We start from the raw sequence: 72,089 nt of genomic DNA on the forward strand, positions 1-72,089 counted from the left end.
CTTGCTCAGCTAAGGAAACTCTGTCTGTAGAGTTGGTGAAATACTGCTACGGTGATAGAGGAATAGCTGATTCATCCTTGGTGTGTCTAAGGAGGTGTTCGGAAGAGGAAGTTCATCCTTCGTGAAGCATTCGAAGGAGGTGGTCATCCTTTGTGAAGATTCAAAGGAGGTGTAAGTTGGTTCATCCTTCGTGAAGCATTCGAAGGAGGTGGTCATCCTTTGTGAAGACTCAAAGGAGGTGGTTGTCTCATCTCTTGTGGCATCAAGAGAGGTGTTTTCTAAACTCTTACAAATTGTATCTGTGTGATTGTAGTTTGTAATTGTTTTGTGATTAGTGAAATGTTTATCTTGTTTTGAGATAAGCGACTGGACGTAGGATTGGTAAGATCCGAACCAGGATAAAATCATCTGTGCAAATTTCTCTCAACCTTACTCTATTTTATTGTTATTATTAATTGCTAAGTAAGTTTAATTGAGTAGAAATTTTTAAGGCACACGTTTTTAGTAAGAACCAATTCACCCCTCCTCTTGGTTTGTTATTCCACGCTAACCATTCCGCTGCAGCCGCACTGACAATTGGTATCAGAGATTGCTTTGATAGTCATTCAAATGGCGGCATCGTATCAAACATTTGCAGAGGGTGCCTCTATCAATAGACCACCATTATTCACAGGTGAAAATTACGCATTTTGGAAGGTCAGAATGCAAATATTTATGGAATCTATTGATATAGATATTTGGGATGCTGTTGCATTTGGTCCTTTTGTTCCAACTAACAATATGCAGGAACCAAAGCCCCGTGACCAATGGACTGCTCAAGATAAGAAAAAATTTGGTAATGATGTAAAAGCTCGTAATATTATTTCATCTGCTTTAACTGTTGATGAGTTTTACAGGATTTCTGTTTGTAAAACTGCACAAGAAATGTGGGAAGTACTAAGAGTAACCCATGAAGGTACAGATGATGTTAAGAGAGCTAGAAAGAATACCTTAATCCAGGAATACGAGATGTTCAGGATGAAGCAAGGGGAAACAATAGTAGATGTTCAGAAACGCTTCACCAACATCGTAAACCATCTTATTGGACTAGGTAAATCTTTCGATATTGATGAGCTTAATATAAAAATTTTGAAATCTTTAGACAGGTCTTGGCAACCAAAAGTGACTGCAATTTCTGAGTCACAAAACCTCAACACAATGACTATGGTGGCATTATTTGGAAAGTTGAGAGAGCATGAACTTGACCTCGGAAGACTTAATGAAGAAGAAGCAAAAGCCAAAAACAACAAGAAAAGTTTGGCGTTAAAGTCGGAGGTTGAAAGAAGCAAAGGTAAATCGGAAGATGAAGACTCAGACGAAGAAGAAAATTTGAGACTCATGGTAAAAAGGCTCAACAGGTTCATGAAGTCTAAAGGTAAAGGAAAATTTAGATACGAAAAGAAAGATAATCCAGTATCTTCCTCAAATTACCGATGCTACGGTTGCGGAGAAAAGGGACATTTAAAAGCAGACTGCCCAAATCAAAAGAAGGGTGAAGAAAAGAAAGAAAAGAAATTCTTCAAGAAAAAGAGAGCATACATCGCATGGGACGATGACAACGAATCAATTTCTGACACGAGCAATTCTGATGAAGAAGCAAACATTTGTTTAGTGGTGAACGACGACGCTGGAAGCCAAGTAAGTACATCTAGCGATTCTGATAATTATAGTCAAATTAGTGAAGATGAATTGCATGAAATTTATGCTGCTTTAATAGTAGAATCTGAAAAATTAGATAAAGCCCATCAGAAATTGAAAAAGGATTTCAAAAATTTAAAGTTAAATTTTGAAAATATTTCTGAAGAAAATAAAAATTTGAAATCAAACTTCGAAAATATTCTTGAAGAAAATAAGAATTTAAAATTAAATTTTGAAAATATTTTTGAAGAAAATAAAGATTTGAAAAATAAAGTTTTATTTTTTGAAAAGGGTAAATTTACTAGTAGTGATAAATGTGCATCTTGTGTTAATCATAAGAAACTACTAGATGAAACAACCTTAGGAGAATGTAGTAAAAATAATGAAAATAAGGTTGTTAAAAATAAGTATGTTCCTAGAATTAAAAATAAACACAATCATAGAACCCGTAGAACTTGGGTAGAAAAAGGAACAACTTATAGGAACACAAATGTTGTATCATGCTTTTATTGTATGAAAAAGGGTCATACATCTAACAAATGTAAAATTAAGCATTATGGTGTTCCAAGTGGTAGATATATTTGGGTTGTAAAATGATTTCAAATTTTCAAACTAACCCAAAGGACCCATACAAAATAGTTGGGTACCTATTGTTTAAAATTTAGAATTTCTTTAAAACAATATTTAAGAAATTTTTTTTTAAAAAAAATTGTTTTTGTTCTAAATATTTGAAAAGAAGAATTAAGAAATTTTTATTCCAAGGTAGATGGAACTATTTTTTTAATATACAAAGCATATATAGTTTTTAAACGGAAAACATTTGAAAAAGAAGAATGTGTGCATGTTGTCTTTGATGAAATTGTAGACCTTGAGGCAAAACCTCTTGAGTCTTTTGAATTACATGTAGGCAATGATGAAGATTTGTAGAAGACAACAAATGAAGTGAAGAATGATGACAATCCTCAAGATGAAGATCTAAACAAAATGTGGAAACAACCTAGAGGATTATCATTACGAAATTGGAGGCCTATCTAAAGGGGTACTTTATGCTTCTATGCTTTTTGTAGTGTGTGTGCTATATATTTAACTTCTTTGTGTGCTTGCCTCTTTAAATTCAATAAAATGTATATTGTTTTTCCTTAATACTTCTATGCATATATCCTTTTATTAAGGGGGAGTATAATTTCTAATATCTTTAGGGGGAGCAATTATACATCACTTTTTAATAATGATCAAAAAGGGGGAGAAATATTTAAAGCCTTAAACTTATTTCTAAGTTCACTAACAATTGTTTCTTCCTTAAGTTATGTTTTAAATACAGATTATTACCAAAAGCTTTAAATCAAGAAGTTTTTGATCATCATCAAAAAGGGGGAGATTGTTAGCAAAATGATGAAGATGAAGTTTTGATGATGTCCAAATCAAGTCAAGACCAATCAAGAATCAAAATGAATTGAAGACTTGTAGTGTGATGAAAAGCTTTTGTAATACTCTTAGAAATATGTATAGGACTTAGATTAGAAAAAGAAAAGTGTTTTGTAAAATTACTGTAGCGCATTACTGTAGCAAAGTACTATAGCAAAATTGTGCAGTGCTAATCGATTAGCAGAGGCTGCTAATCGATTATTCCAGAGAAAAATGGAAAAATACAGCAGTGCAGTGCTAATCGATTAGCAAGGGGTGTTAATCGATTAGCGCTAATCGATTAGCAGAGGGTGTTAATCGATTAGCAAGGTGACCGTTTGAAAAACTAGCCGTTTTTAGAGCCGTTGGACTATCCGTTGGTGCGTTAATCGATTAGCAACTTAAGATAATCGATTAACACAGTAAGAAAGGCTGAAAACGAAAAATGGAAGAGCCTTTGGATGAGTCTATAAATAGACTCTCATTTCCTCTCAAGAAATTGAATCAACCAACTAGAGAAACTCTTCCCTTGTGCTCAAATACTCAGAAACTCTTGAGAATTGTGTCCTCTTGCTCAGCTAAGGAAACTCTGTCTGTAGAGTTGGTGAAATACTGCTACGGTGATAGAGGAATAGCTGATTCATCATTGGTGTGTCTAAGGAGGTGTTCGGAAGAGGAAGTTCATCCTTCGTGAAGCATTCGAAGGAGGTGGTCATCCTTTGTGAAGATTCAAAGGAGGTGTAAGTTGGTTCATCCTTCGTGAAGCATTCGAAGGAGGTGGTCATCCTTTGTGAAGACTCAAAGGAGGTGGTTGTCTCATCTCTTGTGGCATCAAGAGAGGTGTTTTATAAACTCTTACAAATTGTATTTGTGTGATTGTAGTTTGTAATTGTTTTGTGATTAGTGAAATGTTTATCTTGTTTTGAGATAAGCGACTGGACGTAGGATTGGTAAGATCCGAACCAGGATAAAATCATCTGTGCAAATTTCTCTCAACCTTACTCTATTTTATTGTTATTATTAATTGCTAAGTAAGTTTAATTGAGTAGAAATTTTTAAGGCACACGTTTTTAGTAAGAACCAATTCACCCCCCCTCTTGGTTTGTTATTCCACGCTAACCATTCCGCTGCAGCCGCACTGACATAATACTCCAAAAAGGTTAAAGACTAGCTTCTCTTACCTTGACAAAGCTGATCAACAACTCAAAAAACCAAATGCATCTTAACTTGCAGGTACCCTTTCTACACATAAATACAACATCAAAATGATCTGACATGTCAATGAAGACATTGATCAATAAAGATTTAATAAACACAAAAATACAAGGACACATGCGAGCAGGAAAACCATGCATGTAACCATATAAAATAAAGAAGATGGTGAAAAGGGGTTGAAAACTAACTTATCCTAAAAAAGTAATAGATCTTGACAAACTCGCCACAAGGAGAAATCATACTATCTTTGATCTTTAAAAATATGAATAAATTTTAAGAAATCTTAGACAAAAGGGAGAGAGATATCGTAGAAGAGCTTCTAAAGAAATAAAGTATTTTAAGTAATGAGACTCTTTTATGAGTTTTCTATTTATATAAAAGTATTTCATCATTAAAATATAATAGAGAAATTTTAAAATAGTAACTCTTAAAATACACTTTTCTAAGATTTTACAATGTTTATCAACAAAAAAGACAGAAAGATTTGAAATAATGACACATTTAACACAAGTGGTGTTAATCAAAGAGAGAATTAAGTGCACATATCATTAATTAATCTATATATATATATATATAAATGTGTGTGTGCTTTTTTATATATAGAAAAGAATAAAACTATATGTTTTTTATTACAGGGGATTGAATAACGTTTTACAGTTATTTCATATCTGTTCAATTAATTAGAAGTATGTATTTTACAATAGATAAGTGAAATCAACTTTCTAACTCTTTTTAACAACTAAAAGGCCAAATTTCTAAATATAGGCTTTGTTTAGTGTATAAGTTTTAGTTAAACAACAGTAACAATCCCTTTTGATAAAATCATGTTTTCAAATTTTCTCTAATTCAAAGTAAAAAGGAGACCATACATTCCACGTGATTTTCTAAGCAAACAGCAAAAAATAAACAACCAACCAATAATCGGTCTCCTTCATGCAGGAAGCATTTCTTCTCAGAGAATCTAATCAAACACAAAATATTAGGATAAGAAAAAACAATCTTATCGTATAATCATCCTTTAAAGCTTGAGATTAAATTTATTTAAAATCGATCATGTATGATAAGTGACTAAAGTGTTAATGCACATGTTAACATATATCGATCCTTAGATTTCACATGCCCTAGCAAACTTCATTGTCTTTTACAATAATTTTCTTAAAAGGTATTCCTAATATGATTTCTTTTAATTGAGTTTAAAAGTCCTTTACTTGAAACTAATCCAATCATCAACATTAGTTCTTCCTCTCATGTATGTATTATTCGATGAGAATATTTCTTTTCTTGTGTGTGAAAGTGAAAATGTACAAGACAAAGCTACAAGAGCTTTGCCACAAGAGAAAATGGGGTTTGCCAAGGTACTCTGCCCTGAAAGATGGTCCAGATCATATACCAAGCTTTAAGGCTTCTGTTCATGTCAACGGTGTCATCTTTACTTCTTCCAGTGCCTCTAGTTCCCTTAAAGAAGCTAAAAACAAAGCTGCCATGGTTGCTTTCCTCAGCTTCTGTTCTGGTACCCCATCTCTTTTCCTTTCTTGCTTTTGTTGGTTTCCTTGGAAAGTTGGTTTCTTTACTGTTTTTTCTTGATGAAGATGAAGGTCTTGAAGTAGGGAATAACTGTTATGTGAAGGGAGTTGTATGCTTTATTCCTTAGATTGCTCTGTGTTTGTGTTCATATACAATCATAGCTTATTATTATAATAATTTTCAGGAGTTATTTGAGATTTTGGGTTGGAAACTATCACTTTATTATGTGAAATGGTTTGAGAAACTATAAAACTGTTTGATCAGAAGTAGACTATAAGTTGCACTTGAGTTGAAGTTAGCACTGGCAATGATTTTTTTTTTCTAACCTTAATTGATTTCATAATAAACAAATAGAATTTAAGTATGAAATTTGGCATCCTATCTTATATTCTATAACTATTTAAATGAATGCTGTCAAAAAAACTTCTGTTTAGTTCTCATTCTTAATATCATGCCTTGTAATAAAAAAATGATGCAGAAAATAATACGATGGTAGAAACTAGTAATGTTACGTCAAGTTCATATTATAGGGTAGAATTTGTTGACCTAATTTTATACAATTGTGCACCAATTAATTTTGTTCTTTACTATGACCGTTTAGGATCTTCAACACAAACTTCTGAACCGGATACAAAAGAGCAAATTAGAGCAGTGAAACCTCAGGGCAGTTCAATTCCAGCACAATCTTCAGTCGTTATAGATGGTGAATGATGACTTTTCTCCTTACTTTTTGAGCTTAGTTTGCAAGCTCTTCTGTATATGGATTCTAACGATTTAATAAAGAAAAACAATACTTTACTTTTACTTTCCTTCTAGTTCAATTTTAATGAACAATATATTAACATCAGCCCCTCAAAACGTGGTTGGATTCACTTTTATGCAATCATTCTAGCTTTGTGAATTAGGAAAGCTATAAGGTGTAAAACACAGTAGATTAATTTTAGAAATTGTATCCTACACCTTTCCCTGTTGTACTTCATAACTTAAATCTCATATTTCCATGTCAAACACTGTGAGTAGAGTTGTTACTAGATCTTCTTCATTTAACATAGGTCAAATGAATCCGCATTCTTGTCTGTGTATATCTACTGCAAATAACTTATGTCAATCCTAATGTCTGGTATTTCAAAGGTTATTTTTATCTTTATTTCAGTGTTATTGTTATCTTTATCTCAATGAGCAAACACTTTCACTGACTTTCACAGTCATAGTTACAACATTAGTTTCTACATATATTCAAAGAAACTACTGATGAACTTATTCTAACGGTAAACTCAAGTTCATTGTGTTCCGGTGGAATCTTTAGAAGTTGTTTGTTGACTTCCTTTCATTTTATTCACTACTTATTAGCATATCTGTGAGTGATAGTTATACTATGATTGTTACCATCTTCTGTTTCCATTTCTTCTTCTAACAACATCACTCAACTCAATTCTCTAGATATGGACTGTATTCACAAAATTCAGTTGCAGAACAATGCTCGAATGAACAATCTTGATTCACCTGTGTTTGCATGTAAAACTGAGGAGCTGCCTCCTGCCAATGACTTTAAGGCCACATTGTTAGTTGATGGGCATTCTATTGAAAGTCCTTCAGTTGCCAACACTATAAAAGAGACAGAGCGAGCTTCTGATTTAATGTCATTATCACCTGACATCTTTGAGAAGGCAACTATCCTTATAATTTCTTACATTGTTACTAACTAAGAAGAATGTTGGAGAAAAAATTTCTGATGACCTATATAGTTCAATTACCAAAAGTGAACTCTGTTTAAGTATTTTTTGTGAAGATACAGTTTTAAAACTTACTATGACCAAGAAATACTTTATACTGATGTTAAACCGCCATCTTAATTCCTGTTATTTTATACTGATGTTTTTCTGGTAAAATATAGAATGTCTTGGTAAGTTTCTTTTTTCTTATCTTTTGTAGAATGTCTTTATATATATATATATATATATATATATATATATATATATATATATATATATATATATATATATATATATATATATATATATATATATATATATATATATATATAAATCAGTTTAAGAATAGTTGCTGGATCTCTATATTATATGTAATATTTGAATGTTTACTTATCATTCGGTGTGAAGAATAGTTTATCTGTGGAAGACATTTAGATTTTAAATAGATGATAGCATGATTTATTAACAACAGTAGATCAACTTCATTCAAAGGTCAAATGTTTTGGTGTGTTCACCTGTATGTTTGTGTGTTCTGTCTTCATTAAAAATTGATACCATTGAATATGGAGTTGTATCCTCTTATTCAGGGTGACTCTGATTCATTCAAGACTTCAATAATGAAATTAACTGAGAAAGAAGGCTTTCACAAACCAACATATAAGACTATGCAGGCTGGATGTCCCTACATGCCAACTTTCTTCTCTACCTTGGAAGTAGAGGGTGTGGAATTTCATGGAAAGGGATGTAGATCCAAGAGAGAGGCGGAAGAGGATGCTGCAAAGATTGCTTACATTGCCTTAAAAAAGTGTAAGTTCATTGTCCCTCTTCATTGGTGCACATCCCCAATTTTGCTTCCATGCATAAGAAACACTGAGGAAAATTTGATATATCACCAAAACCTTAACCTCTGCTTTTGTGTATTTTGAATGAGTTAACTTAAATCATGACTTCTACTTAAAGCATGGCATCTACTTAAACCATGACATCTCAAATGTTGGATGATGGTTATAGATCAATTATACTATATTGTGAATTCCTAATATAAATTTTGCAACAATTAAACGACCTTGTAGAGACTCTCCCACTCATTATTGTTTCTAATTTTTTACTACCAGTAATGTGTACCTGAACGATGTCTAAATATAAGCTGGTTTAATTAAAACAAGAGGAATCCTTCTTAAGTGGCTTAGGATGAGAAAATAATTAAATAAAGGAAACATTTTTCTCCTTTGTCTATAGGTTATGTGAGATATAACAGAATATGCATTGGAATAATTATGCTTTGATAATATGTATGCTATGCACAGGTGGGCTCATTATGTATGCTGTGTTATGCTATGCACAGGTGGACTCAGTATGTATGCTGTTTTTTTACCTTCTCCAATAGAGCATAAAGCAGTACAATCAATTCTTAGCTTGGATATTGTCAAATGCATTCAGAATCTCAAACTTGAAGGTATGTTTTCTTTCATCTTTTGTAACATAAAGTAAGCTATGTGCATGGAAATCTGTTCTAACATATAACTTTTGGTCCTAGATTTGAATGACACATTATATGAAAATGTTAAAGTTGCAAACGAGGAGGAACAAAAATCATCTTTCCTGCAGTCACCTGACAAATAGATGAACAACAGGAGCTCATCATCTGTGAACCAGCATCCAGTTCTTCCCCAAAATCATCTCCATTTCACAGATTGATGTTGATGTATGTCTGTGATTTTTGTAGTCTTTGCAATACTACCTATTAGTGACAATAAGTATGTTGTGTGAGACAGGAATTCCCAAATGACATAAGATCTTTTATTTTAGTGAAAAGCTTGAAGGCTTTGCTGAGTACCTAAACTTTATATTAAAAATATCTTACGCATAAGTAAAACTCATGTTGACTTAGGATATGTTTGGAAAAACTTTAAGGAGAGAAAAATAAGAAGGAAAAAAAAATGAGTGACAAACCGCAGCAGTTAAGAGAAAAGAAAGGATGGGAGTGGATGAGAGTCAAAGCTCACTCAAGCATGCTTCAATTTCTAATTATGATCCTCCAAAAAGATACCTCTTGATCACTACATCATTTCTTATAACAGATATGCACACATCACACTCCATGCAACCAAAATTCCTCTTTCTACCCCTTCTAACTTTCACAAAAGAAAAACACAAATCTATTAACTAGATTTGGGCTTGGACTTTCGTTGATAAATCTAAAATGGCTTATCCCACTTTAAGGCATGGTTCCTATCAATGTCACCCTCTATAAAATTAGCATTGTCCTCAAGGATAAATTCTGGAAAGCAGGAGCAAATAGAATTAGGAAATTCCCAAGTAGCCTCTTGTACAGAGAGTACCACAACACTAGCCACTTATCAGAATCTGCTGCTGCCTTTCATGAACTGCTAGCATTGCTTCTGGCAGGCAACTCAGACTGCTTGAAAAACGAGGCCAGGGGGCAAGTTGGTGGCCTGGGTTCCCATGGTGACAGATTGTCTTACTTGAGAGATATGCAAAGCAAGGTGACATGATCTACTTGAATGAAATATATAACTCTTGAATAGGCGACTATCAAAGAGAAATTAGAATTGAATCAAATCATGAAGCAAGCTTTAAGCACATACTTATATTCTAAACTGGTCCAATTAGAGAGAACGACTCATCTAAACAAGAAAAGAAAAAGGTCATGACATACAATGCACATTTAAAGGTATTTTTTTCTTTTTAAATATAGAGTTTAGAAGTATATAACGAGAAAAATTCCCTATTTAAATACATACTGTATATAAATACTAACATAGTTAATCCTAAGGCATAGAAACTTAAAACAACTTGAGATAGAAATGGATTTGATCAGTACCATACAAATCTGTACATAATTGGAATTTGCTTCTGAGTACAAGACAAAATTCATGTTTCAAAGAATGTTGTTACTTCGGTCCAGAGAAATATCAATGAATTAAACAAAATTGAAATATCTCATTTTACCATATCCATTGCTAAAAGACAAGAAAAGGCAACTACACAAGTTGTACCAAAAAAGGGACCATCACATCAAAATAAGCAGCAATACAAGTTAGCAATCTACACATTCTGTTCTACTAGCTAGATTTAGGAACTCTGTTCTATAATGGCAAAAAAGGACTCTTGGTCTTCATTTACATAAAAGGATACTATGGTTCAGCTTTGACTCCAATATTTTAAAATTTATAACCTAATTTTTCTGCTTTAAGCTTGGCAACCACTCTTTCAAGCCTCCCAATCTGGCTTTCTTCATCACAACACATTGTTGGGTCTATCGAGGAGGAGGTTACCTATAGGTTGCACAAACACCAATAACAACTGAGCCAACTATATAAGGGATCGACACCACTCTTTATCCAAAACCTTAAGCCAATGGGTTAATGGGTCTTCACCTTTATAAGGTACTCTACTTTCTCATTTATATCCAATGTGGGACTTAGACTCACACTTGGATTTCCAACACACATGTACCTTCACTTGAAGAACTAGACAACTAAATGATTGAAACCTTTTCCATTTTATCAAAATCGTGTTCTTGTTTACTCTTAATCTTGCATGTAAAACCAGGTGGTGGGCCAGAAGATAGGCTGCTCTCTTTTTTCACAGATAATGACATCGGTAATGCATGTTTTGAGCTACTTTCAACACAAACATAATGTTTGCTTCCTTCCTTACTTTGATTTGATTGCTTCCACTAATGATAGTACATATAGAAGTACCATTTGGCTTTTTTCAAGCAGATAACGCAATGTACAAATTTGTATTTGTTACTGGCTCACTAAAACTTATCCAAGGATTCTCTTTGTGAGGTACTAGAATACCAGGAATGTCTTGATCCATCCTAAATTACATAGCAACACGATTTAGGCAGTAATGTTCTTTACAATCCATGCCTACCAACTAAGACTCTCATGCAACAAGCAAAGGATTCTAATTTTGTTGGATAAAAGTTGACTAAAGCACGAACAAAATTTCCTGAGGCGTGTAGTTTCACTGTCCTTAAGGACTTATCCGCGGTGTATTGCACAAGTCCCCCAGGATACAATAGGAACTTCCCATAATATCTCTGAGGATCTCAGAACTAGCAAGGATCTCTAACAAAAGTATAAAACAACCCAAAATATTTTTAGAAGAGGAAAAGAGAGAAGAGAGAATGAGAAAATGAGAGGATGAGAGAAATAGTTTTGATGTGTTTTGGAATAAAAATAGTTGTTCTATTTATAGAACATATAAAGCACCTTGCAATAGAGGAAAACGATCCTTGAAACTTTAAAATTATTGAATGTTGCTTAATAAAAAATTGTGACATTGCAGCCATAAATTCACTTTTGAACGTTGTCGAGAACGTTGCAACCTAACGTTCTTTTGCAATAATTAATATATTATAACAATCCTCCACATATTGGAAAACAAGTTGAAAGAAAAAAAATCTTTTGACTCAAATAGTTCAAACACGAAAAGAAAGGTAAGAAACTTTTATCCTGGGTCTCATAGGATGTAAGGCATCAAAGTTGGTATAGCAAGCTATATGAACTAGTCTTAGATTTAGAAACTTAACACACAGTGTAGTTGGTATAGCAAGCTATATGAACCAAAGACACTTGACGTGTGTTAGAGGTTTATCAATCACAATACACCCTCACAATCCTTGTTGTTATTGTTGTGTTGCGCTTACTAGGTCATGCGCGTGCCCGATATTCATGAGTGCTCTAGAGATCATGCCAATATCTCATGCAAGCGGCCCCACTCAACACTCATATAGGTGATTTCATCAAGTGTATGCTACAAATCATACACCACCCATAAGGGATATGAAAATCATTAAAAACTTTGTTTAAGCTAAAATTCTTTCACCACATAGAATTTTAATGACAAAGTTTAGCCTCTCAATAATGCAGTCTTTAGCACTTTCATACACACACCATAGGATGAGACATAATTGATTAAAATCAATTTAGTGCTATCAGAACTAACAAGTGACTTGTTTTTACCCATATGAACCTTATTCATGGGATCTCCAATCACAAAGGTTGGGTTACCATCACCTGTTTGTTTGCAAGTGGCTTAAGTCCCATTCCCCTCAATGTTTCTAATATCATTTGTCTGCCCAGGGGTTTTGTCAGAGAATCTGCTAGATTCCGTTCTGACTTCACATAATCAATGAAAATAGTTCCAATCTTTAGCAACCGCTTCACCAAATTGTGTCTCAATTGTATATCTCTATTCTTTCCATTGTAATTCTAGTTTTTAGCTATAGCTATTGCCGATTGGCAATCATAGTGGTAGATAATACCGTTGTATGCTAGGAGTGGTTGATAATACTCGTTGTATACCAAGAGTGATTGATACTCGTTGATACCAAGAGTGGTTGATAATATTCGTTCTAAACCAAAAATGGTTTATACTTGTTGTAATCTTTGTTAAAGATTAGTGGAACTCCTTAAGAGGTCTTAAGGAAGAACTGGACGTAGCTTAGGTTGGAGCAAACCAGTATAAAAATCGTGTGTTATTGATTTGTTTATAAACGTTTTTCAAAACTCTCTTATAATCACATAAGCGTCTAATAACTATTGTAGAGTCATCCTGTCTAGATTCTTTGATGTGTGTAGAGTTTTGACCTGAGGTCTCCAATGCTTGGGAAAACTTTGCAAAATTTCGTCAATATGATCAAAGTTTTCATATGGCTTTCCCAAGGACTTCAACTCATTTAGGATCGTTTGGAATCTACTAAACATTGTTTGAATTTTTCATTTTCAAGCATAGAAAACAGTTTGTACAGTCTTGTCAGCAAGCTCAGCTTATTCCTTTTGACTTCGTTTGATCCTTCATATGTGATGACCAAGGTGTCCCACATTTCTTTTGCTCCTTGGTAAGCATGGACCTTCTTGTATTCTTCTTCAGAGAGCACACATTAGAGAGTTGTGAGCCTTAAAGTTTAACAAGTAACGTTGTTTCTGCTCGTAAGTCCACTTGCTTTTTGAGAGTGACTCTCTGTCTTCATCTACAACAATGTAGCTGCCATTCTCCACCTCGTCCTACATGTCAATGTGACATGATTAAAAGAATGCAGTCATTTTTTGATTCCGGTAGTCAAACTTCTCTCCCTTGAACAAGGGACGACGATTGATGGCGTATCCTTTATTTTCCATTCCTCAAGATCGTTTCCTCGAGTCCTACTAAGAACTAACCCCGTGAGGTTAACTCTGATACCAACTAAAGTACTTGAAAAACACTAGAAGAGGAGGTTGAATAGTGTTTATGGAAAATGTTTCGCAACCCATCTGATATAGCACATTGTCAAGCGTATAAAATATTCTTTCAAAGGCTTAGACGCTCGAATTGAAAATATTATCATGCTACTCAGAATAATTTCTATTGTAGTGTTTGTAAGAACTTCCTTTAAAAATAAGAATCATTTAGCCTAAAAGTTCTTATATTTTCAAAATATAGATCTCAACTACATGTTTTATAAGAGGATCGTTAATTAAAGAGAAAACAGAATAACACAAGAGATTTTATATTGGTTCGCTCTAACTGAGCTACATCTAGTGTCCTCTGCAGAGGGTTGCACTATAATCTTCACACGATTACAAATGAGTCTTCACACCACTCCTGGTACTCAACTACCTCGCTGAGATTTCCTTTGAATATTTGCACCGCTCCTAGTACTCAGCACGCCGCCGAGATTTCCTTTGAGTATTCGAACCACTCTTGGTACTAGACTACCACGCCTAGATTCCTCAACTCAAAAGATTTCAAAGTTAGGTGTTTAAATTCTCTACAGAATTGCAATCAACGATTGCTTGCAAGCAATTTAGACTAAATCTCTCTACGAGAGGATCTAATTACAATACAATCTAGTCTAAATACTTGCAGGTGTTTCTCTCTAAAATCTTACAGTAGTAAAAGATTTAACACTTAAGCTCGAGAGTATTTCTTTCTCTTTTCTCTTTTCTTCTCTTTTCTTCAACTCAGATGTATTCTTTTCTTTAAGCTTTTTCCTCTCTTTTTCTCTTTAGGATAGATATGTCATTGTAAGCTTTTTGCACTTTGGCTATCTGTCGTTGAAGCTATCAAATTAATACTACTTTTCAAGGCAACTTCAGTATTGCCAAGTAGTATTCAAGAAAGTAGATAGGGCTAAAGTAACCCTGAGTCGTCTCCCAACGAACACGGAATTGCTTTTGAATATCTGTGACTCTTACGAATGCTATGCAATGCTTATGAATAAAAGTAATGGTTGAAGAGTGTTTAAAGAATAAATAAGAAACTTAAAAACAGTTATGATGAAATAGGCCAATTCCATTGCTTTTCCAAGATAGATTCATCATCGGTTATTCACAGATAATTTTTCAATTGATTATTATTTAAGTTTCAAATTAATTAAAGTATATTCTTAATTAATTTGAGGGCGATCATGCACTTAACCAAAGTAAATTCTCAATCAAATGCAAAACCTTACTAGATTATTCACAATAAATTCAACCAATGTACATTCTCAATCAAATTCTATTGTGTTTAATCATGTCTATTCTTAAATCTCCTAACCAAATTAAAAGCTAATCAATCAAAGTAAATTCTCAATTGATTATAGTTGAAATTATTACTAATCAATCAAAGTCCATTCTCAATTGATAGTAAAAACCATTTAATCATATGAAAGTTCCTAAATTAAATCAAAGTAGATTCTCAATTAAACCTAGAAACCCTAGAACTCATATAATCAATATGCATGTAGATTCAAACACATTATGATGCAAAAATCTTTGCTTTTAACAAGATAGAGAGATGAAAGACATAGAGAGAGAACAACTTAAATTAATAATCAAAATAAACAATTGCATTAACTCAATCTAACCTCAGAATCCATAATGGAATTATAGCAGAATAGCCCTAGATGTTTAGCTCTCCATGAATGGAGTTGAATACAAGATGAAAGAAAGGTGAGAGGAGTATGAGAGAATGAATGAATGAAGTGAAGTCCCTTTTTCTGCCTCCCTTGAGTCTCTTTATATAGGCTTGATTGGGCTTGGACTCTGAATAGTTTGTTGATAAGATATTTTCTGTTGATATATTATATCTTTCAAATATTCATTAGATTAAATCAATTTTAAAGAATATTTGATAGATATTAACTCAATTATCTTATATCCTATATCTTCCAAATAACTAAAAGATTTAGATAATGATAGAATTATTTGGAAGATATTTTCTGTGGATATTCCCAAATTAAATTCAACAACTGAATTTTATCTTTTAGATTTTCTGACTTTCCAAAATTGCTCAAATACCCTGAAATTTCCTCTATTTGCACTTTAGCCCCTTCAGAATTCTCCAAAATTGCACCAAAACCCTTGTTTGACCAACTTTTACCAGCTTTGACTGAGGAAGGGCGAGACCAATGAGAACTTGCCATGTGGCAACCCTCTTTCTCACCCAATTAGGATTTCAAATAAAATCTTATTTTGGCCTTAATTTGCAATTTGGACCAATAAAGTTTCAATTTCAGCTGCTCAAATAAATATTAGAACATCCAAGAATAATTTATGCAACTAAAAATCACTTTTTAAGTCTCTTTTTATTCCCAAACCCAAAAATTCCAATCATCACAAATCCTCTTTAAATCAATCATTCAAGCACATGAATTTCATCAAAAATTTAATTTTAAAGCATAAATGTGGGCATAAATATGCACTCATCAGGCTATCCTCTTTTTTATCCTCTTGATTTTCTTCTTGAGAGATCTTCTATTTATAAACTTTGTGAATATTTGTCTATTAGATTGTGTTTGTAGTTCGTAGTCTTGATGCTTGTATTTTCTTTTTTTTCTTTTCACAGAAACCGTTGTGTAAGTCAACTTTTTCAGAGCATGCATGCTTTTTCAGTCCTTTTTCTTGAAGTATGTTGTACGATCTTTTTAGACTTTGCTTCAAGTGAGGAACATTCCATGATTATCTCTTTTGTCTTTGACGTCCACATTTCATATTTGATCTATAGCATCGTGGATGCGTGTAGAATACACTAGTGCATAAAGGGCTTTAGACGTCTGTTATTTGGGGCTTTTAACGTCTGATCTCTGTCCAACGTCTATATGGGTGACGTTAATGAGACGTTGAACCCAATAGGTCAGACGTCTATATAGACGTCTGATCCATACAAGTCAAACGTCTATATAGACATCTGACACTATAGATCAGACGTCTAAAACGTTGTCGTATTTGATTGGATCTTTTTCCGCTTGAGGCCTCTCGGGTTGCTCCTAGCTCATGGTGATTCAGGTTTACAACTTTATATTTAGTTGAAGAGAATGTATTGTACTATTTTTTTGTATTGGATGGTTTTAAAAACGTAGTGGAGAGAATTGGAGGAGTGCAAAACGTAAGAAATCGCCGCCAAGAACACTGCCTAAGGACACAAGCAAAACTGCACCAAAACCCAACGAAAACACAATTTAATCGGTTCAAATGAAAGATAATGCATCAAAGAGTGATTGAATCGGAGTAAAATTAATTTAAAATAGTGTAAAAGTGAGAAAACGAACCTAAAAAGCGTAACCCGTAGAGAGAAAACACGAGGAAGATGATGAACATTAAGTGCGCATAATTGTTGCCTCGCGTTTGCGGTGTTTTAATGCAGCCATATAGAAGTCGGTTCCCCCACATCAGACGTCTATATGGCTGTAGAAGTCGGATTGGCGGAATCGGACGTCTAAATGGAGTTAAAAAGTGACCTTTTAGATTTGAAAAATGAGCATATAAAAGTTGGTTCCCCCCACATCGGATGTCTATATGGCTGTAGAAGTCGGATTGGCGGGATCGGACGTCTAAATGGAGTTAAAAAGTAAGTTTTTAGATTTCAAAAATGAGTATATAGAAGTCGGTTCCCCCCACATCGGACGTCTATATGACTGTAGAAGTCGGATTGGCGGGATTTGACGTCTAAATAGAGTAAAAAAGTGACCTTTTAGATTTCAAAAATGAATATATAGAAGTTTGTTCCCCCACATCAAACGTCTATATGGCTTTAGAAGTCGGATTGGTGGGATCTGACGTCTAAATGGAGTCAAAAAGTGACTTTTTAGATTTCAAAAATTAGTATATAGAAGTTTGTTCCCCCCACATCAGACGTTTATATGGTTGTTTTATTTATGAAAAATGCCACCAGTTATTTTTTACGTTGGATATTCGAGGGTCGGACGTCTAAAGGGTGACGTTAAAGGCCTTTTCTGCACTAGTGATAGCTTATCTATAAAATTAGAGTAAACTGTGCATGCAACAGATATGACTTTTCTTATCACTTTTGTTGTTTTCGAACATTGGTCATTTAATGTAATTTAATTCTCGCTCAGAACAACAAAGTGTTTTTTTATTCCTACTGTTGGGTAGTTTTACAATTAATCTCTTTTAACTTGAAGATACCAATTGTATAGATGCTTCATCACCAGATGACATGTCTATTTTACTTATGGTATCAACTTAACTCAAGTAAACGCTTCTATTGTTTTTGTCACTTTGTAGAAAGATAACGTTTAACTTGCTCAGACTTTCTTATGCTTTTAACAATTATGGCTTTTAATTGTTTTAGTTAAAAACATTGTCTCAGCCCGTTTCTGTTTTCGAGAGAAGCCAAATACCTACTTCAGGTATTTAAGCCTTGAGCATTTAGCTTAGTTCTCTCTTAGACGACTTTATACAGGACATCTTCTAGTCACGCGTCTGTGTTCTAGCCTGAGTGTTTTTCTATTTCTTAGGACCTAAGTGTTTTCCTATGATTTCTAAGTATGGGGTTCTTGTTCTAGTTTTTGTTTTTTTGGAGTTTTGGCTCTCTATGTTTTTATCATATGTTACTTTTTGATCTTTAACCTGTTTTAACGTTATTTTATTAAACTTCAAAACATGAGATTGTTTGTTTATATAAACGATTTTTTCTTTAACAGGCTCAACTTTATTGAGAACCACAATCGGTAGGGTTTTAGAACATCAACTCGTATTTAATGCTTTGTTGTACATTATGCTGAGCTGGCAGGAATTTGAATCATCTTTGACCTAGATGATCCTTATTGGGCCAACTTGTTAGGCTCAATGTTGAACATGTGTTTTGCATGGATGATGTGTCCTTAGATGAATTGTCTTAGACGATATAATTGAATATGACGTCTTTAGACGATATGTCTTAGACGCTTAGCCCTTAACGCTACATGACATACATGATAAACGCGTTAATTCAAACCTACTCATTCAACTAAGGGTTTTGTAAATATATCAACAAGTTTATCTTCTATGTTTACATATTGTAAATTCATAGTATCTTTTTGTAAATAATCTTGTATAAAATGATGTTTGATCTTTTATGTTTGATCTCATAAACATCATAGTCTTCGAGTTGGTTTTTGATCCACAGAAGTTGAGAGTAACAACTCATATTTGAGATATATTCTGCTTCACTTGTTGAGAGGGTTATTGTCCTTTGTTTCTTGCTCATCCAGGAAACAAGGTTGCCTCCCATGAAGTTGCATCCTCCACTGGTGCTTTTTTTCTCAATCCTGCCTTAAGTATAGTCAGCATTGAAGTATCCCTGCAACCTAAAATTTTCTCTTCCTTTAAAGCAAAGACCAAGATTAGTTGTCCCAATAAGATAACGAAAAATGCATTTAACGACAGTCATATGGGTTTTCCTCGAGTCTGATTGAAATTTAGCACATAATTAAACACTAAGAATTATATTAGGTCTAGACACAGTTAGATTCATAAGTAAGCCTATCATCTGTTGATAAACGATGTTGTCCACTTTTCTAGAGCTCTCGTCTAGCCCTAAGTTAGTCGTTGGATGCATTGAAGTCTTAATCTCCTTTGCCTCGTCCACCTTAAGCTTTTTAAGAAGCTTTTTTATAAACTTTGACTGATGTATGAGGATAATGTTCTACTCTTGCTTGATTTGTAGCCCTAGGAAGAACTTTAGTTCTCCCATCGTGCTCATTTTGAACTTATTTTGCATTATCTTAGAGAATTCTTGGAAGAGATTCGTTAGTAGCACCGAAAATAATATCACAGACATAAATTTGAACAATGATGAAATCATTGTTGAGTTTTTGCTTAACGGTGTGGTGTTTAGTTTTCCTTCTGAAAAATTGTTTTAAATTAAGAAAGAACTTAAGCGTTCATACCAAGCTCTAGGAGCTTGTTTTAAACCATACAACACTTTGTTTAGTTTGAAAACATGTTTGGAATTAGTAGAGCACTCAAAATTGGAAGGTTGTTCCACATAAACGTCTTCTTTGATGTCATTGTTTAGAAAAGCACTTGTAATATCCATATGGTATAACTTAATTTTACTATAAGCAAAAAAAGAAAGTAAAATTCGAATAGCTTTTAACCTCACAACAGGTTCATATGTTTATGTGTAATCAATACCTTCCTATTGATAGTAGACCTTGGTGATGAGCCTGGCTTTATTCCTCACAACCTTTCCATCTTAGTCCAACTTGTTTCTAAAGAACCCACTAGTAAAAATTATGCTTTTTAACTCGTCCAATATACTTCGGTTTAAGGAAAACCGAAGTCTATGAGAGAGCGGTGGCAATTTAGTAATTTTGATGAATTTATATGCCTCGGTTTAGTAAGGACTGATAATGCTAAATTTTACCATATTTTAAGCATCATTTTAGTAGCAAAATCAACTCCTTTCTAACTTATAACTTGCTTAATCCTCTTGTTTTGTCTTGTTTTCTATATATTTGTGTTTTTGGCTACTTTGATGTACTTTAATCAATAATCCCTTATTTTTTAGCTAAAAATGAGCTTGGAAGAGTCTCCAACAATGTATAGAGCAAACCAAAGCAAGCACATGCAAGAGGACGCTCGTCGCCAGAGAGAACGCTCGTCCTCGTCCAGAAAAAGAGAAAATAGGACGCTCGTCCAGAGTGTAAGAGCGGACGCTCGTCCAAGGCAGAAGAACGGACGCTCGTCCAGGCAGAAATGGATGCTCGTCCAAGCCAGGCAGAAGAGGACGCTCGTCCAAGCCAGGCAGGACGCTCGTCCACCGGAGAGAGAATTGGACGTTCGTCCACCTAACAAAAGTGGACGTTCGTCCAGCTAGAAGAGAGGACGCTCGTCCTGTGGACTTACGAGAGGACGCTCGTCCAGCGAGCTAATAAGAGGACGCTCGTCCAGAGAGAGCAGAGGACGCTCGTGCAGCGAGAGAAGAGGCGCTCGTCCATAGAGGCGCTCGGTGAACGCTCGGCAGCGAGAAGTGACGCTCGTCCAGGACGCTCGTCTACTTTCAGGACGCTCGTCCACTTCAGTGGACGTTCGTCTACTTTCAGCTTCCAGAGAGTTTCACGCCCGGGCGTGAGAAATGGGGCGCCCGGGCGTGACTTTCCAGTGAGTCTCGCGCCCGGGCGCGACTGACAGAGGGCGCCGAGCGCGATTTTTCTGATGTGGCAGATGTGTCTATTTAACCCCAAAACGCGAAGGGGAATCGGTCTTTGGTTCTTTGGAGGTGCGATTTCACGGCTGGAGCTCATGGAGGGCGTGAGGAGCTTGTGGGAACATCTCCTCCTCTTCCTTTGGGTCTCCTTCTTCATCCATCTTCCATTCTTGTAAGCTTTAGGGTTCTCCATGGAAATGGAGAACCAAACCCATCTTGTTGGGGTTAGTTGTAGCCATTGAATTCTTGTGTAATTGTTGAATGATTTGAATATATATATGCCTTTTCTATCAATTGCTAGTATTCTTGTTTCCAATCTTAAAGCTTGCATGTAATGGGGACGTTCATGACTTGATTTTGGGGTTTTATGGATTATGGGGACGTAAGATAAAACCCAGAACTGAAATAGGAGTCCTTGTGGGTCATTGATTCTAGGGATGGAAGATGATTCACATGTTGTCTTAAGATCCTAGCTCTTTAATGCGGGTTTTGCTTGTTAGATTGCCAAGGGATTGGGGTTTGATAAGGAAAACCTAGGCTCTTTCACCTAAGGGATTAGGGCTAGAGTGTTTTAGTGGATTGACTTTAGTAAATTGATAGAGAGGAGATGAAATTAGTCTTACACAAGAGTGCTTTGGTGAAAACTAGCCTTAACAATGTCATTTCTTACCATTTCTAGTCTTTTCCATTTCCAAGTGCCTTCAATACCAAAGTCCAACCTTGTAATTATGTATGAATTTATATTTCTGCACTTGTTTGTAAATTGTTGTTATGTTCTTGAGTCTATATGAGTTGTTAATCGCACAATTCTCTAGTATTACGAGTCTCTTGGGAAAACGATACCCGATCTTACCGGTTTATTACTTGAACGATTCGGTGCACTTGCCGAAATCGAGCCCAACAAGTTTTTGGACTAACAAGTTTTTGGCGCCGTTGCCGGGGATTTGGGGACTGAACCCGATTTCTAGCAACGGCTAACAAGTTTTTGGGTCATCAAGGACCGAAGCATATAAACTGTGTTTTGGGATATTAACTCGGTTAAAAGTGGAACCGAGACTGTATTTTAGCGTATTGACTCGTTTAAAGGTAGAACCGAGGCCTATTACCCCGGTCAAATCAGTCACACCTCACCTACTCTCATATTCGCTTTTTCATCTCACCTCACCTACTCTCATATTCGCTTTTTCATCTCATATTCGCTTCTTCATTTTACACGAAGCGGTTCTTTCATTCTCATCTCCCCTTTTTCATTTTCATCTGGCAGAAACAGAGAGGGCGCGATCTCTCTTCTCCTCTCCCACTTGACAGCCACGATGCGAGGACGAGACGCGATGGTGGCCGGTGTCGAAAGCGGAGGGGAGGCGCGATGGTGGCCGGCGTTGAAAGCGGAGGGGAGGCGCGATGGTGGTCGGCATCGAAAGCGGAGGGGAGACGCGATGGTGGAGACGAGTACCACGGCGGCGATGATGGGAGGCTCGCCGATCTAAGGCGTTTGGCAAGCATAGAAGATGGTGCCTTGGAGATGATGGGAGGTTCACCGATCTAAGAGTTGAACGGAGTTCCTTGGCGAGGTGGCGGCGACCTCGACGTGTCTACTTTAGTTGACCCATCTGGCACCTTCAACATTTTATCACAATATGCATAGTTGCAAAAGCTTCATCTAGCTTTGACATTTTATTGTCATACTCATAATCGTTAAATTTGACATGTATGGCCTCTTCTACCTTAGATGTTCGAGCTTTGGTGGTTTCAAAGTAACCAAGCATGATTCCTTCATCACTATAAGAAAAGACATGCCTTATATGTCAAGGCAAGAGGGGGGTGAATTCGTTTAAGCCTTAAAAATTGTTCTTTTCAAAATATTTGTGAAATCTTTGGCTTTCTTGAAGTCAATAAACAATAAGTGATGAATCAACAATAAAAGAGAGAGAGTAAAGAGAAAGATCAACATAGACCATCTATACTGGTTCGATTAATCCCAAGCCTACATCCAATCCTCCTTCAACAACCTCATTTGAAGGGATTCCACTATAAAATTGATTGAGTTTACAGACATACAGAGATATCCCTCTCAATGCACTTCTCACCACACCCAAAATCAATATATAAATACAAGAGATGAATAACCTCACTATCTTACAACACTTGAGAACACTCACAACTGTCAACACCTGGCCAAACCACACAAGTACACAAATACAGAATGTCTATGATGATTATGATCTTCAAGTCAAACTCCTCTTGATTTAGATCAAATCAGAACAGGTTTTAGCCCACTTTGTTAAAAGAATCTTGATGTATGAGCAACCAATGAAGCCTTGATTCTCCAAGATCTCTTCTTGAATGCTATTGTATTCAAAACTCAATGTAAATGTTAGTAATTGAAAATGATAGCAATTGATTCGTTTAAAACAGAGCTCAAGTCGCATATATATAGGATTTTCTGAATCCTAACGCAATATAATCGATTAAGGTTTTTATGTAATTTGTGAAGCTTTTGCTTATATTTTAACAGTTTTTCTTTTGTTTTAATAGATTATTCTAAGCATGTAATCGATTATAAAATCACATAAGCAAGTTATAAATTCAAATGATAGTTATAACAGATCAGTCTATTAAATGAATTGGATTAAACAAAGTAAATTGTTTTAATCGATTAGTCAACTTATGTAACTGATTAATCTTGTACTTAAGCAAATTTTCAATCCAATTTCCATTTTAAACAGATTTACTCACTTATGAAACAGATCATGGCATTGCTTTTTGTTTTAATTGATTAGACAACTTATGTAATTGATTATTATAGAGTAGTTTTAATCCTGAATTTCTAACACCTGTAATAAATATTTATCATATCTCAGACATTAAATTGACACGACCAACATAATATAAACAAACAGTAATAGATATACATAAATGTGCTTTAAAAATTAACTTATCTAAAGAACACAATTGTTTGTTCCATTTCTCTTTCCTTATTCTTCTAAATAACCCAATCCTAAGATGAAGAATTCATAACTAATTCATAAAAAAGATTCACTAAAAATTAAGAATATCTTATAAGGGACAACTTACATATACTCATCCAAAAATTTCAAAAATAGTCAAACTCTCAGAGTATTCCGTCAATTACACTTAGAGTGCACGCCCAGCTCATATTTGTCAAATTAATAAATATGAAGTCAAATTATAATCCAAAAACCTTCCATATGCTAAAAAATATCTTTGTTATCCATAAATTAAATATATAGAAACGAAACCATTCAGATTACAAACCTGTAGCCTCCCCTACAGGTATGCTCGAGTAGTTCCACCATCTTGTCTAAGGAACATGTTTCCTGCCACACAAGGTCAAGGCAAATACCATACAAAGAAGGTTCAATACCCGAGCATCCCCTTTTCGCACACACGACCAAAGGGAGTTGCTATCTCCTATCAGACAATCGATAGTCTCAGCATTTACTAGGTACATCAAGTGGACCTATCCCCACTCTTATGTTCATCAACCGCACACTCAGGTGCAATCCAACACTCACTCGTGTTCCAACATCAATCAAACGTCTATCCTAACTCTAAATATATAACTATTCTTATTCTCTACTTAACATTATACATTCATTATTATTATACATTTATTATTATCTAAAGTCTCTTTAAAAAAATTCAGTGTGCACAATATGGACCTCTCATGAGTCCACTCAAACAATAGGTTACAGAATGAATAAATATCATTCATATCAAACAAAAAAAATCATATATTAATATAATTGTCATTATAACATCATTAATTTTCTCTTTAAATCCAATTAACTCTAGTTTCATTTTTAATTAATTTTATTTCCCATTATTTTAATTTTAAAGACATAAGTTTTTATTTTGAATTCCCTTTGTCTTATTCTTATTATTTGGGTTCCTGCAATTATAATTTTAAATATGTCTGATGAGTCTTACGGCCCAATTAGTTCAACCTCATTTAGTCCAGCCTAATTCAAAACACACCTCAGGTCAAGTCAAACCCACAAAGGACTCCACGGGCCAACCACCGTAACACCCATGGCCGCACCCATCAACGCCTACATTGACGCCGCTCGCGCAACCACCACCGTGAGAAAGAACCTTCTAACATAAATCAACGGAAAACCTAAAACGCGAAAATATAACCACCCCCCAATTTGAACACAAAAACCCCACAATCGTTAATCGCAAAACATAACAAGATCATAAACCCAATTTCATTCATTTCCATTCCAAATACACCAGAAAATCCCTAATTTCCCAATTTCAGGAAACCCTAATTCCCCAAACTACAAGAACAATTTGCAAGCACAAAAACCCCAAATTCCCAAATCACAATCCAGAACCCTAGCCCCAAAACGCAAGAATCAAATTCCAAAAAAACCCAAAAATAACTAATAAAGTTTTCAAAATGTTACATGATGTTGTCAAGTTTGTTGGAGAAGAAAATGTTGTTCAAGTTGTCACTGATAATGATGCAAATTTCAAGCAGCTCGAGAGTTGTTGATGCAAAAGAGGGAAAATTGTATTGGACTCCATGCACGGCACATTGCATTGATTTGATATTTGAATATTTTGAAGAAAAAAATTTAAAGGTCCATCAATTGACAATTAAGAAATGAAGAAAGATTACCACTTACGTTTGTAGAAGATCAATGTTGATTTCCTTGTTAAAAAAGTTCACTAAAGGTAGAGACGTGATAAGACCGGGAGTGACTAGATTTGTCATGGTTTATTTAACTCTTTCTTGTCTTCATGAATTGATGACATCATTGTTGACCATGTTTAGCTTTGAGGAGTGGAAGACAAACAAGTTTGGAACTTCACAAGAGGGGAGAAAAGTAGAACATGTGGTATTAGATAGTTGGTTTTGGAAGAATATCTCCACATGCCTAAAATTTGTTGCACCTCTTATGGTGGTCTTAAGATTAGTGGACTCATATGTAACACTTGCAATGGGTTTCATTTATGAAGAGATGGATTGTGCAAAAGAAAAGATTAGGTCGAACTTTAACAATATCAAAAAGAGGTAAATTTTCAAACTCTTACTCATTCAAAGTTTAATTACTTATGTGTGAAATTATCTCTAATATAGCATAATTGATGTAGTTATGAAGAGGTTTGGAGAACAATTGATGCTTGATGGGCTAATCAACTTCCTAGACCTTTGCATGCAGCTGCCTATTTTTTGAACCCCCATTTCCACTATGAACCTAACTTTAGATATGATAATGGTGGAGAGGTGAAAGAAGGATTGTATATGTGCATGAGAAGATTGGTACCAGATATGGCAGAAAGAAGAAAAATTAATTTACAAATTGTTGAATTTCATTATGGTAGAGGACTTTTTGGAATGGAAGATGCAAAGGAGTGCAGCAAAGAGTTAAATCCTAGGGAATGGTGGGACTCCAGAGTTGAAGAGATTTGCTATTCGAATTCTAAGCTTGACTTGTAGTTCTTCTGGATGTGAGTATAATTGGGGCTTATTTGAAATGGTAATTTAAATTATTTTAATTTATAATTTTCTTTATTATGTTTATATCTTCAATAAAAATATTATATTTCATTTTAGGTTCATATAAAAAGAAGGAATCGTTTGCATCAAAAAAAGATGAATGATTTAGTTTGTGATAAATAACTCTAGGTTGAAAAGTAGACAAATTCGAAAAACTGTTGTTTTTCCATTTGATGACATTGAATCAGATAATGAATGGATAACTGAAGAGGCGGATGATGTTGTGGAGATTGAGCTAGTTGAAGGTGAAAATGTTCACTTAGATGGAGCAACAAGAGATCCTACTTTAGATGCTCTTGATCTTGATAACATAACATTTGGGAACAATGAGGATGCAACACATTCATCAGAGAAAGAGTTGGATGAAGATGATGACGAAAATGATGATGTCATTATTAGAGGATTAGACATAGAGACTTTGACATTTCAATTTATGTTTTACAATATTTCTATGAACTTATATATTTGAATTTATATAATTTTGTTAACTTATTTGAATTAGAATGTTATTAATATTTTTTTTCATGCAACGGGTTAGGAGTCGAATTTAATGGGCTTTCTCGAGTTTATGTAAGCTCTCGAGTTTATGTAAGCTCTCGAGTTTAACCATCTTAGTTAGGAGAGAAAATAAGAAGAAAAAAAATTAAATGAACTTTTTGATATATCAAAGTTACATAAAAAATAATAATTGTGACAAACAGCAGCAGTTAAGAGAAAAGAAAGGATGGGAGTGGACGAGAGTCAAAGATCCCACAAGCATGATAAATTCTGTGATCCAATTTCTAATTATGATCCTCCAAAAGTATACCTCTTCATCACTACATTGTTTATAACAGAAATGCACACATCACAATCTATGCAACAAAAATTTCTCTTTCTACCCCTTCTAACTTTCACAAAAGAAAAACACAAATTATTAACTAGATTTGGGCTTGGACTTTCGATGATAAGTCTGAAATGGCTTATCCAATTTTAAGGCATGGTTCATATCAATGTCAACCTCTATAAAATTAGCCTTCTCCTCAAGGACAAATTCTGGAAAGCACGAGCAAATAGAGTTAGGAAATTCCCAAGTAGCCTCTTTCCTATTTAAATTTACACTGTGTATAAATTATAACATATTTAATCCTTGTTAATCCTAAGGCATAGAAACTTAAAACAACTTGAGATAGAAATGGATTTGAATTAAGCAATGAACGTGCGGCAAAAGCAGAATCAAACACACTTGGTAATTTTCTTAGCTATTCTTTTAACCAGTTCCATACAAGTCTGCACATAATTTAAATTTGCTTCTAAGTACAATATTCATGTTTCAAAGAATATTGTTACTTCGGTCAAGAGAATTATCAATGAATTAAACAAAATTCAAATATCTCATTTTAACATAACCATTGCTAAAAAACAAGTAAAGGCAACTACACATCACATCTAAGCAGCAATACAAGTTAGCAATCTTCACATTCTGTTCTACTAGCTAGATTTAGGAACTTTGTTCTATAATAGCATAAGAGGATTCTTGGTCTTCATTTATAAAAAAGGACACTTTGGTTCAGCTTTGACTCCAATATTTTAAACTTTATGACCTAATTTTCTCCTTTAAGCTTGGCGACCACTCTTTCAAGCCTTCCAATCCGGCTTTCAAGATCAGAAGCTATTTTTTCTATGCAAGAGCTTGCATATTTCCTATCCACATTACTGACACCATCTCTATCACCAAACAAATTCTTGATTTTGACTCCATTTCTGTCGTATTTGACACTTCTTGCTTCTTCAACACTTATTGATGGAAAAACAATAGATACAGGACTGGAAACATTTTCAACTTCTTCATCACCGACACATGTATCTTCACTTAAAGAACTGGACAACTCAATGACTCTATCTTCACTTGAAGAACTGGACAACTCAATGACTGGACGCTTTTCCATTTCATCAAAATCACGTTCTTGTTTTCTCTTAATCTTACAAGTAAAACCAGGTGGTGGGCCACAGGATAGGCTGCTCTCTTTCTTCACAGATAATGATATTGGTAACGCATATTTTGGGCTACTTCCAACACAATCATAATGTTTGCTTTCTTCCTTACTTTGATTTGATTGCTTCCACCAATGATAGTACCTAAAAGTAACATTTGGCTTTTGGCTGGCACATAACGCAATGTACAAATTTGTATCTGTTACTGGCTCACTATAACTTATCCAAGGATTCTCTTTGTAAGGTACTAGCATACCAGGAATGTCTTGATCCATCCCAAACTGCATAGCAACACGATTTGGGCAGTAATGTTCTACACACTCCATACCCACCAACTCTGAGACTCTCATGCAGCGAGCAAAGGATTCTAATTCACCATTAAGATTGGGATTTTCGCATACCCACTTGTCATTTTCATTGTAAAGCTGAAGAGAAGGAGAATTCACGAAGGGACGCCAGATAAAGTCATTTCCAGCTCTTAGAGTCCAAAATCAATTTCAAGTTGTCATTTTTAACCATTTTCACTGTGTTCCATTTAGCCATCAAGAGTTGGCCTTGCTCAACTACTTGAGGACACGGCTGCAACGAGGGAAATCTCTCCAATGCCCAAACTTGGACCAACTGAATAGGAGCCCACAATGTAACTTTTAACTTCACTGCTGTGACAATTCTGATTTTGTTATTCAGCAAACTCAAATCCCTGTAAATGTTGGCTAAGACAGCAGGTGCAAGAGCTAGTTTAGTCCCTCTTGCTAACTGTATGGCAATAGGAAAAACACTTTTCAGAATGGATTTATATGATCTACCAGGGAAAACAAACCTCGACAACCACAAAGACAAGAATGCCTCATGTTTCACATGGCTTTCATTACTCATGAAATACTCCATCCATGGATTATGATCTGCCCTTTTGGCATTCGATTTGAAAAACATCCTAAACACAGTAATCAACTCTTGTTCTACTTCCGTTTCCTCATCACTCACAAGAGGTGTAGAGAAAGGCACTCCCATGACAGAGTAACCCCAACAAACATTCAGGTCCTCCAGGGTAATAGTTGCTTCTCCCCATGGAAACACAAACGTGTTAGTCTTTGAACACCACCTTTGTGAAAGCTCAAGAATCAACTCATCATTTCTATGGATAAGAAAAGTGGAAGCTTTGATAGCTTGGTCTATCCCAGCCTTTATCCACATATATTCATACTTTTGTTGCATCTGTTGAACCCATGTATTCCATTCTCGATTCGGACGATGCCATCCGCTGTATATCACTTCAAGTGGCAGTTTTGCGTGGTTGGAAGCAACAGTGGCTGTTTTCTCAGAAGAGAACATGTAACGAGGAAGATTTACTGAGCCTTCCATGCAGGGTTTGATAAAGTAAGCAGTTCTGCGAATTGGGTTTTCACCAGATAATGGTGAAACCATGAGTTCTTCTTTTGCTTCGATAATAGTGTCATGTGATGACTCCATCTGCAAGTACCTGAAAACACAGAAAGAAGAGTTACATCAATCTCAATGGATAAGAAACAACCCTACGGAAAATGACCTTTGAACTTACAAATTTTGTGCTTCTTTCTTTTCTTTAGAACATGGCTTGCACTTGATCAGAGGAAAGCTTCTACTATTGAATTTGAATAAGATTTCGTGGCTCACAAAACAACGCAACCTTCACTTTGTTTGAGTTAAATTCTTTGAACCAAAAGAAGAGTGTGAGAACAGATAACAGAGAATTTGAAAAGTTTTTGAGTAATGTGACATCATGTGTAAGCGTTTGAGTTCTTGCTCAGAACAGTAGTCATCAAATATTCCACACCTACTTTTAGTTGAAGACAACACTTGGACAAGAGATTCTTCCTGCACCTCTCGAATATCATCTGCACCTCCAATTTTATTTAATTTCCATTGCCCCTTAGTGTCGTCGCATTTCGAATGGTTATTTTTTTTTCATTTTTTTGATTTCTTATGCTATGTTTAATTATATTTTAATTTGATTTCTTTTACATTTTTAATTTTTATTTATAATTTTAACATTTTTTATATTATTTGATATTTATTTATACTATTAAATTTGTTTAAAAATATATATTTGAAATATTTTTATAATATTTTATATTTATTTTTGTATATATTTTATGATATTTGTATGTTATGTTTTACGGTTAAATATTATTTATTATGTATTTATTTATGGTTTTTTTATACTTTTGAATTTATTTCTTAATATTTTATTAATTTTTAATTTTTTTAATATTTGATATTTTTCAATTTGAAATTTTATTTATTTTTTTCGTATCTTGTAATTTTTTTAAATAGTTTTTGTTTATTTCAAAATTTACATTTGTTTGTTTTCTTAATCTCTAATTATTTATTGATATATTTTATTTATTTTAATATGAATTATTATTTAATTATTTGTTGTATTTTTTGACTTTTTGATTTGTTTGTTAATTTATTTTTAATTTTTTGTGTTTTTTTATAATTTAAAACTCTTTAAATATTATTTATTATGTATTTATTTATGACTTTTTATACTTTTTATTTTGTGTGACATCCCAAAATATCATATACACATATAATATAATAATAGAATTCAGTTATTATAATATGTAAAAGCAGTTGAGAGATAGAGATAATAGTATTTAAATATTTATACAGTCATCCAAAAGATAGAGGGAATTAAAACGAAATCAAACTTAAGTACAAGTTTCCAAAGTTCTCCAAAATACAAGGCTATTGAAATTTTAAAGAGACCTAAAAAGTTTTTTAAAAGTGTCGAACTATATAAAATAAAAGCTAGGAGTTTTTCAAAATAACAAGCTAATCAACTAAGAGCTAGTAGAAGGCCTAAGTACTAGGGGTTGGGTCTTCTTCAACCTCCAAAGCTTGCTCCAATGGTACATCATCACCTATTGCTCACATCCAAAGGATTGGATGATCATCCCAAGGGAGAAGACAAACACATGCAACACATACAATGCAAGGGTAAGCTAGGTCTCAACCAAACATACAGATAATTTCAATTCAATCTAGCATTTCCAAGAACGTCCATACACACATAAACATGTAAGTCATCATAAACATAAATATTTATTTCACAAAACTCATTAAAGCAAGCATCCTATCATGTTAAGACTCCTAGACACGTCCGGACATAGAATGTATGTAGAGCTGGGGCGGGTTGTGCACTTGTGATGGCCCCTAGTGCTTTGCAAAGTCATTGCCGAGGGGTTCCACCCGACCATACACAAGGCTAGTCCGTTACCACGGAATAGAACTTCATTGGTAGCGCCTACCCTAGGACCTCCCACTACTCCCACCACACGCGTCAATCCTCTCACAAATGGCTTCGGAAGGGTCAAAACTGTAACGTTCCGGCAACTCACAGGGACCGTTGACTGCCCCCACAGACCACCACCAGGCTTTCCAGTGTGCTTTGTCCTCACTCGCACACTTTCTGGGAAAACTTCCCAGAAGGTCACCCATCCCAGAATTACTCCAGGCTAAGCACGCTTAACCATGGAGTTCTTATGAGTCAGGCTACCGAAAAGTAAATGCATTTTGGTGATATGAGTAGTCAAATCAATTCCTTTAAGCTATCCTTCAACTGTATAGTCTCATACCTACACAGTCTCCAGATCCCTCTCATTCCGGTGTATGTTCGATTCATCCATGTGTCCCTTCCACCGGAAGCCTTGCCAGGAGCCGCTCCTTGTCTGTGCCCCCTGCACCATGCTACCTGCACCGGCGTCACTCCCCGCCCTTTCATCAGTGCCCGGGTGTCACAAAAACCCCCCAGAACGAACTAAAGAACGTCCAAAACGGACATCCAGAACGCCGAAAACCACCTAAAACTGTCCTGAATGATTTTCTGACGACAATAACCGATTATCATATGTGATAATCGATTATTTACGAGAGCTTTGAAGAGGATACAACTCACTGACTAAAATAATCGATTATCAAGTGAGATAATCGATTGTTCTTATTAGTTTTTGACAACAACGTGATTTTTCTGGTTTTGGTGCATCTTAGACACTTTAATGAGTTTCTAACACTCCAAACTTGATCTATATGACAAAATAAACTTGTATAACTGATTATAATACTTCCTAATCTTATTATCTAGTGATTTAATGTTGATTTAAACTGTAAACCCTCAATTTCATCAACCTAGGTACTCAATTCTGAATCTACCACTTATAAACTCCTAATGAGTCACAATTAACTTACCCAAGTTATCTAAACTGATCCTAACAACCTGGAATACAAAATTCATATTTTGACTACCTTAGTTCTCTTCATAGGTTATAAACTTCAATGATACACATGGTTATTTCCTAATAAATTATTTAACAGAATTCATTTCTTCTAAGCATTCAAAATTATCACAACATTGTATCAATACCAATTCCTAATCATCCAATTCACAGTTCATATCAACATCAACCAGCAGTATACGATCAAATAGGCAAAATCACAAGTTTTCAGATTTTCCGTAATTAAAATCGAACCCATAAACTTTACATGCACTCTATCACTATATCTACTAAATATAACTCATGCAAATTCAAGAATTTCACAGAACAACACAAAAACCCCAGCTCCCCTTATCTCTAGTGTAGACAACCAAGCTCAAGTAGGAACCCTAGACCACTTGCTTGAACTCCCAAAATGTTAGAATCACCTATAAATCATCAATTGATGATGGAAAACGAATCTTAGAACCAAATAGAAGCTAGATTATGGAAGAAAATGAAATGGGTTGCATGCAACAAGTTCAATCGCATGCTTACAACCCTAGGGCACACAAGAAAAAGGGGTTTTCTTACCGTTTGGAGAAAATGGAAAATCAATCGGTAGAAACGCAGCTCTTGGAGTCCTGAAGGTCTAGGTAGCTTCAATTCGGGAAACAAATAGTTAGATTTTGGAGTTGGAATAGAGAGAGTGGCAAGACAAGGAAGAAAAAAGAGTGCTTGAAAGAAAAGAGGGGATATTCTTCTGAAGCACAATTTAGATGTGGGTTTTTACTTTACTAATTTTGTCCAACCTATGCTATGCTGCCATGTGTACACACTTGTTGGTTATATTTTATAAGGCCTTACATTTTGTTTCTTAATTTTTTTAATTAGTAATTTTATTAATATTTGATATTTTTTAATTTGAATATTTTTAATTTGTTTCGTATTTTGAAATTTTTTTTAATATTTTTTGTTTATTTTAAAATTTATATTTCATTGTTAAATTTTCAAAAACGAAATAATGAAAAAAAAGAAAAACATGTTGATTAACAAATAAATATTACAATTTAAATAAACAAATAAAAAACATAAAAGTATTAAACAAATAAAAAAGCATAAAACTATTTAAAAAAAACAACACAGTATATATAAATTTTTTTACTAAAACTAAATAAAAAAATTAAAAAAATAACTTAACACAAAAACATATACAACTGAAATTTGAAATGCGCTAAAAACAATAATGCAATTTGAAGTGCGTCAAACCGAATTTCAAATTTCAGTGGAGGTTTATCGAATTTCAAAGTTCAGTTGAAGTCTGGCAAACTTTGAAGTACGGCAAGATGTGACTGGTGTTCGGACGCTGGTGCTCTCTTAATCGCAGTTCCAACGCTAGTTAAGATATTTACGATTATAACTACTAACTTCGAATGTGGAATGTCTTTCACCGTCTTTTTCCACTTTTCTCCTCCACGAATCACACTACACACCACACAGCCATCAACCACTAATGTCAGATCACAATAACCACTAGTGTATTACTATGACACTTCAGAAGATAAGCTTTTACAAAGAACAACTTAACAATGAAGAAATAATTAGCGAGGAAGATGCATACAAAGTTTATATACAGAGTTTAAAGATGAAGGGTAAATAAGTCTAATGAGAAGTACATGATGAAATGGATGAGTGATGAGTAAATATTTTCTCAATTTCACTTAGCTTATTGTACCGAATTTAATCAAGGGAATTGTGCTAAAATGTCCGATATTTTCCCGTTTTTACTAATTGTGCTTAAATTGACCAGTAATTCTTATTTTAACTAATTTGAATTATTTCAGCTAATTATTTTTATTATTAATTGCAAGGAAAATTTTAGAAATACAGATTGGGACATTTGGAAGAATATTCATTTTCACACTGTGTTATCGAAGAAGCTACACTGCAATTCACTTATTTTGTGTTGAATAGAAAAAGATTTGAAGAAGTGTGCCAGCATGTAGAAGCACACGGCTCTTGTACTCAAATGTGTGAAATTGAAGAATATAGAATGGATTGGGCTGCACACGTGAAAGTGGGGGAGAAGTCTTTCAATTATTTATTAAATTTTAAGAAGTGAGACTTTGGAACATTGCATCTCACGGCCTTAAGGCAGCCAACAAAGAATGGAATCTTTTTCTCTTTTAGCAAGTGGAAGACAAGGAGACCACGTGAAGAGCAGCCCACGGTTTTGGAAGATATAGGTTACAAACGGCTGGAAGGTTGTAGCAATGCATTTCTCTCTTTGATAATGGACAATTTGATTAGATGGAAGTGGTAGTGTACGGTGGTAATTTCTCAAAATTGTTTTTGAGAAAGGGTGCAGCACATAATGATTAAAAGTGGCTTAGAAAGACAACACCACACGGCATAACACATTGGAATAGTGAGGGACCACCTCATTTGCACCTCATGGTCAGTAACACTACTTGGTAATTAAGTTGGCAAGCAATTGAAAGAAAATGAAGAAGTGGCCACGTGAACAACCAATACTCACAGCAATTTCACAAAATGGGAGGCTTGTTTCTCTTAATGGGAGACAACAAAGTAGAAAAAGGGGGGCACCATATTACAAGCTTCCACGGTTTTTGCTGAGAGAATGGTTTGGCAAAACTCAAATTAATTAAGGGACCACACATTCCACAAGTTTTGCATTGGCAAGTCAACAAATGCTAATAGAAGTGAAGCCACCACACTTCTTGGTTTGGAACGTGTTTTCCAGAGAGCTGCACAACAATTGAAGTTACAAACTAACATCCATTCCACAAGCCTTGCTTGGTCTTTCATCCAACAATCAAAGTGAAATAAGAAATGGGAACCAACACATGGAGAAGAGAGCTACACGGCCAGCAGCAAACACAAGAAGCATTGGTTTGGTCCAAGAAGAATTTGGAAGTCCAGCTGTCACTTGTTGATTGGAAGGGGGCTGCATGTTTGCTTCAGAAACATATCTTGGTACATGGGATTCTAGGGAGGAGGAGAAAAATGTTTTTCTTGAGCCAAGCAGAGGACAACAAAGGAGGGAGCATACGGCCTTGAGAAGGGATCCATCTCTCTGGAACTTCTGTTTTTTTTAGAGCTCTTGGTATTATTCCAATTCCATTAGTCTACACACAGGGAGAAGAGACAGAGGAGTACACTCAGCATGGATAGAAGAAGGAGGAAGCAACTGGTGTGGAGACTGGAAGGAGAAGCATACGGCTAGGAGGAAGCATGCACCACTTGTTTGTTCTTTTACTTTGAGTATTTTTATTTCAAGAGATCTGTAAAATATTTCTGATGATGAATGAATTGGTTGTTGTTTATTCCTCTTGTTGAATCATGATCGCATCTTTTCATTTAGTTCTCTGCATCTTTATACAATCTCTTCTAGCATCTTGTAACCTTTGAGAAGATGATTCTTGGCTTTGTGTAGAACCAAATAGAAGTTCATTTATTCTGCTTTCATAGTAGAGTAGCTTGTGTAGAGTTGATTCACCTTTCATTTGTGAAACCGCCGTCTAAAGAAAAACACAAAAAAAACTTGGTGACTTGGAGTAAGGAACTCACGGTTTAGAGAAGAAGAGAAAGCCATGTGCAAACCTTGGAGGTGTTGAGTTATTTCTTGTTGAATGGAAATGGAACCACACTTTTATGTGTTTTTCACGTAGGGAAGAAGAGGAGAACTTGGTTTGTTTGAGAAAAGGAGAAGTGAATTTTGGGAGAGAAGTGAACGGTGTTGAAACATGAAGAAAAGGAGTAGATGATAGGAAGAAAAACATAAGTGGACGGTTAGCATTTTGAGTTTGGACGTAGTTTGTTTCAGCAAGGGTTAGAAGACAAATGGAGTTATGTATGTGAAGAGTGCAGCTACAAGAAGTCATCAAATTTAGATGGAAACAAAAAGTGGTGGAGCCGTGAAGAATGTTTCTTTCATGTGAAGGAAGAAGACAAAAAGCTTTGGATGCATTTTTCAATTTGGATGAAGACTGATGTGAATGAAGGAGTGGCCCACGGCCTTTGATTGAATTTCTTTATCTTTTGTTTGAAATGGACATTGAATAGGAGTAATGGTTTAACGTAGATAGTCTTCTTGCTGAATGGTTTTCAATTGCTTTTGCAAAAAGAGTGGACCATGTGTTTTCAATTGCTTTTACAAAAAAGGTGGACCATGTGTGACTAAAATATGGTAGAAGTTGGAAGTTTATGGAATGGAGAAGAATGCAAATTGTTTTGACCTTGCTTGCAACACATAAGTGTCTTACGGCCAATGAATTGTTTTTACAACTATTTGCAATTTTTCAATTTCTTTTGGTAGATGAATTGGTCACAGTTAATAGTAGAGAAGTTTTACTGTCTTTCAAATTCTTTTGCTTTAAAATATTTTATATCATATGTTAAAATGATTTCTTATATTTTTGGTTGTTATATTTTGCAGCTGTAATTTTAATTCTGTTTCCATATTTGAATTTTACCATTTTCTGTTTTAACTGTTTACTGTATTTTTTTGTATTTCCTGTTTTGTGTTCCGGATTTGTATTCAGTGTTTCGTGTTGGTGTAGTTTTTTTTTACTGTACCAATTTCGTTTTTACTGTTTTAATTTTGTTTTTACTGTTTTGAATTTTATTTCAACGCTTTTTAATTTTACCGCAACAAAAAAAAATCACAAACCCCCTACATGTTGATCTGAGACTTGAATCACAATGTCCATATAAGATGACTTAGAAGTCACTTCCTCGTGCAATCAACTTTTGTGGGAGTACGACCCTCTCAACAGTGAGGTATAAATTATATTTTTCTATTATAACTCCTTTAATTTATTTAAGTATAAATATCTTATCTTAACAAAATTATATTTAAAAATTATTATGTTTTAATCTTTACACATATTAGTTTTTTATGCTATGTGTTTTTAGGTAACCATTATATATATATATATATATATATATATAATATTTTAATAGTTTTTTATAATCTTTTAATTCTATAAAGAAGAAAATAAACATTATTAAAAATTTAAACATAAAAATAGAAGTTTCATGTTAAAACATAATATATAAAAAATCAATAAAATTATATTTTAAAATTTTGAGTTAAAAATAACATTTTATAGTATTTGTTTATTCACAGTTTTTTTCATGATGGTAGAACGTGAATCAGTCAACATAAAAAATAATTAATATATATATATATAATTAAAAAATTACAATAAAAAAATTAGAAATTAATAAATTACATTAATGTTAAACAATTGAATTAATAACAACTAACATATAAAATGCATATAGTTTCTAAATATTCATTCTAATAGTAATAAATTCTTGCCTGTGGATCAAGTGAATCTACATTTAAAGTACATTTTCAAAGTTTTATTCCTGTGTCATTATTTCACACTCACCACGTTCATGATTATATTTTAACTAAACTTTTCTAAATGTTAGCACCAAACACCGAATTAACCAAGTTTAACTACCAAATTTCACTAGCTTTAAAAATAACCAAAATAAAAAAAATTCTTACACCAAGATTTTTATAGTAGTCATTTAGTGATATAAAGAGTGCATTCTAACCATTAAATCTCAAAACCAAAATTTTGAAAATTTCTCAAATCTTAACACCAAACACCAACTTAACCAACTTTCACCACAATACTTGACTACATTGAAAACTAACCAAAATAAAAAATTTATTGCATCAAGATTTTTACCGTACTCATTTGGTGATATAAAGAGTGCATTCTAACCACTAAATCTTTGCACCATGCACCATTTTAGTCAATTTTCACTATCAAACTTGACTAACTTGAAAACCAACCAAAATGAAAAATTTCTTGCACCAAAATTTTTACCGTACTCATTTGGTGATACACTTAATTATATCAAAAGAGATATGTGGAAATTTTCATTTATTTATGAAATTAAAATTATTTTTTAAACTTGTGGTAGAGCTTATTAAATTGGTTTTTAAAAAAATCAAATTACTTTACGCTATTATATTGTGTCATTTTATTTGGATTATACTTTAAAGATATTTTTTTATTTAAATATATTTGAAAGAATTATTTTAAAATAATTTCATTTAAAAAAAATCTTTAGACTAATCTTTTTATATGGGTAATATTCGTCCTCCCCGTGATGCTTTATCATTCAGTTACTTATACCCTTTATTAAAGAAACTTTTGTTTTATAATGTTACATGCACGATTTTGGAATTGATATATCATTTGGATTCTGAAGTTAGATGAATAAATATGTTTGTTTTTTTAATTTTTGTTGTAATTTATTTTTATTTATGTCTTTTGTTTCTTAATTAAGTAAAAATAATAATTTTTACATTATAACAAGTTAGCATGGTGTTAAAATCAATTATATAAGTCTATGGGTTTTTATTTTTTATTGAGAATTTACTTTAATTAAAGTTAGAAACTTTTATGTAATTGAATGAGTTTTTGTCAATAGCTAAGAATGTACTTGATTAATAGTATTAATCAAGGATTTACTTTGGTTAATTACAAATTTCTTGTTTTTAATTGAAAATATACTTTGTTTAAGAGTGAAAACGTGAATAAATTAATTGAGAATTTATATTGATTAATTTGAAAATCCAAGATAATAATTATTTAAACAATAATCTTTAGATAACCACTGATTAATTATATTTAAAAAAAACATTGAAATCAACCTATTTTCTTTTACAATAACCCTATGTAAGACTCTATAAAGTATATTCCAAAGTGTGCTAAATTTTCTAAAGAAGTATGCACACATAAAATGTGTATATGAGAGATAATGAAGTAATTAATTTGGGAATGATGCAGTGATCTTCTTGATAAATGTAAACATCTAGTTATATTTTCTATTATCTTCTATTTTCTCATAATAGAAATACTATTAGATCGATGGTAAAAAAAAATAAAGTTAACAATTTGGATCTTCAACATAATCAAAGGACCATCTTATTTTATTTTATGAACGAAGTAGTATACACATGGCCAAACAGGATAATGATATTTTGACAATAATTTTTTGATAACATTTTAACATTATTTATGTGTCATTCTGTGTTTGGTCCACGTTAATTATTATTATTGATTGTGAAGTAATTTTGAACTAATCACATAATGACAGGTAGATGATGTTAAAATATTACAAAAAAATGTTATTAAAGTATTATTATTCTAAGAAAGACTCAAAGTTCAGCTACTTTAAGTTTCATTGAGTCATTAAAATAAATATTTATATTAGTTCTTTTATTGTTGTCTTTTGCAAAAAATATTAGTTTTATTACATAGCCACACAAGTACTCTCTTAACTTGGACTCTGCAAAAATTACTTAACTATACTAAATTATAGTTAACTGCACTATTTAAAACTAAAAAACTAATATATTTTATTTAAAAACTAATTATTTTATTATTTAGTTCAGTTTAATAAACCTAAACTTATAATATTTTCAGTTTAGTTAACTGAAAACTGCACTATTGTAAGAATTGTTGTCAGAATACAATTCTAACCCACAACTTGACGGAGGGAAACAGTAATGTATAGAAGGAATATATTCATGAATGTGGTGATACTAATTATTGTTTAATAAAAACACGCAAGGGAAATGATTATGAAATTTAATGTTAACCTAATTGACACTATTAAGTTCATAATCACATTACTTTATTTCGAAAATTTCATTTAACATTAATGTAAACGTTTGTGTATGCTTAGGAATTAAATATATAATAATAACTTTCATGTAATATTATATTTTTCAATAATCTTATTTAATAGTTTTAATAGAAAAGATTGCACAAGAGGATTCCAAGTTATTCTAGAAATAAATACTATAAGTGTATATATAAGCAATGCCATACTACAAATGGTTAATCAAATCACAATAACATGACATTATTTTGAAAATTCCATTTAACGTAAGCGTTTGTGCATCCTTAGGAATTAAATATATAATAATAACTTGTTATTTTGTAATAATGTTATTTAATAGTTTTTATAGAAAAGAGTGCACATGAGGATTATAGAAATAAATAGTAAAAGTATATATATATATATATATATATATATATATATATATATATATATATATATATATATATATATATATATAAGCAATGGTACGGTAGAAATGAGAATAAAATTGAAAAGAAAGTTGGGATTGGCATTGAAGAGAAATTTGGTGAATAACAAACATAATCCAGATTGCTGTAATTCAGCATCAGATGCATTCAAAAGAGCCATGATTGTTCCCCATGGTCAAGGTATAAGAGATATTTGTAGTTGTCTTAGGTTTGAAGGACCAGGCCTAAACTTTCATGAAGATAAACTTGTAAGCCTTCTTGATGTATGTCACATTAAACTTTAGTATGCAATTATGTGTATATGGTTCCTGACATATTATATCCTTGTAACTAACATTTAGTTAAGTCATAATAAAATAACAATTCCACTTTAATTTATTACTTTATTTTTTCTTTATATTTCTTTTATCCATTTTCTTGCATCTTTAAAATCGTTTATTTTTATAATTCTGTATAATGACCAAATTTCAGGTTTAGATGCTTTAGAGAAAAATAATATCTAGAACTGTCAAAACGCTCACAATCCGCGGGTTAACCTGACTCACCAGGAGTTTGAGCTGGATTCGATTTGAAAAAATTGTATTTTTTTTATGCGGGTCAGATTTTAATCTGACTCATTTAAACTTGGCTCATGCAGGTTGAACCCGTGGTGGGTCAGGTTGGTCCACCAACTCACCTACCTAATTTTATTTTATTAAAATTTAATTTGAATTTTAATTTTATAAAAAAAATATTTATTATTTTGATTTTGCTTGAAAAAATTATTTAAGTTCCTTATTTTCAAAATTAATTAAACAATCATGTTTTGGGAGTGAAATTTGTTTAGATTTAAATTATAAAAAGTTTGTAATTTCTTTTTATTTTAAAAAAATTGTAATTGAGGCAACCCGCGGTGGGTCGGGTCAGGTTCGAATTTTTCTGACTCACTAATAAATGAGTCAGGTTGGGTTGATTCACCAAGTAACCAACTCGTGGTGGGCCGGGCCAGGTGGCCCGTTTAGACAACTCTAATAATATCCATTCATATTTTTAAATGTTCATTTTAATTTCTCATTTTCATTTAGTTACCAATTAATAGAAATATGCTACTGAAATAAAATATATAATAGAAATAATAATTAATGTTGCACTAATATGATAAGATGACATTCAAAATAAACTATTTTTTTTTCTTTTTCAAAAACATTAATAAAATTTTAAAAAAAAACTACATTACAAAGACATATTTTTAAAGCAATTAATGTTTTTCGTGTAATGGTTTTCAATGCCTTGAGAGGCTCTCTCTCCTCTCCCTTTTTAAGTTTTTGCAATATTTAAAGGAGACGTGATTCCTGCGACTAAAGTTTGTGTGACAATTCTAACATTTCTCTTCACATTTTAGTACTATGATGAGTATGTTGTTAGTTGTCAATTTGATCAATGGCTCAATCCTAACCTATTCTTGAAAAAGTTTCAATTTAAAAAACTCTTTTAAGTGGTGGCCAAAAATAGTCTCCAACCTTCAGAGTCACCTCTCAAGTAGGTTAGGGTCAGGATTAAGGTGGGTTTAGCTCAACTACAAAACTTTAATTAATGTTTAGAAACAATATTTTTTCTTTACACATATAAAATTAAATATTTTATTAGATAGTTTAATATATTGTAATTTTATTATATTTAAATCAATATTCTTATATCATCCTTATTATTATGTTATTAAATAAAATATAATAACATGTTTTGAGTTTTCATATATTAAATAAAATATTTTTTTTATATTTTATATCATACTCATATATGACAATCTTCGTGTATGAAATAAAACTTTATATATATTTCTCATATATTATTATACAATCATGTCAAATATTTAATGATTTTATTAATTGCTAACTTTGTAAAAAAAAAATCGAGTTATTTCTTCAAACATATTCTCTAACTAAATGTACTTTTTTTAAAAAGAAAATTTATGCTAAATAAATAAAATGATTTTTCTTTGTCTTAATTTGTTTTTAATTTCTTTAAAATCAAATAAACATTTTAAAAGATATAAATGAATTACTTAATTAATAAGAAGTGATTTTTTTTTATATTGTGATAATAACTGATTTTTTTATATATTATTTACTTTTTATAACATTTTAATATTTTTTTTAATTTCTTTTCATTCTATAAAGAAGAAAATCAACATGATTAAATATTTAAGCATAAAGATAGAAGTTTCATGTTAAATCAATAAAAATATATTTTAAAATTTTGAATAGAAAATAGCATTTTATATTATTTTTTATTCACATTTTTGTATGCATGATGGAAAAACATATAATCAACATCAAAAATTATAACATCCCAAAAATATAGCATAAGACTATATACATGTGTCATCATTTAATAATATGATAGAACAATTATTGGCCATAAAGTTAACCTTACAGTTATTACAAAATAACCATAAAATTTAAACTTTTACAAAAACTTCCTATACTATTGCAAAATTATACCCATAACTGATAAGTTAATTCAAGATTATAGTGGTGACCGAACGGTTCATCCAAAACTATAAACACTAATATGATCGAACAGTCATAAACTAAATAGTAGGATTCTCGCCGTCCAACTCCTGCTCCAACGTATGCTCCTCTCTTTCTACTCACACCCAAAAGGTGATCATCGCAAGAGAAAAATCGAACGGAAACTGTAAGGACCTATATTTTAAGGATAGGTGGGGTTACGGTTGCATTATTAGAATGCAATTATTGAAGTGCAATTATGAGGGGAGGGGAGAAAAGGAGAGGAGGCATTACGGGGGAGCTTAGCAACGAAAAAGGAGGGTCTCATTTCTTTGGCAAGGGGGGAGAGCATCCAGGGGGAAAGGAACCCTTCCTTCCTTCCATTTTCAACCGTCCAAGAGCCCCAAGAGAAAGAGTACTAACTTCAGAAATACTGAGAGGAGGTTTTGGGTTCTGTAAATTCGGGAGGAGTGGAAAGCCTTACTGCTGAATCTGTGAGAGAGGTGAAGTTCAGAGTTATTGGAGCTACAAAGAAGCCTTGGTGCTACAAGTATTGGGAGAAATAGATTCAAGAAGGGTGCTGGTTCTGAATCTCTGGAGGAGTGAAGAGGCTTGCTGCAGATCTGGGAGAGGTGAAGCGGAGAGCGTCCGGAGTTGCAGCTGCAAGTCTTGAGGAAGTAGATTCAAAGATTCGCAAGGGAAGTCTTCAAGAGGTAAGGGGAGCTAGATTTTACGTTTTGATTGTTGATTTATGCTGTGTTTGATGCAAATCTGGGTATTGTTGGGTTGAAAATGAAGTTTCTGGGTTTCTGGAACACTGCACACGATTCTGCAGAATTCTGCAGAAACGCCGTTCGTCCAATTTGATTTCAAATTGGACGTTCGTCCTAAATAGCTAACATTCGTCCAAAATGGCTGAACGTTCGTCAAGGTGAATTTGGACGTTCGTCCAAATTGTTCGGTGGTCGTGAGCGTTCGTCCAAAACTTAGTATTTTAGTGGGACGTTCTTGAACGTTCGGCCTTGGTCTCAAGACGAACGTCCATAGGTTGTAAGTATAGCGTTCGGCCTTGATTATCTTAGCATTCGGTCTTTATTGAGTAAAGTGATTTTTGAACGTTCGTATAATGGGCTTTGAGCGTTCGTCCTTAAATTAGTCTGAGCGTTCATCCTTCAATCTGAGTAGCGTCCGCGTTCGTTCGTCTTAGTATGAGACGCTCGTCCAAACAGTGTTTGTGAGCGTTCGTCCTTCCCAGTGAGCGTTCGTCCCAGTGAGCGTTCGCCAGTGAGCGTTCGTCCCAGTGAGCGTTCGTCCATTGACCGTTCGTCCAAATAGTTGAGCGTTCATCCAAATAGTGTAACGTTCGTCCAAATAGTGGAACGTTCGTCCAAATTGTTGAGCGTTTGGTTACATGTTGAGCGTTCGTCCAAATAGTGTAGCGTTCGTCCAAATAGTGGAACGTTCGTCCAAATTGTTGAGCGTTCGGTTACATGTTGAGCGTTCGTTCAAATAGTGGAGCGTTCGTCCAAATAGTGAGCGTTCGTCCTTAGCACATTGATTTGAGCGTTCGTCCTGGATATAGAAGTGAGCGTTCGTCCTTAAAACATTGAGTGAGCGTTCGTCCAATAGTGTCCAGTGAATATTATTCGTCCAAATCGTCCAAATAGTGTTTGTTCAAATAGTGTTCGTCCAAATAGTGTTCGTCCAAATAGGGTTCGGTAAACAGGGTTCGGTTCCACAGTTATTTTTGCTCTTATTTTTAAGTGTGCAATGTGTTTTGTATGTATATATATATATATATATATATATATATATATATATATATATATATATATATATATATATATATATATATATATACTCTGAGGTAAATTCATGTGAAACAAAAATATGTGAATGCATGAGATGTGATAAAATTACTGTGATAAATGTATTTTATTATATTGATATGAAATTGTGCATTTGATCATGAAATGATTATTACGGGGAGAGTTACATAGAGGTGTAATGTGAGTTGAGGAATATGAGCATGGCATGAATCTCATGGAGAGATTCTATAAAATTATAGTATTAGTGTGTATGTTGATGTTGAGGGTCCCGTAGTTGGAGGTTATCCTGATACTCTAATAATCATCCAGTCTCATGTAGAGAAGGATGAATTATGTGGTGAGAGGAGCAGGAGGTCCTGGTCTATGTTCTGGTGTCGACATAGTGAGGGGACTAACCTTGTGAATGGTATGAAGTATTTTGGAAGTGTAATTGTAAGGAAAAGTAGAAGTCATCACAAGTGCATAACCTCCCGTGACCGCTCATCAACGTATCATCCGGATGAGTGTCTAGTAGGAATTGTGGTATGATGGTATATATGAATGTCTGACATAAATTTTATATGATGTTGTTATCAAAGCATTTATGCATATTTTATAATTGCGGTGTTGCATGTTAGCTCACCCTTACTTGTTTGTTTGTGCCGGAAAAATCTTATTTTGCGATGATCGTATAATGTTTTTGTTATACGGGAGCAGAGGAAGGATTGTCGCATGATCTGGTGTAGATGAAGGAAGATTTGGAAGATCAGATTAGAGGGATTCAATGAGATCTTTGCAGTCAACTATGAACTTTAAACTTGTGTATAGATTTAAGTTTGAGGTTACATGGCGTTAATGTAATTGTATTATTACAATACTTTAATTTCTGAATTTTTAAAGGGAGAATTTTTGGGATGTTACAGAAACATGGACAAACAAAAAATAAGGGTAAGCTAATATAATTTAATTTACTATACATACATACAGTTTCTACAAATTCAAGCAATGCAAAATCGAACGCTACATCAGATTAAAACCAAGCACAAATAAACATATAGAAATTAAACATTTCAATAGTTAAGACCGATCGTAATATTCATGTATAGACCTGACATCTGACTCGATCATCAGGATCGTATGAATACGTAGCTTGAGGACGCTCATGCACTCGGGTGGTGTAGTAACTGAAAAACCATCAGCTGCCACCCGAGGTTAGTCCGTTATAACTCACCCAAGAACGTGTGGGCTAGGACCTCCTGCCATTCTCACACAATACATTACCCGTCTCTACTTGAGAATTGGTAATCATGAGAATATCAGGATGAACTCCGTGAATTTCACTGTCCATATTCATACTTTACCACTTCAATACACATTTCACTGAGACATTCCTCCTTGGAATTCTCTTCCACATTACATGAAACATATGTCTTATTTTCATAACAATAAAATTTCTCATATCCAACAGATCAATACAACTCACTCAAAGAATCATAGTCAAATAGTGAAATTAACATTTAAAGACTAAATAATCATTCGTAGAAGAAGACCGGACAATATTAACACCTACTGAATATGACCGAACAGAAACTCACTAACTGTAACAAAACCGAACACTTAAGCTTAGACCGAATACTTATAAATTGAACCGAACTCTAAGTGTAACACCGAACGGTATTTTGCTATCCACTAAACAGGACCGAACGATTCATACTAGGTAAGGATGAGAAAATGACTCAATACTAGATCTAAATAAAATACTAACACGAAACCGATCACTATAACCTAAAACGAACACTTACAATTTTAGTTCGAATACTTAAGGTGGATCCTAAATACTATTCATAAGACCTAACATTTTTAAGAAACCGAGCATTACAACAATATGACCGAACTATGTAAGTTAACTACTATCCAATTATAACCAATGCATTTAAGCCTAATACAAGTACCAGGTCCAACACTAGTATGAGAACAATCGCTAACCAGACTACCCAACCCAATAAAATTGATCACTATTACAGAAATCATACACAACTAGGAGGTTGACCACTCACCTAAGACCGAGCAGTCATGAACGGATAAAACTAAAGAAATCCAACCCCATTGATGACCTAGTGTCAAACTATGACCGAACGGTCAACTTCGAACTCTCAGTTTTCTGCATAATTATGCAGAACTTCTGCAGAATTATATAGGATCACCAAACATAAACATAACATTTCATACAAACATCACATAACCATCAAATCATTCGATTTCACATCAACACAAAATCATCAACAACATTTTCATACATCATCACCCAATCAATTAAATTAAATAACTTCCTTTACCTCTTAACTGGACAGAACGTTCACAGTGAAGAACTCGCTCACCACCAAAAATCTCAAAAACCTAAGATTCACTGATTGAGGAAAATAAACCAACCACGAGACCAAAAATGTGATCAAAATTTTAAGAGAAGAAGAAAATGAACACATGCAAACAGAAACTTGACTTGCAAGTGCCAAAAATATAATTTCTAAGAATAAGAAGGACCTACCAGCTCAAACAATCACTTGATCGGTGAAAAGAGAACTCTTGCCACCATCCAAGCTCAGACACAATCTGATTGATGATCAGATGAAGAAGAATGTGAGAATTTATAGGGAAAAGGAGGATAATCTTAGAGAGAAGCTAGAGAGAAGGAGGAGAAAAGAAGGTTTCAGAATTTTAGAAAGATGAGTTGCATGCAGAGAGTGGCACTAGATTTTAAAATTTTCCTTTATATACTACCATAAAAAACCAATCGATCCACTCTGTTGCTCACACTTGTCTTCTACATTCTAAATTTCAAATCTCCTACACCTACACCTGACTTATACCTAGCTTTCACTATCTCTACTAAAATTAAAGATTCTGACAAGAATCCTTAAAATATATATGTATGATTAAAAAAATTACAACAATAGAAAAATGAGAAACTAATAAATTACATGCATGTTAAACAATTGAATTAATAACAACTAGGGTAAAAAATGCATATAATCTCTAAGTATTCTAATAGTAATAAATTTAGTGAATATTAAGAAATGATACATAATAAACCACTTAATGTTATAAATAATTTATTGCTAATTTTGATAAAAAAAATCATTTAAAAAATAAGAAATTACTTACTTAAATATAAACGAAATATTATATATATATATATATATATATATATATATATATATATATATGAGAAATATACATGAAATTTGTTTACAACAAAATTAAATGTGTATTTCATATTTTTTTAAAATATATTTAGTCAATAAAAAAATGTTAAATATATTTAATTAGTCAAGGATTTTAATCTCTTATGTGACTGTATAATTTTCTTATATATAAAAACAATCTAGTTTACTAAAATCTCTTTCAAAGTTTATTTATTAAAATGTTTATATATAATTATTTGACAAATTAAAAATATTTATATTTATAAACAATTAAAAATTAATTATATTTTTCTTGTATTGAATACGAATAATTTTTCTAAAAGAAATTTATGGATCGGTCCTGTAGGACTTTTTTGTCATCTAGATTTTTTTTTACCCCGCGTGATTCAAAATTAAGCCAAATTGACGGGTCTACGGAGCAAATTCTACTTAACAATGAACTTTGTTCAATATTGAAATGACACATATTGACACTGCGTTTTATCATTTAGAAATTTATTGCCCTGTTTGAAAAGCATATTGGAAATTTTGTATTCTCAGTAAATTTTCATTATTAAAAATGGCATTTTTTCTTTCTATTAAAAATTTATTTGTTTGACTTTATTTTATTCGTGTCACGGAAAAAAGTACCTGTTTACAAAAAATAGTCAATTTTAACAACTTTTAAAAAGTAATCAAAAGCTGAAAAATAAAATTAACAGTTTTCATTAAATCAATTTGTTTTTAAAAAAAATTATTGTAAACAGACGTGAGTTAAAATTTCTTTTTTTAACAAATAACCACTAAGTTGTTCTATAATAAAATCATTTTTATTTTACCTTAAATAAGCTCTTGGCCTGAAAGATAATACAACAATATTATATATTTAAAGGAGTTAGTTGGAATCACAAGTGAGAAGAGATGCAACAAATCCATTAAATTAAAATTGTTGTAACAGATAGATGTTACCGAACAAGAGCCATAGCATGATAACTCACTTTGGCTATTTTTGTTATTGGCAAATTTGACTATGTCTTAATATCTATTCCATGCTCATATGCCTTGAAGAAGCAAAAGAAACCATGTGAGATGACAGATTCTCAGAATCTAGAATATTTGCATGGTATTTTGCAGAACAAGGTTTGAATGAATAACAATCAAACAAAGATTTTAAGGCACTTTTGGGGTGTTGGATATTGCTGGGTACGTAACATTTGCATAAGAGAAGGGTTTCGAAAGCCAATGCAATAAGTTTCTAAAACTTTGAAAATGGAGCTTTGATCAAATCAAATTTTGAAAAAAGAAAATGAGTTTATTTCCTTGTTGTGCTTCGCAAAAGAGGCTCAACAAGAAGACATTGAAGAAGAGCATTAAGAAAGAAAGAGAATACGAAGATAGAAGTGTCACCTCATTTTCTAACATCTCTTTTAAATCAGGTGATGAGTTGTCATAATTATTGCTCTTATTTTTGTTGTATGTACAGGTTTTGAATTACATTTTTTTCATAATTATGCTTCTTATATTCTTACTTTGCATTAGGGTTTTTTAATTGCATTTTCTTATCATATAGATCGAATTGTATGATTTAGAGGCTAAAATGTTGCAAAAATAGTGTTTTTTTATGATAATTTGCTAAAACTATTCAAAATCTCTTAAATTTTGGTCTAAAATGAAAAACAAAATGTGATGTTAGAACAATCAAAATTGTGGTGCACAGGTTATGTAAAACTCATCAAATCTTACAACAAGTGTAAAATAAAAAAGATTTGAAAGGAAAGAGTTTGTCTCATTTCTTTGCAAGTTTATCATTTGTGAAAGAAAAATATGAATGCTGAAAACTTGAAGAATTTTTGTGTTGTAGATAGTGGCAAGAGAAAGTTCATAACAGATGAGATAGCAAGGCTTGGGAAAGGAAACATTAGCTCTAAGATAATTTCTTATCGTGAGATATGTGCTGCAACTCAGAACTTTCACGCTGACAACATGATTGGTGAAGGAGGGTTTGGGAGGGTATACAAAGGACACCTTAAAACCACTAATCAAGTATTAATTACTTTAACTTCTCTTTGAAATAGTGTTAAAAGGAAGAAATTATATCCAAGTTTTGACTAACCTTCAAAGCTTTGTCACATGCAGAATGTTGCTGTGAAGCAACTTGACAGAAATGGATTTCAAGGAACCAGAGAATTTCTTGTAGAGGTTTTAATTTTGAGCCTTTTGCACCATCCTAATCTTGTCAACTTGATAGGGTATTGTGCTGAAGGAGAACATAGAATTTTGGTGTATGAATACATGGTCAATGGTTCTCTAGAAGATCACTTACTTGGTGAGTAAATGAAATAAATAAAGTAAGTTTTCACTGTATGATTTAACAAGAATCTAATGTTATTAATGAAAAAAAAATGAATTTTCAGACTTACCTGAAGGAGCAAAGGCTTTGGATTGGCATACCAGAATGAAAATTGCAGAAGGTGCAGCAAAAGGACTTGAATATCTGCATGACCAAGCAAATCCTCCAGTGATATATCGTGATTTCAAAGCATCAAACATATTGTTAGATGAAAACTTCAATCCAAAACTCTCTGATTTTGGACTTGCAAAGCTTGGTCCAACAGGAGACAAAAAACATGTGTCTACCAGAGTGATGGGAACGTATGGATATTGTGCTCCTGAGTATGCATCAACAGGGCAATTGACTACAAAATCAGATGTCTATAGCTATGGAGTGGTGCTTTTGGAGATGATCACGGGAAGAAGAGTCATTGAATATTCAAGACCAGAAGAAGAGCAAAATTTAGTTCTTTGGGTATGTTTTCAGACCTTTCTTATGTACTCAACTTCATAGTATTTCTTTAGGAAAATATCCTCCTACCAAAATTTCATTGGTCGAATTGAAGTTTTCAACTTCAAAATCAGTTTCTGACTAGCCCATCAAATTAATGAGTTGAAAATAAGATAGAAAGACCAAATTTTTTAAATTAAAATATAAATACTTTTATAAATTAATTTTCATATTTTATTACTTTAAAAATATTATTACTATTATAATTTAAATCATTAATATTTATAAATTAAATTTTAATTATTAATTATAATAAACTAATTTAATATTATAATAGAATAATTTAACATATAAATATAGTAGTTATTTTAATTTATTTGATTAGAACAATTAATTAAACAAATTAAAATTTTATAAAATTTACATAATCAAATATTTTTTTAGTATATAAATAAATATATTATATGACGGATTGGAATTTTCAATTTGTTTTTGTATGACGGGCCACCTACATCCTGATTTTGGCATGTTGTCACCATTAAAAATATGTTTGGATATGTCTTTATATTTTTTTCAAATCTTTAATTACATAATTAACTTCATTTACATTTATTAATTTTCTATCTTTTCTTCTTCTTTTTCCTCCTAATTGATATACATAGACGTAGATCATGGATATGCTTATGAATTTGGATCGTTGGAATAAGATTGAAAATTTTACATATTTAAATGTCTATTTTAAATTCAAATTAGTAGGCTCAGATATGAATTTTTGTGTTGTTTATTCAACAATTTTGATTGACTAGCTATATGAAAGTGTGAAAAATATCATTTGAAAAAGAAAAAAAACATGAACTAATTAGGATATATGCTTCTCTTCAGGCACAACCACTCTTAAAAGATAGGAAGAAGTTTACACAAATGGCAGATCCATTGTTAAAATGCGAGTATCCTGTAAAAAGTTTATACCAAGCTTTAGCAGTGGCAGCAATGTGTCTCCAAGAAGAAGATGAAACTCGACCTTTAATCAGTGATGTAGTTACAGCAGTTGAATTTTTGGGAAGGAAGAGAGTAGAAGAGGATGAACCACAACCCACCAAAAAAATTACTTCTACTGAAGAAGAAGAAGAAGATAGTAATGAAGACAAGCAATCTCATAAAGATCGAGACGACAACCACAATGATCAGAACCAAGATGAAGAAAAGAAGAATTGATCAAAAGTAGTATCAACAAAATTCTGAATATCCATTCATTTTCAAATGATAACCTTCATTTTCTTATGTTGGAAGATATAAGAACTTCTCTTCATGTAATCAAGACAAAAAACATGCATGCCCTAATGAAATTTCAACACCTTACACTTGCTAATATTCTATCATTTTGTTTTAATTGTTAATGATTTTGTAATGTCACACGAAACTTTAGTTTAGTATCGTTGTCATACTTGATACAAATAATGGATTATTCAACCATTTCTTTAAAACATTCTTTAAAATTAAACCTAAAAGTTGTTGTTTTAAGATTTATATTTAAAAGAAATATAGCTTAAAATATGTAAATAAAATAAAATAATGGAAGAGGAGAGATAAAAGAAAGCGAATAATCTTTTATAGATAGTTACGAAGAAGGAAGATGAATAAGTAGATGAGATGAAAAAGAAAAATAAACTTTCTCTCTTTAAAATTCTCCTTCTTTCACTTAATTTTCTTTTTAAAATTTTATTTATTTTTTATACAAGTTAAATAAATTTCACTACAGTGTGCTTATATTCTAAAACAATTGTTGTAATATAGTAGGTTTTAATTTTTGAAATAATTATTTTAAAATTAATTTACAATATGGTTTTTAATTTATTCATACTTTAAAAGTTATACCAACGTATATAAAGGGATACATTTTTTTAATCACTCTTAGTATCCTCTTTTTCTTAAACAATTTTATCTTTTCAAAATGATATGTTTTTTTAATTATCATTATTCTATTTTTTAATTATACAATTTTATCTATTAATATATAAAAATGTTTTTTTTCATTTAATAAAATACGTTCAATTTCTCTTTGCGTGTTTTCAAATATAACACATTTTTTTTTTAATTTCAATCATTCTTTTAAAATTATGTACTTTTATAAAGTGTATTATTTAAGTTTTCTACTTACTAACAAAAAAAAGGTATTATATTTTAAGATTAAATAAATGAAGTAGAAAAATAAAAATACTACAGTTTTTTTAGTAGGTGTAAAAAGATTGAAAGGGGTATGTTTATAATTTTCTTTATATAATGATTATATATAACGCTATCTCTTTTTTATCGTTGTTTATTTTCTTCTCTTACTCCTTATGAAATTTTATCTTCAATATTTATTTTTTTTAGATCACGCACCTCACAACAAATGAAAAGTCAAGGAATTGACCAAATTTTTAAACATTTTTTCTATTTACTCTATAATATTTTTATTCTCTTAAGTGAGAGGGTCGAAAAGTAATTATCCAACTTATTTTATCATATACTAAAATTTTGTCATGTTTGGATACTTTTTCCATGTCCTAAATGTTGAATAAGTTTATGTTTTAGCCAAAAATTTAATTTCAACAAAGACTTACATGTAAGGAAAACTAGTTCTTTTTTTGTAAGGAAAACTAGTTCTTTTTAAAGTATCATTATATAAGTTATCTCTATAAGTTATCTGGATATAGGAGTAAAGTAATCGTCATTACATTTATTTTGATGGAGATATTTTGTGATGGGAACAATTGTGAGAGAGATATTTTGATGGAGATATTTTTGAATAGGTGACAAGATCCAAAAAATGGTGGTTTGAATGCTCCTTATGACAATTGGAACCAAAACCCTTATTGTGTAGAGGGAGAAGGTTCACCTGCAAAAGACTTTTCGACGTTCAATTTAATAAGAGAGTTTTAAAATCTATGAGAATAAAGTAATGAGTATGAGAATGTGTGCATTTTATGGTAAAATACTATTTGTATTTACAAGGTTGATAGAGCTTATGAGATTTGTTATAAAAACTAATAATATCAAGATAATATAAACAAATATAACAACTTATCATTTATATGTTAAATTAGCATAATAATAAAATTAATGCAATATTTTACGTGATTAACCACATATTATGTTGATATTGTTGGGATAAACTTAAATTTTAGGGATTCATTAAAATGTTATTTTATTAGTTTTGGGTTTAGTAATATTTGATTTGATTTTGATAGAGATAAAATAAATATAGGTAGTTTTGATTTTCCTTTTATTTAGGAGAGTATTATTTTATTTTATTAATATAAGATAGAGATAGATTAGGTAGATTTTATTTTAAGTTAGTTGATATTCAATTGTTAGTTTTTATTATTTGTACTTGGCCCAAGGCCTTATTTGCACCTATTTAAAGGTTGCCAAGGTTCAATGAAAAATAACCCCAGTGAATTGAAGAGTATTATTATTTATGTGGGTCACGTTTTTCCCAATAGTGGTATCAGAGCCGATGGTTTCTCTTGGTGACTAGCTCAGACGAGTATAATGATCCTTATACCGAAAGTCTTCTTGGCAAAGGGTATCCAGGTAAGTTCCGTTAAGATACGGTGGTTGGAAAGGGCTACTCGTAGTTGGGGTTGGTTGGGAATGCTTTCGCTGGAAGGGGAATTTAAAAATTTGAAGGAGAAAGTGGCAGATCAACTCGACAGAAATGGAGAGTCGATGCCTGCCAGTCGAGTTGTGGAGAAGAGTTTGAAATCATTGATAGATGATTTCGAGAGTTTTGTGTGCATTGTCGAGGATTCGAAGGACCTACCAAAGCTCATGGTTGAAGACTTTGATCTCTGGAGGTGTACCGGCAGCGGAGATTTTAGCCACTAGTTCAAGTGCTTCAGGAAAAGTTTCACCTGAAGGGGAGCCTACTGAAGGAAGGAAGAATTTAAGTTTATGGGAAAGTTTGTTGGGATAAACTTAAATTTTAGGGATTCATTAAAATCTTATTTTATTAGTTTTGGGTTTAGTAATATTTGATTTGATTTTGATAGAGATAAAATAGATATAGGTAGTTTTGATTTTCCTTTTATTTAGGAGAGTATTATTTTATTTTATTAATATAAGATAGAGATAGATTAGGTAGATTAGGTAGATTTTATTTTAAGTTAGTTGATATTCTATTGTTAGTTTTTATTATTTGTACTTGGCCTAAGGCCCTATTTGCACCTATTTAAAGGTTGTCAAGGTTCAATGAAAAATAATCCTAGTGAATTGAAGAGTATTATTATTTATGTGGGTCACATTTTTCCCAACAGATATCTGGTATTAAAAGATATTATAATATAATCAAACCACTGAGATTTAATCACATATTTTGTTAATATATGATAATTGCACCAACAAATACCTCTTAGAATATTATTTACCCACTTTAAGTTAATAGTACTTAATTAGCCTTGTTGGACCATGTTACTTAGTATATTTGTTGGGTGGGGTACATACATAAGCCCATCAAAGCTGGAAGTTTGATTAGTGTAAAGGGGATGGTTGTTATGATTGCAACTGGCCATTTGGTCAAGTTGTAGCTAACTTTATGTTTGCAACTTGATGAGTCATTTGGTTGTGGCCATCTTTGACTTCATAAGTGGATTGACCATTTTACAAAGTTATGGGTAGTCATCTTTGACCATGGATGTTGTCTTGGGCGCTTTGAATTATTGACTTAGATAGGATTTAATGTCGTTTATCTAAGCAAGTTTTTCCTGCTGACTTAGGCAGGCTCGGGTGCCGCCTAAACGGGCTTAATGTGGTGTTATAGGTAGGCTATGGTTTCATCTATGTGGGCTTAACTTATGTTACCATCTTAGGTAGGCTTGGGTGCTGCACTTGCGAGCATGATTTGTGCTAGAGCCTTAGGTAGGCTCGGGTGTCGCGTGAGCGAGCTTAACTTGATGCTACCATCTAGGTATGTAGGCTGAGGTGTCGCCTATGTGGTCATTTGTTTATGCTAATGTCTACGTAACGCGAGTGCCACGTTTATGTACTTTTATTTGTGTTATTGTCTAATAACTCGGGTGCCTCATTTGAGAGCTTTACTTATGCTATTGTTTAAGTAACTCGGGTGCCTTGTTTGAAGGTTTTGCTTGTGATATTGTGTAAGTAACTCAGTTGCCTCGTTTGCGGGCTTTCTTTATGTTACTGTCTAAGTAAATTGGGTGCCTCGTTTGAGGACTTTGCTTATGTTACTAACTAAGTAATTTTGTTCCTTGTTTGAAGGCTTTTGTTTATGTTATCATTTAGATAACTCGGTGCCTGGTTGGAAGGCTTTTCTTCTATTATTGTTTAGGTAAGTTGGTGCCTTATTTGACAACTTTACATATGTTACTGTCTAAGTAACTTTGTGCCTCGTTAAAACCTTTCCTGATAAAACCCAACCTGGGGACAACTTAAGGTTCCACTATAATCTTCACTCGATTACAAATGAGTATTAGCACAACTCCTGGTACTCAACAACCTCACCGAGATTTCCTTTGAGTATTTGCACCACTCTTGGTACTTAGCAACCCTGTCGAGATTTTCTTTGAGTATTAACACCACTCCTACTACTCAGTAACCTTAGCCGAGATTTCTTTGACTATTCGCACTACTCCTAGTACTTAGCAACCTTGCTAAGATTCCTCAACTCAAATAGAGTTCAGTTGTCAGTATTTTCATTCTTTTCAGAATTGTAATCAATGATTGTTTACAAGTAGTTCAAACTATATCTCTCACATAGAGGATTTGATTATAATACAAAACAGTCTAAACACTCGCAAATGTTTCTCTCTTCTCTCTTACAATCGTAAGCAATATAACAATGAAGCTTGAAAATATCTCTTTCTCTTTTTCTCTTATCTTTTTTTTTTCAACTCAAATGTATTCTTTTTCTTGAGCTCTTTCTCTTCTTCTTTTCAGGATGAATATGTCGATGTAAGATTTTCTTTTCTTATGCTCTTAAGTTATCCTCTTGATTTTCTTCTTGAGAGATATTATATTTATGGCTTCATGTATATATGTCCGTTAGACTGAGTTTGTAGTTTTTAGTCTTGATACTTGTGCTTTCTCTTTCTTCTTTTCACAACAACTATTGTGTAAGTTAACTTTATGAGAGTAGGCATGCTTTTTCAGTCCTTTGTTTGGAGTAGGTTGTACGATCTTTTTAGACTTTGCTTCCAATGAGAAACATTCTGTGAATATTTTCTTTGTCTCTAACATCCCCTTTTTTATATTTGATTTGTAGCACCGTGGATGCGTGTAGTATAGTTTATCTGCAAAACTAGAGTAAACTGTGCATGCAACAGATATGTCTTCTCTTATAACTTTTGTTGTTTTGACCATTGAACATTTAATGTCATTTAATGCTTGCTCAAAACAATAAAGTGTTTTTTATTTTCTACCGCTGGGTAGCATTTTTAAATTAAGCTTTTCTCTAAGGATACCAAGCATGTATATATACTTGATCATCAGATGAGGTACTCGTTAAGCTCATGACATCATTTAGTCAAGTAAACTTTTCTTTGGCTTTTGTCTTTTTTTAGACAGATAACGTTTAACTTGCTTAAGCTTTCTTACACATTTTAATCATTAAGTCTTTTAATATGTTTTGTCAGACCCATTTTGTTTTCGAGAGAGGCTGAATACCTATTCAAGGTACTATAAGCATTGAACGTTTAACTCAATCTCTCTTGGATGCTTTTAGGCATAACATCGTTTAGCCATGAGTCTGGGTATTTTAGCCTAGATGTTTTTCTATTTCCTAAGACCTAAGTGTGTTTCTAAGTTTTCTATGTTTGGGGTTCAGGCTCTAAGTCTTGTGTTTTCACCCTAGGTTATTTTCTGATTATTATCTCGTTTCAATGTTATTTGATTAAACTTCAAAACATGAAAGCTTTTGAACAATTAGACGATTTTGTCTTTAACAGTCTTTAATTAGGGATGTTGTCTTGGGCACTTTGAATTATTAACTTAGGAAGGATCTAATGTTGCTTATCTAAGCAAGTTTTACTTATCAAATTAGGTAGGCTTGGTGCCGCTTGTGCGGGCTAACTTAATGTTATCGTCTAGGTAGGAAAAAGTGCCACTTGTGTGGGTTTACCTTATGTTACCCTCTTAAGTAGGCTGGTGTGTTGCATTTGTGGGCTTGATTTCTTCCTATCACACCCAATAGTTCCACATTACTTAAAAGTTGAGACCTTAGACAATTTAAATACTCATTTCTCCTTCCACTGGTGCCTTTTAAGGACTAAACCGTGAAAGAGCACAAACTCCAAAGCAGAAAATTCTTCGGATGAGGGGTGGTTGACCCTAATGATGTAACTCAACAGACTTGGGATCATAACATTGGCGCACACAGTGAGGCTGATAACAAGGTTCTAAGACGAATCATCAGTCCTTAAGCCCTCCATTAGGGATGAAACCTCATTCCCCTTATACCTCGACTAAGGGGGCTTTTGTTCCTATCATATCCATTAGTCTCACATCGCTTAGAAGTAGAGACCAAAGATAATTTAAATACTTATTCTTCCTTCCACCATTTGAGACACTTTTTAAGAATAAAACTATAACGAAGCTTCACACTCCAAAACAGACAATACCTCGAATGAGGAGTGATTGACCTTAACATCATCACTCAACAAACTTAGGATCGAAACAAGTTGATTTTGAGCATTTGAATGAAATATTTGATTTAAAGGATTTATGTTGTGTGAATAATTAAATAGGATATATTGAGTTAAATTTGCTTTTATTGAATTTTATTTTTATATATACATATATATATATATATATATATATATATATATATATATATATATATATATATATATATATTTATTTATTTGAAGAGTAAGTTTATTAGTTAATCTTATAATCACAAATATTTTGTTTCAATTTATTTTCTACTAATGTTATTTTAATTTAATATAGTTCTTTTTAAAATAATAACTCACATTTCATTCTAACATAATTTATATTAATTATAATTTATTTTAAATTATTTTTATGATCAAAGATAAAAAGTAGTCTACCATTTTTATCAATTAAATAAATTTTTTAATTTATCAAACTCATCATATAACTCAATAATTTTTATAAACTTTTATCTCAAATTTATTCATTTATCACTATATTTCTCTTAATCCAAATAATTTCATTTTTACTTTTATTTGTCTTCAAATTCATTGTCACAAATTCATTTTCTAAAACAAATAAGAGGAGAGTCGTAGAAAAAGAAGAAGAAGAAAAATGTAATTTTGTTTCATGTTATGTTTCTCACTAATCTAATTATCTAACTATAGTAACAAATAAGACCAAATTAACTTTATTAAAAATATAGGAACTTAATTGAATAAAAAAATAGAAAAAAATTATAAATAGAAACAAAAAAAATTTAAATATAAGTAGAGATCAAATTATTAATTAAATATTTTAAATTTTATAACAATAAACTATATGTATATTTAATAAAAAGGAAGAATATTACTTTAGATTATATATATAAATACCTACGAAATAAGTTTAAAATTAATTCCTTAAATGATTTTTAGTTCCTAATTTTTCATTATGAGATATTGTTGATTCCTACAAATAAATAAATCTTAGGAACGAGACAAAATATTTAGTAGTCAGCAGCAGGCACTTTAGTAACCTAACCCGAACCGAACGTAGTTTCTGCATAATTCCCCAATTAAAAAAAAACAACATAAAAGACCCCTTTCCAACGATATTTCCCTTTTTTTTTTTTTTTTTTCCATCATTCTCTGTTCTGCACTTGCATGAATTTTCAAAGCTTCAGGGTTTATGGGCTCTCTCTTTCTCTTTCTCTTTCTCACTCACTTGCACCCTTTTCGCCCTCTTTTCCCATATAAACTCTTGTTCATTCACAGACTCACTTGTGTTCTTCCAACTCAAATAAGGCCCTGAGACTCTTATTTACCATTTTGCCACTGCCCCAACAAAAAGGCTCAAAGCTGGGGAGGCTTGTGGGTGTGATTGCCACCATGGGGTTCTCTTCTCAGACCACCCCTTTATATTGCCCCTCTTGTTCCCGCCACTTCCGTGCTGCTCTCTCTTCACTGTCCCTCTTGGCTCCCTCTCAATCACCACACCCCAGGTTGCTTTTCCTTCAAAGTTTTTAACTTTTTCTCCATTGGGTGTCACTTTTGTCTTTGTGGTGGTGTTATGTTGTTTGTTGTTGGTATGTGAGCAGTGTTTTTTCTTTTTTTGGTTGCTTTGTTAGATGGTTTTGGAGAATTTGCTTTTCTATTATGGAGTACTGGAGTACTGTTCAGCTGAACTCTATTGTGTTTTCATGGTTTGTTTTTCTTTGTGTTTGAACATTTGATATAGGGAATATTGCATTTCAGGGGATTAAGTTTGAATTGTTTAGTATGGTTTTGTTCATTGTTTATGGCGTTTTGTGGAGTCTCTAGTTTCTACGGGTGTTTCTGAAGTGATAAGCGGGGTGGGGGAGGTATTGATTAAAGGTGTAGGAGAAGTTTGATTTGATTGAGAAAGGGTTTTGTGGAGTGTATTTGAGTGTCTGTGTGTGTTCAGAAGATGGCCTCTGAAGCATTTTGGTCATGATCTGTTAGGAGGTTTTCTATTAAGGTGAATGTTCAGTTTATGGATAGTTCTGGTATTGCCAGTGCTTGAACATGGTTTCCACTTTAAATGATATACAGATTTGAACAAAATTAAACGTAAAATTGGCAACTCGTCAGGGTTATGCAGATTTTGCACTGCACACCAGAAAAAGGGGGGTCACCATATAAATTTCACTCACGGTTGCTTGTGTCTTGATATTAGTTTTCAAATGTTTTAGTTGCTAAGCTTTCAACCAGTGACTAAAAAGTTAAAATTAAAATGAAGAATCCATCCTTGAACGGCAAGTTACTAAAAAGTGAATGGTAATCTCTAAATTGTGAAGGGTAACTGATATCAAGGTTCTATGGACTTCAAATTGTTTTCTCTTCTCTACACTTTTTTATTTGGAATTATATGTCTTGCATTACGGATCAAACAAAGACTAAGCTAAAATTGTTTGTGTTAGTTGTTGACTTCTATAGTGGAAAGATTCTTGTACCTTCCTTGTTTGATACACAATCTCACATAAAAGCTGGCAACTGCATATGATATTGTTTGTGTTAGTTGTTGACTTCCATAATGGAAAGGTTTTTGAACCTTCCTGGTTTGTTACAATCTCACATAAAAGCTGGCAACGGCATATGATCCTGGGATTAACTATATGCAAATGTGGAGTACGTTGCCACATATGATATACATGAAAATGGAAATTTTCTAATATTAATTGTGACATTTCAGAAGTCAAAATATGTATTGTTTTAGCTCACACCTGTGGGGTCTTTTTCTTGAATGTTCTCATGCTGTTTCTTCTTCATATTAAACTGAAAAGCTAAATATGCCTTTATATTCCTTTGATTGGTTCCTTTTATTTTTTTCTTTTAACTTTCTGTGCATGATATGACTTGCAGAAGAAAAATCCAATCAATTCTGATTGCCAACAATATCATTCGACATAGTGCATTGTCTTTCAGAAAAGGTTATTCCTGCCTAAAGAGAACACCTTTTGGGTTGAATAAATTTAAGGACGTGGAGTATAGCCATAAATCTCCTGTACATATTTCAGTTAAGAAATTTTCTGACATGTCATATGGCATGTTGGAGGAAAGGAGATGTGAAGAAGAGTTGGTTCCTTTACATCCCTCTAATAGTCAGGTTAATATTATGGGATTAACTCGATCTCCCATGACCCTTGGTAAACAATACTGGGTTGAGGAATGTTATAAATTATCTAAAAGTAAAAACGAAATGCACTTGCAGAATAACAGGGTTGCGCCGAATGCAGTTACTTCCACTGGTCAGGAACAGGCTGTTTCTAGTAGTGTGAAGCACACTCATGTGCAGCAGGATCTTGATGAACCTGCCTTGCCTTCTGTTAAACATTCTAAATTAAAGAACTCAAAAGAGTTGGTTGACACCAAAAGGGTGGACACTCTGTTAAAGGTACCTCCATCAAAGATCCTTAAGGAGAAGGTTGACAGAGTTGAAGACAAATGCAATTTGGAGACAATTGCAAAGTATGAAGCCAATGCAACATCTTTTAAAAAGGCACGTAGTTCTGAACAATTAAAACTTCGAGGCAGACTTTGTAGTATCTATGAAGACATATTGGTTGTTAATAATATTTCTCTTGCTGAGGAAGTTGCTAAGATGCTTACAGTAAATTACAGGCATCTTATTCATGCATGTGATACTGAGGTACTGCTCTTGTCTTTTTTAGCATATATTATGGTTTTTCCTTGATTGCAGCAGTGTTCATATCTGGATTCTTGTCAAGTTCAGTGAATTTGTCCTTTATAAATCATACTCATTGAAGTGATATATTGTATTCTTAAGCCATTTCTTCAATTGAGTGCATATTAGCTAATGTATCAGTATGAATCTCATCATGGATATTTCATAAATGTTGAAATGTAATATACCAACTTTTAATGTCGTCAAAGGTGGCCAAGATAGATGTCAAACAAGAAACACCTGTAGATCATGGGGAGATAATATGCTTCAGTATTTATTCGGGTCCAGAAGCTGATTTTGGAGGTGGAAAGTCATGTATTTGGGTAGATGTACTTGACGGTGGAGGTAAAGAGATCTTTAATAAGTTTGCTGAGTTTTTTCAAGATTCATCCATCAAAAAGGTAATCTTCTCTTATTGCGGACCCTTTTTATGTTTTAAATCCTATCATTGACATTGCACCTTTCAAGGCCTGCTTGGCCTATATTTTATAAAAATTAATTTTTGAAGAATTGATATTAAAAAAAATTGATTTGTGTTTGGGAATAATATTATAAAAGTTTAGAATAATTGATTTTGTTTGAATGGTAGAGGAGAATCTCTTTTGAAGTGTAAATGCAGGAATGTTTTGAACAGTTTGATAGGTGAAACACCAAAATTAATTCTATTTAAAGAAAAAGTGAAAGCATTTCACTTTCAAAATCATTTATTCTTACAGTATTAAAAAATGCAGCTGAAATGCTTTTTTCTGAAATTTAAAATAGTAGCTTCCAGAAAAAGCTTTAAAAGACTATTTCGTATAAATTAGTTTTTAAAAGGTTATACAGGTGCATTTAAGCTTCATAAATTCAAAATGGCTCCATATTACTTCTGGGTTTGTGATATGGGATTCAAAATAAATTTTGAAGTAACGAAGTCATTGGTGCATTCTGTAGGTCTGGCATAACTATAGCTTTGACTGTCATGTTATACAAAACTATGGATTTAAGGTTTCTGGATTTCATGCTGATACAATGCACATGGCACGGCTGTGGGATTCATCTAGGCGCTGGGTTGGTGGTTATTCTCTTGAAGGACTTACAGGTGACAGAGAGGTAATGGCTAGGGCTAAGCTGGACCATGAAAAGGATTTGATTGGTAAGGTGTCCATGACAACTATATTTGGCCAGAAAAAGGTGAAGATAGATGGATCTGAGGGTAAAATGACTACCATTGTTCCTGTTGATGTGCTGCAGAGAGATGAGCGAATACCTTGGATATGTTACTCTGTCTTAGATGCTAGAAGCACTCTAAAGCTTTATGAGAGCCTAAAAAGTCATCTTTCAGACATGCCTTGGAATCTTGATAGTCTACCTGTTTTACACAAAAACATGTATGATTTCTATCAGGAATATTGGCAGCCATTTGGTGAGCTTCTAGTCAAAATGGAATCAGAGGGAATGTTAGTTGATCGGTTATATCTTAAAGGCATAGAAGACGTGGCCAAAGCAGAGCAAGAGGCAGCTGTTAATAGATTCCGAAAATGGGCATCTAGATATTGTCCTGATGCCAAGTATATGAATGTTGGAAGTGATGCACAGTTGCGAGTACTTCTCTTTGGTGGCACCATTAACAGGTGCTCATCATTTAAATCTTGCGCGGAGCATGTTTCTATCTTAAAAAATTGATGGTTTTGAAGTTGAAATTGATATACAATATTTTCTTTGGTGAATGATATCATGCAATCTGAACTATACTGAAATATGCTTTGTAAAAATACTAGAGATATTCATTATGTTGATATCATTATAGTTTATCAAGCATGCTTTTTCTCTTAAAAAAATTGGTTGCTACATGAAGGCTCCTGTTAATACTAACTGCATATATGTGGTAGTTGATTTTTGGGGAAAGACCTGTTTGGTATTATACTGAGACTCTTGTTTGTTTTGTTTTAATAACTTGATCATATTTTATGAATTATGTTAACTAGCTTCTTTATTTCTAGTTAGGGCAATAAATGGCTGTATGATATTTCTTTTTCTCTTAAAACAATATACACTGTAAAGTCTAATTTAACTATATACTTGTCAATGTTCTGGATATGTGCTTGTCTTATCATTTTGTTGTATTCTCTATTCCAGAGGGAAAAAAAGGTTTGAAGTTTGAGTTTTACTGTTTCAAGATATTTTTATCAATACCATCTTGCTCTGTATAATGTCAGCACTTAGAATTTTTCAGGTTTTTCATTTTTGAAGAATATGATATTTTATTCAGTGTCAATCATAAAGTGGCTGACCTTGATCTGTACACTAGAGTTATAGATCTATTTTCTTTGTATATATGAAGGTCCTTAGTACAATGTGTTGGAAGTCCCACATCGACTAAAGATAAGACCAATTCATAGTTTATAAGTGGGTGCAAACCTCACCTTACAAGTCGGTTTTGTGGGTTGAGTTAGACTTAGAGTCCACTTCTAACACAATGTATCCATGATTGTTACCGCATTCTTTGATATTTCTTTTTCTCTAGCTGAGCTCATTAAGGGGGATAAAGTTATGATTCAATATACAAACATTTTTCTCCACTGGTTTTGATGAAGTTGTTGAAGTATATAGATAAAGTAAAGCTTTCATTTTCACTTGCTACAGTATTCATTACAGGAAAAACCATAATGATGTAATTCCAACTGAGAAGATTTTCAAAATTCCCAATGTTGATAAAGTGATTGCAGAAGGCAAGAAAGCTCCTACAAAATTTCGTGATATTAAGTTGACTAGCATTGGATACAACCTGAATGTTGAGATATACACACCAAGTGGTCGGCCTTCAGTTAGTGGTGATGCTTTAAAAGTCCTGGCTGGCAAAGTTTCTGCTGAATATGACTTCAATGAGGCTTGTGATGTGGATCTTGATGTTGAAGATGGAAATCCCTCTCAAAGTGAAGATTTACCTAAAGAAATAGACAAATCGGTCTACGGAACAGCTCTTTTTCGTTTTCCAACAGAGGAAGAAGGGAAAGAGGCTTGTCATGCCATTGCTGCTTTATGTGAAGTCTGTTCAATCGATTCTTTGATATCTAACTTCATCCTTCCCCTGCAGGTGATATTCCTTTTTAAATTTTTTATTTTGAATATCCCTTGTCTGGTTTGTTTATTGATTTTCATGTTACCCTATAAACTCTACTTACCCAGCGGGATTGGCATCAATAGGGTTGATAGTGCAATATAAGTAGTAAGCTAGTTTTTGTTTGTGTGCTGGAAGAAGGAGAGGATGGAATTTGAGATCACTTGATTAATCCAATGCTTGCATTAACCTAAGAGGGTGTTGTTGGTATATTAAAGGTTGTGTATACATTCAAGTTTGTAGGTTATGTGTGTATATGTTAGTTTAATCTGTTCTCAATGGCAGGGTCATAATATATCAGGAAAGGATGATCGTATTCATTGTTCCATAAATATCAACACAGAGACTGGACGCTTATCAGCAAGAAGGCCAAATCTGCAGGTTCTTATAATTTTCAAGACTTCGCTCTTGGTTTACTTTAATTTTTAAAGTGCTATTGTTTTCAATCCTTCATATATGTATATATTTATTTATTGACGATGGTATAATTCTATCGTTTTATGTTTATAAGATATGAAGCCATTTATGTGGCTTCACTTAATAACTTGTGCATTTAGGAGAGTTGGTCCTTGATATGATATAAAACCTTTATGACGAAGTAGTTAGTTTGATTATCGTTGCTTCCATTCTTCTTCAAACAATTTTTATTTTTAAGCACCAGTTACATGGTACAGCTGTACATATTCCATGCTTCAAGCTCAAAGAACGTAATATGACAAGCCAAGTTAAATATAAATCCTCACCTAATAGTTTAAGCTTTTAGAACAACTCATTATTGACAATAACGGCTATCTATTACTAGTGATATGCAAAAACTGTTACTTTAAGCCTAGTAATAAAAACATATGCCAAAGTTTTCCTGTTTGCTGTAAGTTTAGTTCATGAACTCTCTTATTTTAGTAAAAATTCTTTTATACTTCCTGTGGACTGTACATTAATTTGTTTTTTCTGTATTTTGTTATGAATAAATTATTCCAAAGCTTAACCCAGTTGAATATACTAAAAACTATATATGAGATTAATCTCCCTTGCGTTCAATATACACATAGAGTCCTTTATTTATAATAGAAGAAATATGGACTAAGCTTAAAATACAAATAAGAAATAATAACAAACAAACTAAAGATAAAAGATAAATATAAAATAAAGATAATATATCTAACAAACTCATTGAGTGAAAACACATAAATGGTCTTGTAAACGTTATCTCTCACACAAGTCCCATTTGGGCTTGAAGTATGAAAAATGCACAAGCCTACTTATGCTGAAACTCAACATTTTGTTAGAAGCATGGGAGTGGCAGGCTTCCAATTCTAGACCACTTGGTCATGAGGCCCTAATACCATGTCATGATTCATCTTAAAAGTTTAAACTAAGACCCTAGAAAAATATTATAATTAGGAAAATAAACAAATGTAGTGGTAGCTCAATTGATTAGAGCGCTCGTTTGGTAAGCGAAAGGCCTTGAGTTTGAATCTTAGCAGTAGGAAATTTTGTTTTGCTGGGTAGAGGTAATTCTTGCTGAGCAAATTTGTGACTTATTCATTGCACAAGTGAAACTCTTGTAGAGAGAAAAGGGTTTCTGAAAAATCTAGAGAGCTCACATGGGACATTTTTGTTGGGCGAGGAGGAGGTCTCGTTGAGCAGTGGGGAATGGACTTCAAGGAGTTCGCTTGTAAGTTTATATGTGAGCAGTGGGGAATGTTCATAAGGAGTTTAGCTCTTTGTGAGCGAATGACTGATAATCTGTATGAGCAGTAGGAAATGGGCTTCGAGGACTCTGCCCGTAAGTCTCTTAGTGAGTAGTGGGGAGTGGACTCTCTCTGTAAGTCTCTGTGTAAGCAGTGAGGAGTTTAGCTTTGTGTGAGCAAATGGCTAATAATCTCTATGAGTGGTACAACTGGTAATCGTGTGGGTTGAGATATCTGGCTCGCTCTACGAAGCAAGTGGTTGGGAGCTATGCTTGAGCAAATAGTAGATAGTTCTATGTGAGCAATTAATTGAAACTCTAAGAGAGTAAGGGTTTGTAGTTTCACATAAGCAGGATATCCAATAGCTCTGTGTGAGCTAGCAGCTTTGTGTTAGGTAGTGGGTGTACTATGGGAACTAGTGACTTTGCGAGTTAGAGATCTTGAGGTGAGACAACGATTGACATTGTGTGTGAAGTTGTGGTTGTTATATGGATAATTTGTGATAGTGGATTATGTGTTGCTTGTGTTAACTCATCCTTATTTTATGTGGTCGTGGTTTCTATCTGCGATGATTGAGATTTATTACAAGAGCATATGATAGTAGGGAGTGCTTAGGAAGATGCGATGTAAAGATGAGAGTTATGGGGATAGTTTTTGGGAGCAATTTCATTAGTTAGTTTTAATATTTTCACAAAGTAAATCTTTTTGGTGGTAAAGATTTTGTTCAGATGACAGTTTTACCTTTTGAGAACAGTAAGATGTGTATTTCTCTTTATTTGGTGAATAAAATCATTTTGTTTATGTTTAAAGAGTGGTATCAGAGTTATAAGTGTTATGGATAAGTACGAGGTAATACCATGTCATGATTCATCTTAAAAGTTTAAACTGTCAGGTGGAGATATATAAATGGTTTTATACACTGACAATACTTTTGAAAAAGAAGAATCAAACTAAGTAAATTGAGTTTTCATGTACATTAACAACTTACAATAATTGTGAATCTAATTGATTTTTTAAGTTGAACTTTGAAATTCAAGCATATGTATTGTATACTGTAGATAAATCATTGGATTTTAAATCTTTCAATTTAATCTAACATATATTTCATAAACTAGAACCAACCTGCTTTGGAAAAGGACCGGTACAAAATCCGTCAAGCATTCGTAGCTGCTCCAGGGAATTCTCTTATAGTTGCTGATTATGGACAGGTTCGCTATTTACTTATCTAATTGAACTAGTTACTAGAAATTTCATTCTGTTGATTGAGTTGCGTACTGTTGCAGTTGGAACTTAGGATTCTTGCACATCTTGCTGGTTGTAAGAGCATGTTGGAAGCCTTTGAAGCTGGTGGAGATTTTCATTCAAGAACTGCAATGAATATGTACCCATATATTCGTGAAGCAGTTGAGAGAAAGGAAGTGCTTCTTGAGTGGCATCCTCAGCCTGGTGAAGACAAACCCCCAGTTCCTCTCCTGAAGGTATATTGTCTTCTGATCTATTTAATGTAGACCATAACCAGTAGTAGCCTTGATGTTAGATACCCAAAAGTATTTTGTTAGTTTGGCATGTCTCATTATATTGTAGCTCATTGTATGTCAGTTATGAGTACTCTTTGTTTGCATTGAACACATGATACAATTAAGACGTGCTAAATTTAAAGGCTATTTTCTGTCTTCATTTATGTTCTAAGTAATTTATCTTTAGGGAATGGAACCAATTAAGAGTGACCCTCAAGTAACTTGAAAAATAAACCTTTAAAGAAATACAGGATAACATATTAGAGTATGTACTTAAATAGATAAATTTAAGTTCTTTATCAGAAAACATTTGGATTAGGTACCTGTCGGAAATATATCGGAACTGTATCTCATAAATATAAAGCATTTTGTACTCATGGGTGTTAGTGTCTTTCAGTTTAATAGTGTTTAGGTCTGCCAGCGTGATGGTTTAAAAATCATTTATCTATTACGTTTCTTTTTCATTTCAGGATGCCTTTGCTTCAGAAAGAAGAAAAGCCAAAATGCTTAACTTCTCAATTGCGTATGGAAAGACTGCAATGGGGCTATCAAGGGATTGGAAGGTACCTTCAATTCTGTAACTTATTGTGAAGGGCTTAAATAGTTTACAAGTCCCCTTCATTATTGATTTGGTTGTCCAAACAAAGTTACATATATTTTTCTCTCAGGTTTCTGTGAAAGAGGCTAGGAGAACAGTTGACCTTTGGTACAATGACAGAAAAGAAGTGTTGAAATGGCAAGAAAAACGTAAAAAAGAAGCCTGTGAATTTCAACGGGTGCACACATTGCTAGGGCGAGCCCGGAGGTTTCCAAAGATAGACCCAGATCATAGCTACCATAGAGGTCATATTGAGCGAGCTGCTATCAATACACCAGTCCAGGTCCTTGATCTTTCATATACTTTTATAAAATAGTCTGCAACACTCCCTTTCTGTATGTCACTATTCTCAACTTTGATGGTTACATATAGTAAATGTAGACTGTACCAATTAGTTGATAGCAGTCCTACCATATAAAAAAGGTGACTTGTTCTTACTGGAGGGGTTTACTATATAATCAGTTACATTCATATCTCTTGGAACCTGGAACCTTTTTCCCTCTAAGAACAACAGTGAATGGTGCGTTACATTAGGCTTGTGAAAACATCACAAGTCAAAGTTTATATTAAAATGATAATTTATATAAATCTGTGAATAAAATCATATGAAAGGCTAACTGCATTGTTCTTAATTTCTTATCAGATTTCATTATTCTTGTCAGCTATTTGTCTATTATATTAAAGAAAAGGTTTCCATGTATAAAGTAAATGTAATAAACAATATTCTCACCAGACATGTCATCGGTGTGTGTGTGTGATAGGTTTCTTTAGTCAAGAAACCAATCTTTCACTCCTCACAGTACCCACTCACACACAAAAGAAAGAATATGTATGTATATTGCTTCTGTAATCAAAGAATGAAGTGTTTACAATCTTTCCCCAAGAGAGCACTCTCCCTCCACCGGAACAACCTCCTGTCAAATACACTGAATATCCAAAGCTACCCTCACACAAGACCTTCCTGCCTTCTTATAAAGGCTCCTCCCAACCAACTAACAATTAATTCTTAACTGTTTCCTCTGTCCTGCACCTATTATCCATTATAACCTATCATATTATATCCTATCAGTGTGTGTGTAGAGTTTCACTGAGTGGCTTCTTTAAAAGTAAGCCTCCATGTTTCTAAACAGCTTAGGAGAGTATTGATGGTGTTTTTCTATTGCAAATAGATGTATATTATTTTTAATCCATGAGTTTTGATCCATCTCCACCTTCATGCCTTTCTTTTTTTGGCTCTTCTGATTTGTCAAATATTACAGGGTAGTGCAGCTGATGTTGCTATGTGTGCCATGTTACAAATATCCAAAAATAAGAAGTTGAAGGAGCTTGGATGGAAGTTACTTCTACAGGTTAATATTTTTGTCAAGAATTTTCTGCTTTTTATTTGTGCTCACTTTTTGTCAAGTTTCATTTAAGTATGTTCACACAGGTTTGCTTTCAATAATATATTTATTCACTTTTGAGAGAATAGGGCACGGACAAGTATCAGTGAAAGAGTACATTAACTCTGAAATATAATTTCTATTGATCAATGAAATAGTGTCTGTTTGTGTTACTGTTGGATGTATTACCGAACCAAACTCTTTGATACTTACCTATTCAATTTCATTAAAATTCATTATTCCAATCTTTGAATGGTGAAGCAAAATGCTCCAAGTAGTCTGCTTAAGCAACTGGCTGTTGATAGAAAAGCTATACAAATTATTCTTTTCAAATAAGCATAATCGTGGCATCTTGATTGATGTATTTTCCTTGCCTTCTACTATTTTCCACTTTTCATAATATTCCAGTTTATACATTGGTTGCTTTGACATTTTTCCATTTTGGCACTCTCTTCAATTCCTCATTTTCTGATCTTTAATATTTGAACGTCATGAGCATTGAACTTCCTAACCATGGATGCTTCAGATTGCTTAACTAATACATCTCTTAATGCTCCATTTTCTCCTTTAACTTCTCATGACATCATCTTTGTATTACTTTCATATCTGTGTTGCCCTTTATCACTCCATTCCTTTATGATGTTTCAACTCTTAATGTTAGCTAAGAGTTTTGGCTACGGAAAATCAGGTTCATGATGAAGTCATATTGGAAGGACCAACAGAGTCAGCCGAGGTTGCTAAGGCCATAGTTGTCGAGTGCATGGAAAAACCCTTTAATGGCAAGAATTTTCTCAAGGTTGGCCTCTCCGTCGATGCCAAGTGTGCTCAAAACTGGTACGCTGCAAAATAGATGGCTGGTCATACAACATGAACGGTGATGACCTGGTGTGGTGGGGTAATTTTGCACCTTTGATTTCATACAAAGGCCATAACATGGTTGGATCAGGAAGAGTTGTTTTCTTGGCAACATGATTCTTCCTTTTGGTAACTGTAAAACAGAAGAGGCTGCTACTTTTGTGCTTCTTTTTCCATGGCAAAGTAATTGCCCTTGAGTTTATCCTCCTTCATTTCTATCGAGGTTCTTGATGTTCCGGAAAGAGTAATTCCATACTGATGTTTTGCTGTGCATAGCAATTGTGTCTTTGAAGGAAGAAACTAAGTGGAAAAACCATGGTGTTAGCAATTTGTCTGCTTATGCTATCTGTTAAAGAGTAATTGGTGTATCATTTGTATACATCATGTAACATTATGGCATAATGGCTTTGTGCAACTGTATCATTTGTATATTGTATATAAAAAAACAAAATTTGCGAAATTTCTATTTCATTTACATCATGCAGAAACAAGTGTTCGGGTAAAAATTTTGATATAGGATTTTTAGGGTGGTTTT

The 72,089-nt window shown here is 33.1% G+C and overlaps 3 protein-coding genes, 1 long non-coding RNA gene and 1 pseudogene across 7 annotated transcripts; 3 read left to right on the forward strand and 2 right to left on the reverse strand.

Annotated features, from left to right (window-relative positions):
• The first annotated feature begins 5,567 nt into the window (after positions 1-5,567).
• Positions 5,568-9,365, forward strand: LOC108341263 (double-stranded RNA-binding protein 1). The gene is made up of 6 exons (XM_017578959.2): positions 5,568-5,806; positions 6,422-6,523; positions 7,261-7,487; positions 8,120-8,339; positions 8,878-8,988; positions 9,070-9,365. Exons 1-6 carry the CDS (start codon positions 5,596-5,598, stop codon positions 9,153-9,155), a joined length of 957 nt encoding a protein of 318 aa, XP_017434448.1. The 5' UTR covers positions 5,568-5,595; the 3' UTR covers positions 9,156-9,365.
• Positions 9,366-27,847: 18,482 nt separating this feature from the next.
• LOC108343483 (uncharacterized) lies at positions 27,848-30,218 on the reverse strand (annotated as a pseudogene).
• A 5,000-nt stretch (positions 30,219-35,218) lies between these two features.
• On the reverse strand, positions 35,219-36,619 carry LOC108343484 (uncharacterized). Its single transcript, XR_001833493.2, has 2 exons — positions 36,330-36,619; positions 35,219-36,247 (listed from the first exon to the last, which is right to left on the reverse strand). It is a non-coding gene; the product is annotated as an uncharacterized LOC108343484 (long non-coding RNA).
• A 13,497-nt stretch (positions 36,620-50,116) lies between these two features.
• LOC108341262 (probable serine/threonine-protein kinase PBL23) lies at positions 50,117-52,402 on the forward strand. The gene is made up of 4 exons (XM_017578958.2): positions 50,117-50,335; positions 50,429-50,618; positions 50,707-51,098; positions 51,957-52,402. The coding sequence occupies exons 1-4, from the start codon at positions 50,117-50,119 to the stop codon at positions 52,287-52,289; spliced, it is 1,134 nt and encodes a 377-aa protein (XP_017434447.2). The 3' UTR covers positions 52,290-52,402.
• Positions 52,403-59,822: 7,420 nt separating this feature from the next.
• LOC108343038 (DNA polymerase I A, chloroplastic/mitochondrial) lies at positions 59,823-72,042 on the forward strand. 4 transcript variants are annotated; one of them, XM_052878692.1, is made up of 13 exons: positions 59,823-60,207; positions 61,589-61,832; positions 61,938-62,375; positions 62,621-62,812; positions 63,345-64,024; positions 65,037-65,487; positions 65,797-65,892; positions 68,318-68,410; positions 68,486-68,680; positions 69,190-69,282; positions 69,388-69,600; positions 70,577-70,666; positions 71,388-72,042. In XM_052878692.1, exons 1-13 carry the CDS (start codon positions 60,095-60,097, stop codon positions 71,547-71,549), a joined length of 3,060 nt encoding a protein of 1,019 aa, XP_052734652.1. In that variant the 5' UTR covers positions 59,823-60,094; the 3' UTR covers positions 71,550-72,042. The 4 variants fall into 4 exon arrangements, with proteins under 4 accessions (XP_052734652.1, XP_017436550.2, XP_052734653.1 ...); XM_017581061.2 differs by having other exon boundaries at positions 61,589-62,375; XM_052878693.1 differs by having other exon boundaries at positions 61,589-62,225.
• Positions 72,043-72,089: the final 47 nt, after the last annotated feature.

The sequence above is a fragment of the Vigna angularis genome, chromosome 6 (genome assembly GCF_016808095.1).
Source record: "Vigna angularis cultivar LongXiaoDou No.4 chromosome 6, ASM1680809v1, whole genome shotgun sequence".
NCBI classification, from domain to species: domain Eukaryota; kingdom Viridiplantae; phylum Streptophyta; class Magnoliopsida; order Fabales; family Fabaceae; genus Vigna; species Vigna angularis.

Excerpts from the sequence above, each read along its gene's own strand:
- LOC108341263 (XM_017578959.2), top strand. The coding sequence starts at position 5,596 with ATGTACAAGACAAAGCTACAAGAGCTTTGCCACAAGAGAAAATGGGGT. Across the intron at positions 6,524-7,260 it reads ATCTTCAGTCGTTATAGATG|ATATGGACTGTATTCACAAA; the intron begins GTGAATGATGAC and ends TCAATTCTCTAG. Across the intron at positions 7,488-8,119 it reads CACCTGACATCTTTGAGAAG|GGTGACTCTGATTCATTCAA; the intron begins GCAACTATCCTT and ends CCTCTTATTCAG.
- LOC108341262 (XM_017578958.2), top strand. The coding sequence starts at position 50,117 with ATGAATGCTGAAAACTTGAAGAATTTTTGTGTTGTAGATAGTGGCAAG. Across the intron at positions 50,336-50,428 it reads ACCTTAAAACCACTAATCAA|AATGTTGCTGTGAAGCAACT; the intron begins GTATTAATTACT and ends TGTCACATGCAG. Across the intron at positions 50,619-50,706 it reads TCTAGAAGATCACTTACTTG|ACTTACCTGAAGGAGCAAAG; the intron begins GTGAGTAAATGA and ends ATGAATTTTCAG.
- LOC108343038 (XM_017581061.2), top strand. The coding sequence starts at position 60,095 with ATGGGGTTCTCTTCTCAGACCACCCCTTTATATTGCCCCTCTTGTTCC. Across the intron at positions 62,813-63,344 it reads AAGATTCATCCATCAAAAAG|GTCTGGCATAACTATAGCTT; the intron begins GTAATCTTCTCT and ends TGCATTCTGTAG. Across the intron at positions 69,601-70,576 it reads CTATCAATACACCAGTCCAG|GGTAGTGCAGCTGATGTTGC; the intron begins GTCCTTGATCTT and ends CAAATATTACAG.